Raw genomic sequence first — 71,939 nt, forward strand, 5'->3', positions numbered from 1 at the left:
CAACATCTGTGACAGCAAGTCAAAAACAGGCCGATCGCCATCATTTGACATATTGGCCGTCCATTTGTGCTCTCGGGATTCAGCCCGCTAACGCATGCAGTTCGTAGCAAATGTGCATCCGTCGATTTCATTCGAAGTCGGGGCTTCAAGCTCATGCATGACAGGGACACGCCTTTCGCCTGTTTGTTTATGACTGACATTGATGCATCAGTTGACAGCCTTTCAACAATTGAGTGACTCGCAGCGCGCAAATGAAGATACATGTGCCCATACACGCAATAGGTAGGTATACAATATAAATATAATGTTTAACTTTACCTGATACTTCACTCCAATATAGCACATTCATTTCACTAGAAAATGGGCAACCTCTTTCGGATGACAATTAGTTTGCTTCTGAAAGTTCATTATCCCCTAGTAAATCAGCACCCGAGCACATTGAGTCAGCCCTCCGCCTCGATGCTACGTATCTATAGATATCTACGCGTATGTATATGTTACAGGCAAAGTGAAAACTCGGGCATTTTGCAAAATGCCTAGGCAATTTGCAAAATGCCTGACCGGCTAGGCATTTTGCAAAATGCCCAGGCAATTTGCAAAATGCCTGACCGGCCAGACATTTTGCAAAATGCCTAGGCAGTTTGCAAACTGCCTGGCCCACCAGGCATTTTGCAAACTGCCTGAAATTATTTTCTCAGGCAGTTTGCAAAATGCCTGACATCGAACTCTCACCAGCGACGATGCGTAAGCATCATTGTAAGTGCCGCCTACAGGGGTAATCACAACCGATACGCACCAAGTGGGAGGACACACAGTGAGATATTCTCCGGGTAGCGCTGCCGAGTTCAAGGTCACTGAGCCCCAGGCAGCGGCCCGACCGCCGCGCGGGCTGCCGGGCGCCCGGCGCGGTTTTATCGGTAAACACGCGTTAAACACGGTAATGTTTCTAAGAGCCCTGATGACTCTGGAAATACTTTGGGTGGATATTGATCAGAAAAGAATGTTCTTTCGATGTATGATAGTTTGATTGGCGAGCCACGCCTACATTATCAATGCATTGTGACTGTGTAAAGATGAACACGATGAACATGTCCGTACTCCGTTGCATGTAAAACTTGTAATTTCTAAGCGTCTTTTTATTTTAAAGGTGTGCACGTGAGTCGTGGATGACCAAAAACTTGCTTTTCTGGAAAAGCCACATGGTCTTGTAGTCTATGGAATGTATCTCATCTCATTCCAATACATGTTTTTAACTCGCGACCTGGTGGGGGGGGGCTATTTTTTGCCCCCCTCCAGACTTTTCAATATATCTCCAGAACCGCTGCGCCAATCGTCACCAAACTTTCAGTACCCTCCCGGACATCAATTTTACACATGGTGACCAACAATTTTTCCAAAGGCTATGATAGGTTGGCCGGAAATGACGTCAGAGTGACGTCATGTTCTGCCGTTTTCGACCCAAAAAAGGGTTTCGCGGGAAGAGCTGTCAGGCCTATAGCTTTGCAAATACAGAAAAATGACAAAGACATAAAAGCTGTAAAATTAACAGGGCTACAAACTGCTATCTCGGATTTTTGAAATTTTTGGATTTTGACCCCCAAAAATCAAAAAATAATTGTTTTGGATATACCTAATGATCGGAAAATCCAAAAAGTTTTTTGAATTTCGCAAAAACCGGAATATATGTGATAGTCCTTACCGCCGTCCATCGACATACCAAATTTGAGATTGATACCTCTTTTTTGGCGAAGTTATAGCGAAAAAACTGTTCAAAATTGATGACGTCAAATTTTCAAACTCAATTTTTAGCAATTCTAGACCCCGTAGCGCAAAACAAAGACCACCATTAGACTCCCCGTGACGAGCTGCATCGAATAAATACCCATTTTATGCAAAACTATCAACTTTAAAATTTGACCTTTTTTGGCCTGACCTTGACCTGACCTTGACCTGAACTTCACCAGAAAGTGACCTAAGCCGTACCTGATAGTCTTATAACCAACACCATTGAGTTGGAAATGAAAAATTGGCCATAAAACATGCATCACACAACCTTAGTGAAGTTGGGCTCATGTGACCTGACCTGTGACCCTTGGTGACCTGACCTGTGACGTGACCTGGTATTGTCAGTGACCTCTAATAGCAACATATCTACTAGGCAACTGACGCCCTATCGCTGATTCTCGACAAAATGCGTTTTCCTCGGTGTTATAGCGCATTCCCTAGAAGACCCGTGAACGGTGAAACATTTCATCTTTGACCTGACCTGTGACGTCATCGGTGACCCCGAGGTCAATGAAATTTGGTTTCCTTCGACAAATTTGACAGGCCTTTCGAACGCCGTTTGAATTTTGCGGATCCGTCCAGTGGTTTCGGAGATACGAGGGGGGGGGGGGGGCAAAAAATAGCCCCCTCCCCCACCAGGTCGCGTTATAAACAGACCCCACCAGGGCGCGGGTTAAATACTGTTTTTCCTGAAATGTACCAAAAATGGCTGATTTCTCCAGATATAGACTATTTCTTTCCACGTGACACGTGATTAACAAAAATGCTTATTGTATACGCTTGTCTCTGTTCTATCGATCGCTGGCAACCCCGTGTCGCTGCGGCCCTCTGTTGCCGTGATGTAAGTAAGCACGGGAAGCGAAGAATGTCCGGTCAGTATTCGGCCGGTCGCCGCGTTTTTCCGCGCCCATGTTTTTTCTGTGCCCTGCTCCTCGCCCCATCGCAGCATTCATACACACGCACGGCTACAACTCCGTATACGAAAAGTATAGGGAGATGTTGGCTCAATCTACACAGTCCATTCAGTAGTGGTTCCATCTCGACGGAAGTGGCGCAAGACGTGGGTATAGGTATTCGTAAATATTGAATGTGTTTGGGGCTCAGGCACATGGGAACGACGTGGTCAACGCCTGTGGTAAACAAAAACGGTAAAATAAATCAATCACAAGTCAGGCATTTTGCAAAATGCCTGAGCCGCCAGGCATTTTGTAAACTGCCTAGGCAGTTTGCAAAATGCCTGGTGGGTCAGGCAGTTTGCAAACTGCCTAGGCATTTCGCAAAATGCCTGGCCGGTCCGGCATTTTGCAAATTGCCTGGGCATTTTGCAAAATGCCTAGCCGGTCAGGCATTTTGCAAATTGCCTAGGCATTTTGCAAAATGCCCGAGTTTTCACTTTGCCTGTAACATATACATACGCATAATGCCGCCGTGCAATGTTGTGACAAAAATACAATGAATGGAAACCGCCGACCGCGAGTCCCATAGGTGGGGCAAATCTGCTTGAGGGAGGAGGTCTTCGAATGTCGATATACCCAAGATTCTTACAGATAGATATACCTACCCTGCCTCCAGCGGCATAAGGCAGTCAGAGTTAGCCTTACTGAGGAACTTGAGACACTCAGGTCCTGAGTGGTGTTGGTATGTACCTGGTTCGGGGTGCCTCAGACACCGCGAGTCAAAAGCCCCGTTGTGGCCCTCAGAAACTGGCATGGCTTTCTCAGCGGCGCAGGTGGGGGCATTCGTCGGCGCTGGTGTTAGGGTCACAGAGGTACTATATAGGCATACGGCTCTAGCGAGATTAAGCGGTAGGTTTTGCACTTTTACATTTCCGGTTATATCTCAGAAACTAATCGATCTCAATGATGAAGCCATTTTACACGATCATGGCCGGCTTGTGAACCAACAAGTCGATCGCATCTTCAAGTCAACACTTAAAACCTTAACCCTCGCCGGCACAGGCCATTTTGAGTCCCTCGACGGCACAAGGGGGGGGGGGGGGTACAACCCCCCTCGCGTTTGGCCCCTGATGGAGCTAGAGCTTCGCGGAAAAACGAGCGTGTTGCCCGTCACGAGAGGAAGCCAATGATACCCAATTTTAAGGTCCTAGGTCATCGGTTGACCTTCCAGGTCAGGTCAATGACCCAAAAATTGGAAGTATCGGAACTTGTTAGAAAGTCGTAAAGTGCGGCTGCTAAGTTTTCCGGGGTGCTGATCACGAATATCGTGTTAGTTTTGATCACAGATGATGTCGTTAAGCGTTTAGACCAGGTCGGGTCAGGTCAGGTCAGATCAACCGGTAGGGGTCGTGACGGGTATTCGTAGTACCTGTCATCCGCCTCTGACAGCTTCGTAACATGTTACGAAGGCAGAGGCACCAAAACTTCTTCGTACACCTAGCTTTAACATGCATGTGCATATGTATATTAATTTCGACTTAATACTGCGGCGGCGGCGAACAGATAACTACGAACGACAACAGCAGCAGGAGACCAATTGACGGCGGACACGGCACTGGTGACGGTGACGGCCGACGGGTACCGGTGTCACCCACTATGGTCGAGTCTGCGTGTCCGGTGTCGTGGCTTACCTACAAGCACGAAGGTTCTCTTGCGCGGCTTTTTGGAAAACTCTGCAGTGCGGTCTAGGAGTGAACTTTGCAGTTTTCAAAAACTCGTCATTTCTTTCCATGCAACGACATAATATGAGGACGCCTTTAGGGCCCAAAGGGGCGCCCCAAATTTAAAGGTAATATATAAATAAATATATAGGTAATAGGTATAGGTAATATGTAATATATAGGTATATGTAAATATATAGGTAATATATAGGTACAGGGGTGTCGATTTCTCAAAATGGTTGGGGGTGCTCAACCCCTGCACCGGGTGAAAGATTGCAGCTTTGCCATGGGCACAACCGTACAAGGCATGGTTGGGTATCCCCATAAGGTACTGATAATCCCGGGATTTCCACTAATATTTCCCAAAGGTTGAACGTTCTTCAAAATCATTCTGCTCGTCCTAGTACTTGGCTACCTCATTACATAAACATCTTTCCGAAAAAAACGCGTACATTTGCCGGCAGCTCGGCAGCAGCCCCGGCACCTCTGTAATAAGGTGACAAACCGGTGACCGCGATTAGCACCGGTGCAGCAGCCCCTGCGGTCCACAGGGGCGGACATTTCGCGGGAGGCAACGGTATAGCTACGAGGCTCTGGCGTTAATCAGACGATCACAATAATCGTTGAAAAATGACAGGTGATCGCATTTCGATATTTATGGGTTTACGATTTTCCTCAGTGGCGTAGCCAGGTGGGCCCGTGAGGCACATGCCCTCCCCCCCCCCCCCCCATTAGGTTCAGGGGCCCATCGGGTTATTCGGGCCTGAGGGGCACTGCGGCGCCAATTGGCCGCTGAGGGTCCAGGTTGGCTATATTTGGACTCAGAAGGGCCCCACAGGGCTCGTAAGAACACCTCATGGGCCCACAAGTACCAACATTAAGATCTCCATAAGGGCCCAAGCCAGCCTCTGAGGGCCACTTGCCGGCCTCTGGGGGTCCTAACCGGCCTATAGGGGGCCAGCTCTAGGAGCTGCACACCCGCCTGTAATGGCCCCACACCCATTTCTCTGAGGGCCCCTATAACGGCGACTCTGAGGGCCCTCACCGGCACCCCTGAGCGCCACACCGGCGTCTCTGAGGGCCCCACACCCCTAACTCTGAGGCCCCCACACCCCTAACTCTGAGGCCCTACACCAATGCCTTTAAAAACCCTAAATGGGCGGTTCTGAGGGCCCTTGTCAGTTACCAGCGACCCTGACGGCCCCACACAGGTGACTCGGAGGATCCCAGCGGCGTCTGACCGCACCATGCCAGTCTCTGAGAACCACACAAGGCTCCTGAAGGCACCGGTAACCTCTTGATATCTTCTTATCGGCCTATGAAGGGTCCGTTCCGTAACAGCAGTTCTGAGGGCCCCACGCGCGCCTGTGATGGCCCTAAACCAGTGTCTCTGACAGCCCCCACAACGGCGCCTGTGAGGGCCGTCACCGGCGACTGTGAAGCCCCCACACCGGCGCCTCCAGTCCGAGGGCCCCACATTGCCATATCTGAGGGTCCCACACTAGTGCCTCTTAAGGCCCTATATCGGTGGCTCTGAGGGCCCAACATCGTAGCTTCTGAAGGCCCCACAAGTGCGCATGTGACGGCCACCCTGCCACCGGTGACATTTGAAGGCCCCACACCGGCGACTGAGGGCTCCATCGGCGTCTAAGTCCGTTCCGGTCTCTAAAGACGACCCCACAGGGTTTCTGAAGGTACCACCGGCCTCTGATGGCCCTTAGCCGGCCTCTGAGGGCCCGTCGCCGGTCTCTGGAGCCCCCTGCTGGCTTGTAAACTGTAAAGGGTACGCGCCAGCAGCTCTAAGGGTCCGACACCCGTGTACGACGGACCCACACCAGTGTCTTTACAACTTAACGTCTTTTTTCGCTCTTCTTCTTAAAACTAACTTTTCTGGCTTTACATCTTTATTTCATGCCTTGTAAATTGCGTAATTGTTTTATTTTTATTAGTGAAAGACTGCAGAACAATTATTTTCCTCAAGCAGAGTTAGTGGGAGTTATTGAGGGACAAAATCATTGGGGGTGCCCGGAAAACCATTGGGGGTGCTCATTTGAGCATTGGGGGTGCTGCAGCACCCCCAAAGGTATACAAATCGACACCCATGTATAGGTAATATAATAAATAATATAGGTAATATAAAAAATATATAGGTAATATGTAAATATTCAAATTGTTGCTAAATTCGAATTCAGCTCCACACTGTAAACCAAATCTACAAGTTGGCTCCTTGTTACAAGTTTGGTTCCAATTCGCATAGGCGTCACCTTGTCGATTCACCAGCCCCAGGCTTGTTGGCTAACAAACTAACAGTTTGTCTACAAGTTTGGTTCTAATTCGCATAGGCGTCACCTTGTCGATTCACCAGCCCCAGGCTTGTTGGCCAACAAACTAACAGTTTGTCTACAAGTTTGGTTCCAATTCGCATAGGCGTCACCTTGTCGATTCACCAACCCCAGGCGTGTTGGCCAACAAACTAACAGTTTGTCTACAAGTTTGGTTCCAATTCGCATAGGCGTCACCTTGTTGAGTACTAGTCTGGGCCTTGTGAACCTACCAACTTCTGGATAGGCATAGCCGTTTCCTTGTCGGTTCAACAACCCCTGGTTTGTTGATGAACTAGCCTTTGACTGGGCATTGCTAGTTTACAAATTGTCAACAAGTAAGTGTACTAACGCTCAGTTCGAACTTGTTCTTCCTTACAATCGCTTTGTTTGCGTTGATAACCTTAAGAACTTACGATTCGCGTTCGTTTTCAATTGCCACGATACTGATTCAGGAAATATTTTCTATACGGACAGGTCATTTTTTGGCTGGAAGTGGTGCACAAAATCATGACTGGCATCAGTTATTGCTCAAAGGCTTGCGCTGACAAGAAACGAAATACTGATGGGTTATATAATCGATGAATGCATACACCACATCCATTCGGAAGTTTCTGGAATCATTAGTATTTATTACGGTCACGTACCTACATCACGTAGTATGTAATTAATACTATTGACTGGAGACAATTCCAAGTGCATATTTTCGAATGGATGTGGTAAATGCATGAGGTATAAGGTATACCTATCGTGCACCGTCAGCATATAAGTCTTTGAAGCAAGAACTGCTGCGTATGTGGAAGAACATGGTTTTGTGCATCGCATCAAGCCAGAAGTATAACATGCCCGTATGACGAATATTTCCACATTGACCATAACAATCATGGCAGTTGCACGATCACGCAGATAATTCGAATAAAGCATGATCGCCAACCAGATTAGCTTTTACAGCCCATACCTATATGTCCATCAGTTAAGTTAAAAATACAAAGAGTTGAATTAAAGGCAAATAAATGTATTTATATATAAAAAAACACCGACCGCAAAACATCTGCTCACATGTGCATGCAAAGGTCTGGCCCACTTACATTGCGCGCGCAGGGGAAGGGAGGCGTCTCGACCGCGGGTATAGGCACGATTAGTGCGTCCCGCAGGCCAGAGCGGGCCTCACTCACAGCACGAACACCACAGTTCACAGATTTCACTTTTTACTGCACAAATGCTGGAACAGCCCTCGTCGCTGATCCATGCTGCACGGCGGCCGCGCGACAACTGCTGGTTTGAACGGTTTGAAACCGCCGCGCCGGGGCCGGACGGCGACCGCTGATTGGTCCGCCAAGTCTGACGTCACGGGCGCAGCTGACCATGTGTATGCTGACCAGCTGACCAGTACAAGTTAGGCGCCGGTTAAAGGAAACAGTCCACTTTCCTGAAATCAGTATTTTGCTATTGATTTATGATTTTTTATGCTCAAAATAATCATGAAATAAAATAAAACCTTTTTGTAAAAACAATTATTTTCTATATTTTAATATAGGACGAACTATATTCTATGTAAAATAATGTTTGACGCGGAAGCTTATCACGCATTGACCAATCATATTGCGTAGCTCAAACCTACGAATACTGTATTGGCTGTAAGCAGCACGCTGATTGGCTGACGATGACGTGGCTGCATTCCTGTGCAAGGCACGCATTCCTCTACAAGGCACTCTTTTCGGAACGAGAAATGGAATATCTTCGTCTAGGGTGATCGTTGAGCCGTAAAAGCTCCTGATTTGTGCTAGTCTCAGCTCAAGCTACGAAACTGCTATTCCAGCTCAAAACCCCATGTTAAAAGTGAACTATTTCCTTTAAATAACCATGCGGCAACAAGTTTCCAAAACTGGTTAAGAAACAAACGTTGAAACAAATGTAGAGTTGGTCTGGATACTGAGAAGTTGGTGTGCATAGTAACTATTGACTCGTAGTTGTCATCTGACAAGCAATGCACCAGACAACGGCTTGTTTGAAAAGTATCAGTTGGTAAACATACCAAGAGATGATTGGTTATATTACACAAGACTTGTCAATTTGGTTTACAGTGCATAAACTAGCCTCGAAACATGTTAAACTCGAAAAAGTGAACCGAGGTCACCAAAGGTCAATGACCTGACCTGACCTTCAGGTAACCTTGACACCCACCCTATTGCGTGGGAGTAACATCAAATCACATGTTTGAACGTTTGAAACCACGACAAGCTTGCAAACGCGCGGCTAATGCGAGCCGACATACGCCGAATCGCGATTCCGGCCAAACATGGTCTCGGAAAAGAGGTCAGGGGGATTGCATCAACCCCCTGTGCCGGCGAGGGTTAAGACGACGAAGATATAGCCTCATAAGCGTAACTTTATATCTCTTTGTGGGTGCTCAAGCACCCCCAATCCTGAGCTCAGCACCCCCTGCCTCCCTAAAGCACCCCCTGCCTCCTTAAAGCACCCCCAGCCTCATCAAAACATTCCCAGCTGACTCAAGGCCCTCAATAATCAGTATTTTCTTCTCCAGTAATCTCCAGTAACAATAATTTTCTTCTGTAATGAGCTCAGTGAATCATGCAAATACTATGCTTACTCAATTCAGTGACTAAGAAAATATACATTGAACAAATTACCACAAATTAAGATGCATGATATTTGTGTTTACATTACATCTGATATGGTGTTTGGGACTAAGTAAGATCTCCAATCTAACATAAATGAAGGTTGGCAAACAATGTCAATGGCTGTAAAATTTATCGACATTCACTACACCATACCTACTTAGTTCCTCTGTTTGGGTAAAACATTCAAGCATGTACAAGCAGCCGCCAGCCTAACAATATCCAATTTTCTGTAATATTCTAAAAGTTCAGTACAACCTGGGTCAATGAATCAAGTGGGACATGATGACAGAGAGATCCCATAGCTGCCCAGTGTTCGGGCGTCCTGGAAAGCCTCACGCGGGAAGGACGTGGAAGGGTGGTAAAAGTCCACCGACGGACCTTGTGCCAAAAATTGATTGCACAACCGAGGAATATGCACAGAAAGACAGTTCTTTACGGTGTTCACTCTCCCGAAGGGCACATGAAACAAGCCCGTGCGGCGGTTACGCCTCCCAGGCACATTAACCCTCGCCGGCACAGGCCAATTTGCGTCCTTCGACGGCACAAGGGGGGGTTGGTATGACCCCCCTCGCGTTTGGCCCCTGATCGAGCTAGAGCTTCGAGGAAAAACAAGCGTGTTGCCCGTCACGAGAGGAAGCCGATGATATCCAATTTTAAGGTCCTAGATCATCGGCCGACCTTTCAGGTCAGGTCAATAACCCAAAAGTCTGGAAAATCGGGACCTGTTAGAAAGTCGTAAAGTGTGGCTGCTATGGGGTTTTCTGGGGTGCTGATCACGAATATCGTGTTAGTTTTGATCACAGATGATGTCTTTAAGCATTTAGACCAGGTTGGGTCAGGTCAGGTCAGGTAAACCGGTAGGGGTCGTGACGGGTATTCGTAGAACGTGTCAACCGCCTCTGACAGCTTCGTAGCATTTTACGAAGGCACCAAAACTACTTCGTAAATGTTGAAATGGTTGATAAATTCGAGTTCAGCTAAAAAAAAAACTAGCCTAGAAACATGTAAAACTCGAAAAAGTGAACCGAGGTCACCAAAGGTCAGTGACCTGACCTGACCATCAGGTGACCTTGACATCCACCATGCATGGGAGCAACATCAGATCACATGTTTGAACGTTTGAAACCACGAAAAGCTTGCAAACGCGCGGCTAATGCGAGCCGACATACGCCGAACCGCGATTCCGGCCAAACATGGTCTCGGAAAGTAGGTCACAGGTCAAAGGTCATTTGGCTCAGGGTCATGAAATTTTAAGGATTGGTGTAAAATTGATCAATGCGAGGGTACTTAAGGTTTCGTCGCGATCGGCCGCTTTTTACGCGGGTTATTCGCGAAAAACCGAGGGGGGGGGGAAGGTTGCATCAACCCCCCCCCCGTGCTGGCGAGGGTTAAGGCCAAACATCGATACCAGCTAAGCGCAGTCGGTACGGTGGTGAAGGAGTTGGTACAAGAACATGACATCGGTATGAATGAGGCGGGCTTTGATGGACTCAGTTTTAAAGGTTTGCAGTAGACTACGATAGTCCATAGGACAGTTCCTCTGCGTTTTAGCCCCTAGCCACATGAGAAAGCAGTGCTGTAGCCGCTCCAGCCGTACCAGGTGGGACTGGGCTGCACCGCTCCAAATGACACTTCCGTATTGGAGCCGGAGGACGGACCTAACATGAGCATTGAACGCGCATAGTATCGCCCTGTGCTCGAGACGCGCTGGAGGTGGACAAGCTGGCATCTCCATGCTCCTCATGAGGAGCCCCAGCATCCGGCAGCATATCTATGACTTTCGTTTATTGAAATCATTGTGCTATTTTTAAATATTTTAATCAAATTAAATCATTTTTAAGTAAATAAATGTAAATATAGCACGGCAAGTATAGCGTTATTATTTAACCCTCGCCGGCACAGGAGTGGGGGGGGGGTTTGATGCAACCCCCCTAAGGTTTTTCGCGAATAACTCGCGTAAAAAGCGGCCGATCGCGACGAAAGTTTCAGTATCCTCGCATTGATGAATTCTACACCTTCTCTAAAAATTTCATGACCCTGACCGAAAGGACCTTTGACCTGTGACCTACTTTCCGAGACCAAGTTTGGCCGGAATCGCGATTCGGCGTATGTCGGCTTGCCTTAGCCGCTCTTTTGCAATGTTTTTCGTGATTTCAAACGTTCAAACATGTGATTTGATGTTGCTCCCATGCATTAGGGTGGATGTCAAGGTCACCTGAAGATCAGGTCAGGTCATTTACCTTTTGGTGACCTCGGTTCACTTTTTCGAGTTTTACATGTTTCTAGGCTAGTTTTTCGAGCTGAATTCGAATTCAGCAACCATTTGAACATTTACGAAGTAGTTTTGGTGCCTTCGTAACATGTTACGAAGCTGTCAGAGGCGGTTGACACGTACTACAAATACCCGTCACGGCCCCTACCGGTTGACCTGAACTGACCTGACCCGACCTGGTCTAAATGCTTAAAGACATCATCTGTGATCAAAACTAACACGATATTCGTGATCAGCACTCCGGAAACCCCATAGCAGCTACACTTTACGACTTTCTAACAGGTCCCGATTTTCCCGACTTTTGGGTCATTGACCTGACCTGGAAGGTCAACCGATGACCTAGGACCTTAAAATTGGGTATCATCGGCTTTCTCTCGTGACGGGCAACACGCTCTTTTTTCCGCGAAGCTCTAGCTCGATCAGAGGCCAAACGCAAGGGAGGGTCTGTCTTACCAACCCCCCCTCCCTTGTGCCATCGAAGGACGCAAAATGGCCTGTGCCGGCGAGGTTTAAGTTCCAGGAACAAAATGCAATATTTCACGAGAACCATGTCCGGAGAGTAACCATCGAGCCTGTCCCGTCAGGCGTCATGTTGGATAGCCCTCAATATAAGCTCATTCGTGCAGAGCTATGCAGACCAGGCTGCCTAAGCACGGACCTACCTAAAGTCCGGTAGGGTCTGAATTTAAAATTTTAAACCCAGCGTGTTCTAAAATATGTTAAAAAACTTCCGTGATTATGAATGCATTGGGTGAGCCAAAATTGTTTTACAGTGGCGCTATTAACCCGCGCCCGGCTGGGGGTCCTGGATTTCCACGCCCTGCTGGGGGGGGGGGGGGTGTTTGAACACCCCCCTTCTAACTCGGCTCCTGGGCCACGTAGCGATACGCGGAAGGCGGCGTTCGAAAGAGCGTAAAAAATAATGAGGAGATCACTTCGGTCAATTTTTTGGTCAGGTCAAAGGTCAGGTCACCAGAGGTCATTGAAGGCAAAATTTCGCCGATTTCCAGGTCGAATGTCAACAATTTCCAAGAAGCCAACGCATAACTTGGGAACCAATAGAGCTACAGCGCCGCGGAAAAGCGCATTCGATAGCCCTATTAACGCCCTTTCTGAGTAATATTCTCAGATTTGACCTAACGTCAACGGTTTTGCCTGCAGGGGGCAAAAACTGTAAAAATAGCCGATTTTTTCGGAAACAGTTTTTCTGCAATAACTTTTGACCCAAGCCTTGTACGAGCTTACTTTTACCGGCATCGTGTTCCTCTCGTCAAGACGCATCGAATGAACTAGAACTTGACCTTGAAAGGTCAACTTGAAAATTTGACCTCAGGTCAAGGTCATGACCTGACCGGAAAGGGTCATGCTGCATATCAGTCGATCCGTATCGTCGAGCTGAACACATCTAAGGCGTTTTCGTCGCTCTAGCATGCCTCTATCAAAAGTTATTTGTGAAAAACTGTTAGATACCATTCGTGACCTAAGATGACCTCAGGGCATAAACAGGGGTCACGGACACCATTTTCATGTTCAGTGTGTCTAAACCACTTGTAATTCAGTGTTTGGGATTGTTTATAATGTCTTTCGTCCAAAAGAGGCGCATTCCAATTTTCTCCCATTGACTTATAATGGGGAGGTCGCAAAATTGACCTGACCTTAGGTCATCGATATCAAAATTCTGAGATATACATTTTGTACATGCTATTGCTCTTAGCAATCGCTGAAAGTTTCAAAGCGATCGGTCACTCGGTGTAGCTATGACAGATATTGAAACTTTTTATGAGGTGAGGTCACTTCAAGTGACCTGGTGACCTGACCTTGAATGACCTTGGTCTGAAATTTTCACAACATGTGTAGAATTGATGTATGATAAGGTGTACCAAAAACGGCGGCGCGGAGGCGCCGCCGTTTTTGAGATATTCGCGAAAAACCACAAGGAGGGTGTTCCAAACACCCCCCCCCCCCCCCCCCCAGCAGGGCGCGGGTTAAAATAAGCTCTCGAATCGATTTAACATCATTTCTTGCATGATGCCTGATACAGTAAAAAGAACAGCTGAAAAAAAGACCTACGAAAAATATGGCATGCCTTTCTGAAAGCTATTGAGCACCCCCAATGAATTTTGGAAAACTACACCCATGTATAGCCTGAAGTACACTCAATTTTCTAGGTGCAAAACCTACCGCTAAAACCCGCGAGACCTGTACGTATGTACCTACCGGCAGAGGTGGAGATCTCGGGGGGTCGGAGGGGGGGGGGGTCAGGACCCCCTCTGAAAACGAATTACTGCTATGTAAGTCAATGGTACTGCATCCAGCCCGCCTCCATCTGCCCGGCCTGGACCCCCCCTGGCATTTTGACAGATCTCCACCCCTGCGTACCGGTGTTAGGCCATCAGAGGCGCTGGTGGGATTCCAAGAGGCCGTAGTGGGACCAGTCTACAGAGTACAGGGTTCGGCATCAGGCATGGCTACTTACAGCCTGTATGTACGCTGTAGGAGCCTGTACTGTACCTACTCTGCCTTTTAGAGCCTCTCGCAGCCCTCAGAGACCAGCATGAGACTCTCAAACGTCTTTGGGGTCATTAATTAATAGGTGTCGGTCTCAGGTCTGCACTCTGCATCCCTCGACAAGCACCAATGTAGGGCACATGATACTGTTCCGCCGTGAACCCTTTTGGCTTTTTCAGCTCTTTCAGCTATAGCTAGTGAGGTTTTGAGCCACGCCCAAGGCTATGTAAACCGCCACGCCCTTCGGACACCATCCACTTGGTATGACATTTTATGGATCTTCTTTGGGATGTCCTTGGCCCAATACCAGTACCTACTCTACTTTTGGCAGAATATGACCAGTGACCACCTGATAACTATTTTAAAATTGAACTGTAACATGCAAAGTCCTAGTAAACCAAATATAGCATTGATTGGTAAGTCACTGAGTCGAAGAGAAAAAATGTAGTGTTTTATCGACTGGGTGGGTAGCGAAAACGGCGCATTTGCGACAAGTAGATGGCGTGACTTCGCGCGAGTGGGCCTCGTTTCATAAATTCGTACAGTGGCGTATGACGACTTTTCTTTTGCATTTTCAGTGATCTATCAATGCAAGTTTATTATTGACGCCTTTCGCTTCTTAAATAGCTCATACTTACAAGATGCACGCCTTTGTGACTCGCTGTTTCTTGCAACGGAATACAAATGAATGGACCAGGCGTAATTTACGAAGTCCATTTATGAAACGAGGTCGATGTCTGGCATTTTCTGTTGAGGCTCTTCATTTGACTGGAAGCGGGGTTCGGAGGAAGACTACTTGAAGATAGTTTGGTAAGAATTTCGGCAAAAATATTGTATGTTATTGGCAACACCTTACCTTAAATTTTTGCATTGTATTGACAGTACCATCACCAGTTTCCTTCACATTGATATAGCTCATTTTTGCATTTGCTTGCTAAATTAAGTTTTTGTTATGCAATCAGCCCCTGCCTCTATATTTGGTAGTTAAGTCTGTAATTTATTATCAAATTATTCTTCTGGAAAGTCTTATATTCCCCCTTGAGTCCTGAAATGATGGGTGCAGATAGATTTTTAGTTTACAGGCCTTTTTCAGTTAAATTTTGCATGCTGATGATGCTTGCAGTTTGAATTGTTTAATGCTGGCAAATGGTGAGGTCTTGCATGAGAAACATTAGGGGTGTTCACGGGCACCGCACACTGCTGCGTGCGCTGTGTGCGGTGCGTCCAGCAGGCGTGGGGGTAGGGGATGGGTAGGCGGTTCTGACGTCACGGCTGCGTGCGGTGGACGGTCCGCTGTGGCCAGTCCCGACCGGCCACAGCGATCGCTGTGTGCGGTGACGGAAGGCTGACGTAGGGACGCAGTGGGCGGAGCTTGGAGGCTGTGTGCGGTCCGACCGCACACAGGGCCCGTGAACAGCCCTATTGATTTATGCAGTTTTGGTGTTATGACCTTCCCTCAAAATATTTGAATTACCAATAAAAAAGGTGAAGGGACATTTAAAAAAGCAATAAGAATACCTTATTCTATGCTGTTTTCTTAGTTGCTCTCTTATTCAGTACCTATTCTGTCCTATTTTACTGGACCTTTTATTCTGAATGGAATACACTATTATGAATCCAGAATAGATAACCTTATGCTATTCTGTATTTTTATGTGTATTGCTGTTCTGTCTTTTGTTATATCTTAAATGTAGGTAGCTTATGTTTTTTTTTTTTTAGAAAAGGTTTGGAAAACAAAAATGTATTGCTGCCATCATCTTAACATTTCACTCCTATGTCCATTTTCCCTTCAGAAAACCAACATCTACAATGGCGGCCAAGGCTGTGTGCGTTCTTCGTGGAGATGTGGCTAGTGGAGTGGTCTACTTCGAGCAGGCAGTGAGTCATATGTCTGACAGTTTTTTGCACCCTTTTTCTAATAATGCTTCAAACCTATTGTCTAAGAAACAACTTATTATGTTGAATGATGATTCAAATACTTGGGCTATCTTTAACACATGATAAATGAGCTTTCAAATATACTTTTATCAGTTTTTTTCACTGCTTGATTTTCAATATTTATTTACATATGGTCAATCAATCATCATCCTATAATCAATATTTTGAATAATTTCAAGTCTAGTTTTTACCCAATCATTTTAATCTTTTCCTTGCTATCAGTTTTTGGATCCTGGCACTACTGATTAATGATACAATTGTATTCTGTATTCTGTATTTGTATTAGCTGACTACAAGCATTGTGGCCCATTTACAATGTCAGTCATTTGCTAAGATAGAAACCTAAGTATGCATTTAAAGCTCAGTGATTAAACAAACTTTGGAGAAAGTCCATCTCAAATCTTATTTGTCATTAAAAAATCCACTATTCCATAAAATGTCACATTATTGCTTTTGTGTCTCATCATCAAACACTATTGACTGAGACCTGTATGTGGCCTCCTGCAGGGCTCCGACCAGCCAGTGAAGGTGACTGGCGAGGTGAAGGGACTCACCAAGGGCGACCACGGATTCCACGTGCACGAGTTCGGCGATGGCACCAACGGTACGATGGCCCAGAAGAGTGGAGATATGACTCATCGTTTCACCATTAAATCGTATTAACCAATTAGTATTCTCAGTGTGTGTTTGCTATATCAGTATGGGCGGAGACTTCCACTGGCGTCCAACTGGCGTCTAACTGAGCAGACGTCCAAGTTGTCGCCTAACTTGGCGTCTAACTGTTGGACGGAGACTTCCAAGCTAGACGCGTCTAAAGTAAGTCGTCGCCAGGTAGACGCAGCCGCCGTCCAGCTTGACGCGTCTAAGAGTTAAACGCGTCTAGCTAGACGCGAAATGGAAGTCTCCCACCCTATATCTTTGTAGCCTAAGGTAGTAAAACTACATTCCATAGCACCAACGTCGTATTTTATCTCCTCTCTTGCTCCCCATCTAAGCGTTTTCCGCCGACAGGCTGCGTTAGCGCCGGCCCGCACTACAACCCGTTTGGCAAGACGCACGGCGGGCCTGACGACGAGGTGCGTCACGTCGGCGACCTGGGTAACGTGACGGCGGGCGACGACGGCGTCGCCAAGGTGGACATCTCGGACAAGCTGCTGACACTCTCCGGGCCGCACAGCATCATTGGACGCACGCTGGTGGTGAGTGCCACGCGCGCCGGGGATGGGATTCGGAGGGATTGGAGTGAATGTTGGAGGCGGGAGGGGTGAAATGTGGTGTGGTGGGCGTAAGATTGGTGTGGTGAGGGTGGGCGAAGTCCGATGTGACAAAGGGAAAGAAGGAAGCTTCAGTTTGTAATGGGTGGTGGTGGGATTTTCTTGTGTCTGTTTGGTGGGCTTTAAGTAGATGGACGAGTGTTGAGGTTGAGGTGGATGGTCGTCATGTTGCATGAACGTTGTGCCTTTTTCTGTCCAGGGTAGGTTGAACGGGTATTACAGGACACTTTCAAGCTATGTATGCCATAGCTGGACGTGTGAATTCGCGTCGTTTCGTTATGTTTGTGTGAAGCTCATTTCAAGTTCTTCAAGTCATGGAATCGTGATTTCAACTAGCTGAAAACAGTGACTTGGCAGAGTCGCATCATTACAGTTTCCATGATTTGAGATGTGCGTGGATGACTTCTCACTACCTCAAAGTCATTTTAGCAGTCATTTTGGCAGTTAGCTCAGATTACTTGTCAGGATGATTTGCAAAAATATTTAAGACTCAGTGTAACCATTGCCGTTATTTTTGGTTCACATGGGGCAGTAGATCCATACGCAACGCTCGTATCTTTACATAACCCCAGAGAACTATTACCTGCTTAGTCTTTAGCTATCGACCGTTTTTATAGCGGCTCTACACCGTTTTGCGTTACGTACGTCTGTTCCGCGGCGTGCCGGGTGATGGGTAACGACAAACCCTCAGCTGAAGTCTGGCAGAACCCAGACGCCGTTAACGTAACTGCCGCCATCATGTATGCTCCTGGCGTCCGTTGAGTGTGCCCAGGTGCCGCATGCACCTGAACGAAACGGCCAATGACGCTCTTCGTCACACGTGCGGCTCTTTTGTCGTCTGTGGTCGACCGTGCACACTGAGCACATTGACTCGCCCCCGGTCGCGGCGCCGGCTGGAACCTGCTCCCCCCCCCCCTCCCCCGGTGTGACCTTCAGTCTGTGTATTGCTCACTTGCCGGTGACCTCCAAAGCCAGGCGACTGGGCCGCGGTGAGCCGGCGGTTTGTTCCCGCTCCGAGCCCGGCGCAGGTAGAGCCGCAAGTTTTGTCGCCGCATCGGAGCCAGTAATATGAGATGAAAGTCAATAAGGCCATAACTGCGGTAGTTATCATTTTATATACCTATTGTATAAATGATCCTACGCTCCAGAATACTAGCAGATTATTCCTTCCTGTTTATTCCCTCATGATCTCTCCATGACCACACCGGACGAACGTCATCGCAGCTATTGAAGGGCTTCCCCCGGTGTCTGAAATCGATCACTTCCCGGGGTTTCCAGCCAGCAGCTGTGACTACATCTTCCCTCTGGTCTGGCTGTTTCTGACCGCAGTTGGACCCCCGGCCGTGCTTGGGGCGGACATCAGTCTTAATCGGGAACGGTCGATGGATGTCATTGATCGTGCGGAAAATGGCGCTCAGATGCCCTGCACGGGAGGATATTTCTCATTCTGACGACTGGACCGAATTTTAGGCGGGAAGAAGGAAGATATATTTCGAATTCGTAGTCTCCCGGACGACGAAGATTCTACGTCATCCGGCCAATGCCGTTCAAGGTCGGCGGGGGCTGGGCTGCGGTTATCGAACGGGATTGGCCGGACGGCGTAGAATGTTGTTCGTCCGGGGAGACTGCGAACACTTTTTTGTGAACGCTACTTTTCGTTTATGACGTTACATGAAGCTGGGATTGCAGTGAAATGTCTCTGTGTAAGTTGATTATTTTTGCGGGACGTGTTGTGGTCCATATTGGATAGGAAGTAAGGACTATTTCAGCTGACAGCTATCCTCGTTTTATGGGCTTGCTGGCTGATCAACCCCCAACTAGCAGCCAGTCATGCTTCGAAGTTCGTTTGTATTCAATGCGTCTTTCGACCTGTCGTTTGCTGATCATGTGGCGCCTGTTTAGTGACTAAAACAAGATTCTCTGGGCAGTCATGGGGGCCGTGCTTTCTCTCACCACCTCCAAAGTCCACGAGTCCAACCGCAGGGCTTCCACAAGATTACTAGAACATAGCTTCCTTTCGTTTAACGAACTGTGTTCTGCGTCGTAACCATGACAACCGTTTCTGCTTCCACCACCCTCGTCAATCGTCATCTCGGCGCCTGAGGCCGGTGCTGAACCTACTCGGCACGGTCCGTAGTTTGGAGTGTCATTGGCGGCTGACTGTCGTGACCACAGTGGGGTGCGGTGCGTCCTGTGTCCTAGATGATCGTGACGAGAAGTGTGGGAATGGAGAAATGTGGACCCAATGGGTATGACTGACTTCTCGTCTTTGGGTGCTGTTTGGTGAATGCATGCTTCCTTTAATTGGATTTGGTACTTAGTTTTTGTTTAAACTTACCTACCGACGGCGGTTTCTTTTCCTCAGATGTATTTACCCGACCATTTGAAACTACTGTGGGCTTATGTCAAATGTCCTCTTGTCTTGAATCCACGTTCATGTTGACCACGTGCTCGCCCCCCCCCCCCCCCCGGGTGCTTCCCTCTCTCAGCGCCACCTGACCTCCCCCTCTCCCCCTCAGTGCCACGCGGACGTCGATGACCTGGGTAAGGGCGGTCACGAGCTGAGCAGCACCACCGGTAACGCCGGCGCCCGCGTCTGCTGCGGCGTCATCGGCATCGCCAAACTGTGAGCGCGCCACTGCCGGGCGGCTGTGAGGTGACGTCATCGGACGTCACACCGGCTGAGTGACGTCACACACACACACACACTTGTTCAGAGGCGGCGCGGCAGAGCCGTGACTGCCATCAATGTACCTACCCGCCTGCATGTTTGTATCGCTGTACCGTGCGGGCCACAGGGTTTGGACGCTCGCAGAGCGGCACGCGGAAACGTTTTCTGAGGATTGTATTGGCAGTCGGAGTGAGACGGAATGACGCAAGTACAGAAATCGATTACTTACTCTTCAGCTGAGAGCTGACAGCGGTTGTTCGTGAGCACAGTACCACGTGTGCTGAACAGAGAAATACACGTACTCTAAACCAGACGCTGGTTTTTGTCACGTGTTGGTGCTTAGCGGTTCGGTAATGCAGGGGAAAGGAGTTGAATAAGCGCACTGATAGAGGCTCAGCGTTGTTAAACTGGTGTGCCTGCCCTAGATAACCGCGCACGCCGCTAGTCAAGAGCGGTTTGGTGACGGGGCATGGCTAGTAAACTGATCAATGCATTGATCAATCCGTAGCGCAGTTGTTAGGTTAGGTCAATCGAGGTGGGATGACGCACTCATCTGGACATTATATAACAAGCGTGATCATGAAACGCCAGCACCAAGCCAGCACGACAATAAAACAAAGTATGACTCTACCTCTGTGAAAAGCGACTCTGAACCACATTAGCACAGACGCTCGCATCCCCGCCGGTCTTAACGATTACGATCTGTGTACAGTGCGCCACGAGATACCGGTGGGCGTTCCCTGTTGACTCAAAGATAGCACACGGTCAGACGGCCCCCGACTGTGAACCGAACTGATAAGCTCGTGAACTGAGCTACTCCAGAGATGAGCTATCGGAGAGGATACGTGGGAGGGGCCGTTCATCTCGGTCGCGCTAGACCGGGCTGCGAATGAGAAGATAGGGGCACTGTCGTAGAATGCTACCTGACCACCAAGTAATAAGTTCAGTCAGAGATGACGGGCAACCGGGTACATGTTGGGTACAGGGGGCTTGTAACATGCCAGAAGAGCTGAGTGATTTGTTTATTTTTAGAGTTGACGGCTCGAACATGGGAGGTGCCGGGCCACGCCGCGGTACTCACGAGTAGGTAACAATTCGCTGGGGGAGCGAATTCAAGGATGTTATGTAACAAAACTACGCAAACCTCTGCTCAGTCTGGATTGTGGCCAAGCCAAATCTGAAAGTACGCATGATGCTGGCAGTGCGTAATACCGTTGAATGAATCACATGGCATGAATCATTGCAGTGTCCCAGAATTATATTTTGGTTTGGGTGTCAAAGGGGTAAATTATGGACGCCATTTAATTGCGTCCCAGAAAAGCTATTTCTGGCACCTAAAAGCTGACTCGTCCCAAAATTGGTCCTCAGCACCTATTTGGTGGATACCAGCACCAATCATGGAAAATGACCTTAATTAGCTGTTTCTGGCACCTATTCATCGGTACGCCTTACTCTTTTTTTCTGAATCTGGCACCTAAATGCTGAGCGTAGCACCAATCTAGTAGAAAAATGAACTACTGGCTGGTAGAATCATGTTCTGGTATAATGACCCCTGGAGTCTAGCCTAAAGGTTGCCAGTGCAGCTACACTCTAAGACAGCCCCGTAGTGATCTCAGAATTGTATATGACGTTTAAGTAAGCAAATAATATTGATTTGTTTGAAAAACAATGTCATTTAAATATTTAAAAGTATTTATTTGTAATGCTTAAAGGGAAACATTTTTGTGAGTAATTGTCTCAATTTTGACCATTAAAACGGGTATTGTATTTTTTGACGTCATTAAATAGCTCCAAAAAAGAAATGTAATGTTTTCATTCCGTTCAAGGCCGCTGAAGAAACGCGGGATCTTGCGTGGGACATTGTCCGTTGTTTGCCGCGCAGAGTTGTGCCGTGGGGCGTGGTTGTGCCTTTTTCATCCGTTTCTTACTTATGTGCGCATGAAGCTTTGATTTTGTTTTTGGTTATTGTGTGGCCGGTCAGTCAAACGCCCCTGTAGAAACCGGATGCTGCGTTTGATCGAGATGGAGTCAGACGATGATTGCAGAAAGCTAATAATATTGAAAAGAGGTCCGGTTGCGTGGCATGTCTGTTCAGAGTTGACATTTTGCTTTACTCCAGTTTATGACCGGAGAGCCTGGCTGGAAGTGACGGATCCAAACTTTTCACGTTAAAATGGCTGAGGGTGCAATAATCTCTACATAGCGGGCTGGTATAGGAGCGTCTTGCTATGCTGCACCATAGCTGGCTAGTGATTCTCTTTTGGCTAGAAATGGCATTAATCATTATCTCCACTTGCGAAAATGGCACTTGACATCACCGAATGCAACGTTCATGTTTGTTAGGATACATAAAATCAGGAAGATTACGCGAATTAGGTACTAGGTAGGCAAACGTGGAATAAAATAGGTGCTGGATGTTTTGGTTTTGGTGCTGAATCAGCAAACAGCAAATACGGAGTTTAACTAGACGATCTGGCAACTTTAGGCTGTGTGGAAGCAATTAGGTGCCAGATTCAGATATTAGGGTCGAATAAGCATTTTGGGGCTGATCAGCAATTAGGTGCCAGAAACAGCTTTTTAGGGACCAGAAACAAATATTCCCCGTAAATTATTCAGTTACCAGGGAGATAAGAGTGGAAAATTGCCGGTGATGTAAAGCTAAAAACAGGTGGGAGTGGTAAGAATGAAGGGAAAACGGATTGATGGCATGCATCATCATACACATGTGGTAGAATGTAGCTTGTATTACGTGCATCAATATGATGGTTTACGACCATGCACGCAGATACTCTTCGTTTTTTAGATTGGGAGTGGAAAATCGCTCTTGAAGATTTGAAATGAGTGGAAAATTACCATCATTTGGATGTTGTTTCCCACCCAAATCGACAAATTTCAGGACACTGAATCATTGCATCAGCCATGAGGCTTCGTTGAGTCGGGGCTCGGTTTGTTTTTGAAAGTCGCCTATTTGTGAAACAAGGGACAACGTTGATCATGTCGAACGAATAGCGCAGATCTTTTCGACACACAGTCTAAAACCGTCGACCCAGCTTCCGGAGAAGGCTAGAACTGCTGAATTCCGGACAAAGGCCCTACTTAAGTTGAGGCTGATACGCTATATCTACCAGGTATAATGCGAACCAACTTAACAAAACAGTGAGCACTCAGCACACACTGGTGTCCATTGACAAAGCATTATATATTATCATATCACGACCATATGAACACGTGAGGTGTTTATAAAACCAGGACCCGTCCTCGCCGCCCCTCCAGGCCCGTTTACCGAGTTGAGACTGTGGCCCGGAGTGGGCGACAAGAGGCCAGCCCGTTCGAGCACCCCTGCTGCAGATCGGCCCACGGCGGCTCCGTAGATAGGAACTGCACCTCCCTGCCGCCCGCGGCGCGCCATGATTCGTCGCTATACACCGATATACATCTCAAACGCGCAGTACGTTACAGTGATTTACATACAGACCAATATACAGCACCAGTCCCAGGACCTCGCGGCCGTTTCACACCTCGCCGTTAGCGCCATCTATCTTGGCGCCGACCGACGGCAGCGCCGCCAAGCGGCCGCGCCGTGAACGTAGCTCGAAGATCTTCTGTATGCTATTCCGGAAACATGTGAAGTTGTAGTCGATCAGACCTGACGGCACGTCCCAGAGATAGATCAAATATAGGATTTATCGTCACGAATGTTATAGAAAACAAGTTGAAGACACTGATAGACGAGGCCACTTCAGTTTTAAGCCAACAGCTGGCAACACTGGGTGTCCGTCTACGAGTATCGCATAGTGCACTGCGGCCCTCCATTCGTTCCCACCGCACACAGCTGATACGCTGCCCTCTACCCCTCTATTCCCAGCAGCCACCATTCCCACCCCCCACTCACCCTGTTTTCTGAAGTTGTCTGCTCGGACGATGCAGACCAGCGCCAGGAAGCGGTTCACCTCCCTCAGGTACAACACGGTCGAGTTGTTGAGCCGGATGATGCTCGAACTGCGCTGGTCGAACCCGCCGTCGTTGTCGCCCTTCAGTCTGAAGACGAAAAGGGGAGATGGACTCATGAGGCGTGGTATTGCAAATTTAGGTTGGTGCTTAGTGAGGCTTTAGTTAGAGGCCAATACGGAATACGGATGGTATCCTACATTCAAACGGTGCATGGCAGGATAAGTTGAGAGGGCGATGTGAAATGGAGCGGTTATGAACGAGGAAACTGACAGTCGGTTTATAAAGAGTATGGACGTTTCTCATAATGTTTGATTGTGGCAGGCGGCAGCACCATAGGCATTTATAAAAAGTTTCGATACCACGTAAGACCAGTCAACACTCGGTACGTAGTAGGTAGTACGCATTACCTACCAGTCCACAACAGTGTTGTACCTGTAAAACACCAAGCATGACAACGTTCTGATGCCTTTTCTTTGAACAGCACGCTATTGTCTGTGTCTCCAAGTTTTTTTTCTTAGATGAATACGACAGCAATGACTAAAATAGAACGCTAAGTTCAGCTTACAACTGTCCAGCAATCACTCTGTATTGTCACGGTATCTGGCAGTCGTAGTGAAGCCTTTATGCTGCTTTCGCTTCACATGAGGATTGAAATGTTGATCACGAGCAATCATATTTTTCACTGAGGGAGTACCTTCCGTAGGACAGGAGCAAGGTTACAGCCCGCATAATGTACTGCTGACAGCATATTAGGGCCGCGGGCCAATGACATGTTACGGAGTAAATGCTGGGAGCAAAACAGGCGACAACGGGTGTTCCATCTGAGCAGCGCCCTTATCGGTGAGAAAGCACCGTCTGGTGGACCGGAGGGAAATAATGAACAAAGGAGCCTATGTATAGGATTCATATTCAAAAGATGACGAATATACCCATGTGAGGGCTTCCTTGTAGTTGAGAATAAGCAGCTAAGATAGAGAACATTAGGAATTACTAACAAATAAAATAGAAGGAATTACACTTCGAAATAAACAGCGTATGGCGAAAACATGAATCATCACGTCCAGCATTTAACTATCAACAGCTGGCCCGTAAGCGACGGGCCGTACAATGCCAGACAGTAAGCCAGACCACAAAATCACAGTGTGCGGCCCAGACCACAGATGTGCGCGGCTGTAGCTCAGGAGGGCGGGTCGGACCGCAGCTGGTGTCATGAAAAAAAGACGCTGAATGGGCGGATCGGCGGCACCCACAGGTGGCGTGTCTTCGACAGATACACAGGAGTGAGTCCCGCCCCGTGGCGTGCCTGACAGATACACAAGAGTGAGTCCCGCCCCGCGGCACCCTGACAGACACACGGGAGCGAGTCTCTCCCAACGGTGGTTCAATGTAGCAGCACCGTCCGCCTCTAGAACCAAAGACTGGTTACCGAAAGACTACATTTTTACGTTAACCATAAGACCGATCCCGGTTTTACAGCTACATGTAGACAAAACGAAACGTTCCCATTTCCTCACTCCTACAGTCTACAGCCTATGGATGATCAACATGCGGCAAAGCACCGACACACCAAATACTCTCCAACCGGCAACCACCCCAAACCACCCAACCTTCAAATATCCCTCAGCTCACCCGTAGATGCAGGAGAGGTCGATGACGACGTCAATCATGTCGCAGCACAGCTCGTACGACTGCATGTCCACGGGCGACGAGTCAGTGGCGATGTAGATCTTGGAGATGACGTCAAACAGAAACGCCTTCTCTGCGCCTGAGTTCTACGGAATAGGGCATAGGGCGAGATATTAACCCTCGCCCATGTAGGGGGGGGGTTGGTGCAACCCCCCCCCCCCCCCCTGAGGTTTTTCGGAAATAGCGCATAAACGGCGGCGCGCAGCGCCGCCAAATTTTGGGTACCTTATGGGGCAAACCTTGCGCATCTTTTGATAAAAAAATTTGACCGGGTCATGTCAGGTCACGGAGTTATGACGTCACAAAGGGAACAGCCTCCGGCCGGATTTTCACAAACTGAGTGCCAACGCCCGAGGTTTCCTGCCGGTGGTACGGACATCGGTTGATGGATCGTGATGAAACTTCCCATGCATGTTGGGGCAAGTATTGGCTATCATATGGTATAAGAAACTTGACCGGGTCAGGTCAGGTCACGGAGCTATGACGTCACAAGAGGAACAGCGTCCGGTACTATTTTTGAAAAGCGCCCGAACCACTATTTTGCTAATTCTTGTCACCTCAATGGGAATATGCAGCAATATTAGCTTCTATAGGGAGCAAATGGACCTCCGAAATCCAAAAATACAATCAGATTTCAAAAATTTAAATTTTGATTTTTCGAATTTCTGCCGCCGACTGTGACCTTGCCGACTTCCGGCGCTCCCAACGCGCCATTTTTAGAGCTAGGGAAACGAAATACATACCAAACGATAGAGAATTGATCAAGGAACACGATAGTGAAGGTTTCAAGTCGATATCTCCCACCGTTTTGCCGCAATCACCGCGGAAAGTTGAAAAAAGTCTATTTTTCCGAAAATTTGACCTTTGACCGGTCAAAAGTAGGTCAAATGTTGACCTAGGACCAAAAAATTTACCACCAATCGCGAGATCTCGGCGAGAGCAATCCGTTGGTCTTTTCCGCTAAGCTCTACGACGCTCCGTTTTCAAACGCCAAGGGGGGGGGGTCGCACCAACCCCCCCCCCCCCCCTGCATGGGCGAAGGTGGCAGATCGCCGTTTACGGGCGAGGGTTAACGACACTTGGGTACACCTGGCCTATCTGTTCATCCAATCTTATTTTGATATTACGGTAGAAAGAAATCAAAACCAATAAAGTAAATTTACTCGTAAAACGAAAAACAGAAAAATGCCCTCAATTTAAGTCTGATCTACAGGCGAGCGAGTTGCTGGGCACTGGGCAGTCGAGTCGACACAACGCTCTCGAAATCTAACCGACTCGAATACGAAGTATGACACATAAAGGGATGTAGAAGGTGGTCTTCGGATCAGAGGAACAAGATATAATAAATAAAGAAGCCAGGCATCTATAACGCTTACGAACGCATTTATCATTTCTAAACTGTTTATGTCCTAGTGTTTATACAGATGACCCCTATGTGTCGAAGAATAGTGCACATTTCGCGACTGTGACTGAGTGTACGTAACTCTATACCAGCGATAAATAAACCGGGCTATATCCCATGTTCAACCGCAGATAAACACTTCAATGGGAACGAATATACTAAAATATAAGCTAGCCAAGCAAATTGAAAGCCGTAACCGCATCACTGCCGACCACAAAAGCTGGTGTGTCGGGCGGATAACACCGTTAGCACGGAGTGGTGACGTCACCAATCCTTTCGGCCGGCGAAATGGAAAACCTTTGCATAGACAGCTTATTAGAAAGGCTAGTGCCTGTAGTTCAGGCAAAGATAGTCATACACCGCTCGTGATTCTGCAGTAATTGGGTTCATATAGACTCCAGGTAAAGGAAGCAGAAGCATCATTCCCACTGTTAACTGGCCACCATTTCCATTTTTGGACAGCCAAATCGTCTTCCTAATGTTACTGTCTATATCGTCCAATGGAAACAGCACAGCTCATAGATGTTGATGCAACTGCAGCCAAGCGCCGACCTCCACCATCTCAGGGCCGAGCGAGGCCATCCAAAGCAATACTCCCCCAGATCGTCTGATGAAACCTCTCCAGACGCCGCCGAGCCGAGCGCCCGACTCACCGAGATGAAAATATCCATCAGGTTCTCCAGCGTGGGCAGCTCGGGAATCAGCTTCTGCACCACCTTGCTGAACGCCTCGAATATGCTGTGGTCGTATATTGATGTCAGGTATATGCTCAAATGGATGTTGTCCATACCTGGAACACGGAATATGGTTACAATGCGCGTAAAGATAATCAAATCGACATGGATAAATCAGTCACTGCAGACGGCTAGCATGGCGAAAAGCAAACCAAACATAGCGGAAAACCATTGCCATTTGCCAGTTTTGCATAACATCTAATAACAACCAGTATAGCGCCTTTTGGGGCGACTAACGGAGCGAGCGAGAGGGTGGGCCTTGCACGTGCGAAATTGGGAGGGGGTACCTCCAACTGACTTGTGCACGGCACCCTACTAACCGGTCTCTAGCGATGTGCCAAATTTGAGCACAATCGGCCCGGCCGTTCTCGAGATCTGGTAGCGGCACCCTGCACGTGCGCACGTGCAAAATGGGTCCCAACTGACTTGTGCACGGCATCCTACTAACTGGTCCCTAACCGTGTACCAAATTCGAGCGCAATCGGTCCAGCCGTTCTCGAGATCTGGAAACGACCCCTGCACGTGCGCACGTGCAGCAGCACCCCAACTCTGGCACATGGATATGCATTGCCTAGCGGGTGCCTACCTACATACCAACTTTCAGCGCAATCGGCCAAGTAGTTACCGAGATATTGCAACAATTACAAAACTGACACCTCTTCGTTTTGCAAGTGGCACGTGCGTAAGGGGTCACCCACATGCATCGGGAATAGTCCAATACTTGGTAGAAGGAATGAAGCTACCCTACAAAAATTACCGCGTGTAAATCGGTCAAGTGGTTGCTGAGATATAAGCCTCGCAAAAGCGTGACCACGGCCGGCCGGCCGGCCGCTCATACTCAGAAATTTCCGTTAATCTAAGGAAAGACTACGCTCGCTTCGCTCGCTCCGTAATAAGTTTATTTTATCATGCTATGCTACGACAATTACAAGCTATCAAAACAAAATCCTCCCTACGCCCTACGCAATGAGAGATGAACACTTAACAGGTGCAGACAGCGGACGAGCCCGGCTGTCTCCCGGGACTCACTGGCGTCCAGGAGGTCGTCGTGCGCGCGCTGGTGGATGTCGCGCTGGATGTCGATCCGCTGGTCGTCCGACAGGCCGTCCACCTTGTGGATGAACACCTCGAACTTGATGTTGGGGTCCACCTTGTACGCCTGGATCACCGTCTGCTGCAGCTTGTTCAGCGCGTCCGTGTAACCGTCCTAGCGGAAAACGGCCATCGCAAATGGTGACTTAGAAGTTGTACCAACAAGAGAATAACCTTTTTATACTAAAAAGAGAACCTACATCGCCATTTGACGTCATTAACAATCCACATTGAGAATTGTAATAAATTAAAGTACAAGCTTTGTGGGATGCTGCAATCTGCATAACAAGGCATACAACGGGGTCAATTTTACCAATGCATCATCAAACCATTTTTTAAAGTCACATAGGTATCCCACCAAGGTGAGGTCAATTCGCTTTTTGTCTGGCCCTCTGTTCCTATTGTATCGCTATCGTAACTGTTGTGCTGAAAGCGAACTAGAAGTGAACGCGGAGGCCGATGATACAGCGTTCAGAGTCCAATGTGAGGTCGTCAAGATAACAAGCTATCTTCCTGACTAGCATCTGTAAGATACGAGTACAATGCTAAGCCCAAGGCAAAACTAAAGCCGGAGATATATTTCCACCCTAACAGAGCTATCACAAATAGCAGCAAGGATTTTAATAGGCCGATGCAGCACACTCAAATTCAATATTGTTTGAACTGGAATATCCTATTTGTTATTTAACTAGACGACACACGGTTATTTTGCATACTTTGAGAGAAATCTCTGTCACAAATTACAGCTTCCAGTTTGATAAGCCGCTCTAGCACCAGTGCTAAAGCAGGATCACAAGTACAACGTCTCTGACACATAACTGGTAAGCCGGAGGACAGAAATTAATGGTTTAAATCCCTAGGTTCATATACATCCGGCGTATTTTTAGAAAATCATGATGTGAGCTATGACTTGAGCCTAATGTTTTCGTGATTGACGGTTTGCAGGTTAAGCCCTTCCGATGATAAAATGACGCTATAATGGTACAGGTTATAGAACTTCACAGGTACCATAAATATAAGCGCTTTAGCCGCTTTAGCCTTGGATCATGGCGATAACGTTTCGGATATAACAAGATGACGGCCATAATGGCAGTATGTAGAGAAGTGAATCACCTTTTGTCCTGCTATTTGGTTAACATAGCCAAAATGACCCATTGCGATGTTGTTGATCCATGCCTCCACAACGATATCATTTCATCTTAAATTAGTCAACTACAGCCAGCCACTCTGCAATAGCTAAGCTCAAAACGCGCATTATTTCCTTATTCCTTTATCCTTAGACTACCTGTCAATCCCTAAAGCCAGCCAGCCCGCCCTGCGACCCCCGCCCCTCCCTCGAGTTCCACCCGCTCCACCCCGCCCACCTGCGCGTCGATGACAAACAGGAGCGCGCCACAGCCGCTGAAGATGAGCTCCGTGTCGTACGAGCTGTCAAAAAAGTCGATCTGGCCGGGGAAGTCCCACACCTGGAAGCGCACGAACGACGAGTGCGGCACGTCGTCTTTGACGATCTTGTTGGTCGACTCGAGAAAGAGCGTCTCGGCCGGTGACATTTTGTGAAACACCACCCGCTGAATCGACGACTTGCCGCTCCTGGGGGCACACAGGGTTGGTGATTTTAAGCATCACTAAGGTAAGTTGCTATTGCAGGAAATAAGCCCTCTTTGAGACAGTAAGAATTATGTCATTGACTCTTATCGCTGGTGTTGAATTATGTAACCGACAGTGCCAAGCTGCATACCATACAATCAAAGACCCCCGGCAATGGAGCATTTCAACCCACCTATCAAACGATAAGATTACCTACCTCCGACACTTCAACTCAGCCCGTAACTATGCTGCTGGCCACATACCACTGAGCTCTGCAGGACATGACCCTTGGATTGTCTACGGCTAAAGATAAAGAGACATTATGTTACGGGCATAGTACCAACAACTGACCCATCATTGGAAATGAAACTTTGATCAGGGTATTGTAAATAACATGCATACTTTTTAAAATCGAAGCCGCAAGAACATTACGTTCGGGCGACCCCTGACCTGATGCCATGAACTCTGACCTGACGTAATCTGATGCCTTCAAAAACTCTACGAACGACAGTATTTAACAAAAGCACGATTTCAAATTACAATTCGAAAATAAATCATTTTCTGTACCTAGCTACAAAATGAGCGTGGTTTGTCTAACTGTAACGATAGCTCTTTAACCTGCCTATTTTAGTCTTTAGCTGAATTTGACGAGAAATAAGCAATCCTTTCCAGCGCCAAGGTTTCACGAAGACTGCCTCGTTTTGGGTAAACATCCGCAGACCTACCCAATCGCGGTTGGCGTATCCAACCAGAGTATATAGATTCAACATTCCTCTATATCCCGTTAGATCCACAGCACAGCCGATATCGCTGCTCATACACACACTAAGGTGTGCATAAAGCCGAAGAAACCACTCGATAAAGACTGAGTTCAGCAGTCAGCCTGCGACGTATAAAGGCCGTGGTCGGAACAAAAGGCCGCCACTCCATAAATACCACGGAAAACGAGACGTGGCTGTTCCTGCACACAGTAACTGCCTCACTAAGCATTGTGTACCCAATGCCATGTCAATGTGGTCAGTCGGCGCGTCTTGTATCGGCCAGTTCAGCATATCGATGGATGATCAGACTACCTATCGACTCAATTCATCAACCTAACACCGATGCAAATTGCTGAAACATGACGTCTAAGCCAGAGCGGACGTGCAGCTAGACATCACCGCAGGGCACAGCATCCATTCGAGAAACGCTGCGCCGTTCAGCATTCACCTCACCCGAAACGAGAGAGGTCACTGACCTTGCTTTCACTATTTCGATTTCACGCCGGCGCGGCGGGTCACACAGACGCAGCCGGGGACGTACCGTCTCAAGCCCATCAGCAGGATCTTGGGCTTCATCTCGACGGTGCCGAAGATATCGCCGTCCTCCTCCGGGCCGCAAAAGTCCTTGGGGTAGGAGCCCACATAGGAGCGGCTGTAGTCGTCGTCCACTTCGTAAGACTGAAACAGAGGAGAGGGGGCACGGGTGATGGATTTTGGTATCGTGACGGTGAAACAGCCCACACCTCAGCGGTGACCACGGCTTCCAGCAACAAGTTGAGGGGTGGGATATCGCTGTTAAAATCGTTAAAATAACCATTCTGGGAAGAAGTTCGTCGAAATACAAAGTTTGCTGATGACACGGATGTTTGTTAAGTTTGCTGATGACACCCCTGATGACACTGATCTACGGCATCTACGTGTGCGTACTCAATCTCCAGTATTCGCTGAATGTCTAAGAACAGAGCCTAAGGCCAAGCCAAACAGGGCAATCGGGAATCGGCATTCCCATTCCTTCTTTTGATTCATCAATCATTAGTGGGGCAGTTGGCAGTCTACTGCCAAGTTGCAGGCTACCTACTCGTGATCAGGATTTGCTGGCTCTTTCTGACAGACGAGCCCCTCTGAATATGCCCCGAGCTTCTGGTGTCAAACATCAGACAGTAAACCGGTTTTTGTACACGAGCTGCCACGCTCTGAAATACCAAAACAGATCACAAGCGGTTTATTGATAGGCTTCATTAATCACATGCAGCATGCATACCATATGATCTATTTTTGCGCGCTTTGCGTCACACCACTACAACCAGCTTGTACTCGGGCAAGCTCCGATTATTCATTGTCAGTCATCTGTCCATCTCCAGACATCGTCTTGAGTAGGTAATACTAATCTGGTAACAAGAAGCTGAACGTTTTCCTCAGAACACAACATTGTTATATTCAACAACGAATAAAATGCATATTCTCGCATTGAAGCGAAGGTAGTGGACCGTTCCCAACTTCTCTCGGCCGCGTCGCTCAGCCCTGTGTGGTGGTGACGTCACTCCTGGTTTCAGTGACGTCACTGTCCGCTATCGAGCGCGGCGCGGCGGCGCCGCGGCGGCAGAACCGTGCCGGCAGCAGCGGACGCCGCGTGTGCGCCGAGTGCCACCGACAGCCAGAGTGTGTGAAGTGGTAGCGCAGTGACAGCCGAGCTCAGCAGAGACCATGCCGAACGGCGGCGAACCACTGCGGGGCGAGGCCCAGGCGTGGAAGGCGGCGCACCCGCCGCAGTGCCCGCATCGGCCGTGGGGGTACGGCGCCGACATGAGCCCGCCGCGGCCGCCGGCGCGCGCGGCTGCCGCCCGCGGCCTGCAGCTCATCCTGGCGGCCACAGCCGGCGCCGCCGGCTACGCCTACTACCACAAGGTGAACGGCTACTCGTGCGACAAGCACCACCACCCTCCGAAGCACCAGACGCCGCCGGGCGGGCACAAGTAGCGGCCCCGCCCGGCCGCACGGACTGTCAGAGAGAGGGCGTCGGCCGTCCGTATCGCGGCCGAGCGGCTTTGTGCGGGTTTCCGAGGCTGGCGGCCCGAAAACCGCGGCGGAACGGGCCCGTTACGGACGCCGAATCGGTCACACAGGAACACAGAAGCTACCGAACGCCGGCCTCAGCCGCAGCGTGTCGGTAGGGGCGGAGGCGGCGACGGAGGGGCGGAGGGATAGCGCCTAGCAGCCGCTATCCGCAGCACTGTATGTGTACCGTGACCTTGGACAGAGCGACCGACGTGAGAACTCAGGAGCAAACGTGGCGACTGGCTGCCACCAAGAGGGGCGAGCCGCTACAGAAAACTGTGAACCATTTGTGAGTCGTGAGAGAGACGCTAGTGAGTTGTGCGAGAGACGCCAGTGTGTGAAACATAAGTGAGTCGTGTGAGAACGCTAGCCAATTGTGTGAGTTTCTGCATTGTGAAGTGTGTATAGTGAGCACTGAGCAGGTTGTGATGGCCGTGGTACCGCAGTGAGTCGCTGAGTCGTGCTCCCGTGTGCTGTGAGCTCAGTATCTGTGCTCAAACCCGGCCCTGAACAAGTCTCAGTCAGCCAAGCTGAGAGCCACATCCCGTGCGCAATCCCCAAAAAACCTCTCCAGTAAAGCTGCCGCGGCAGTGAAAAAAGACCACCCGGGAAGGCGATACCGTCCGCCCCATCCACCGCGGGCAGAGCCGAGTGGCGTGCGGGCTTTGTGCGCGCTACCGGCCTTAGACGTCCGTCACCCGCGCGTTGCCGGCCGTGCGTTGCGTGCGGACCGGTCGTGCGGCCACACCGGCTGGCCGGCTGTAGCCAACCCGGTAGTCAACAGTGCAGCCAACGTGCGAACACAGGACCGGCTTTGATAGCAGGCTATTCCTGTCCCCAGTCACGTGATAGCGATACGCACCGCTCGCGCGCGCCCACGTGCTCTGCACGCTCACGCCAGGAGGGGGGGGGGGGCGCACTTTTTGAGTCCCTCCTCTGTGCAGAGTTTGGATGGGGATGGCTGTGGGGTTCCAAGGCGACGTTTGATTACTTGAGTGTGGAGCGTTACACAAAGTCGTTTGTTCGTGTCTGCAGTGCTCAAGGCCGCATTCCAATACATGTATTTTGTAGACGGCCGCCGGAGTTCTCTAAGCAGTATTATCTGAGGGCGGGACTGACTTGGCCGCACACATTCGGTCAGATTATGAGATCTACACGCAGCCCGCGTAGCGACAAGGCACTGAGCCGGAATAAACGGTAAGCGTCAGCTGTTCACGCTACCATCTGTTTAAAAGTTTTAGTACCCCGTGAACTGTGAAGCGGAGTGCCGAATGTTCCGGGCTAAATCCATGGGTACAGGAGGGGCTTGGGGTGCGAGCCCGGTGTAGCATCGAGTACGCTGAAGTTTAGATGTTTGCAGTGGCGCGGGAACTTTTTCCAGACTGGGGGGGCTGAACCATCATAGAGATCAACCTAGGGTACCCCCAAATCTAGTTTTCTCATTGGTTTTAGGCCACTTATTTTTCAGACCTTGGCCTTTTCAACGAAAAAAAAAGAAGAAAATATTTGCAAAAAAAGTGAGGTATTCCGTCTCAGCTGAGTGAAGAAACTACCGTTTTGGCAACCTGGAATAAAGGTTTTAAGCTGCCAACTGAGTTGCCGAGTCAGTAAAATAGGTAGATTTTTCACTCACATGCTTTCTTCCTTTGTGACTCACAACCCCTAATTTGGGGAGGACAAGCTGCCCCAACGGTTCCTGGCCTCATGAAAAGTTGTGAGGCACCGCCCCCACGGCCCCAGAGTAGTGAGGGCAAGCTTCCCCCACTGCCCTCTCCCCCGGTTCCCGCGCCTATGTATGAATCTATGAAATTGCGTTGGTAGATTTCCGATTTCGATTCCTCCAGCTGGGGGGGCTCAAATACATTACGAGCCCCCCCAGCCGAAAAGTTGGAGGGGCTCAGCCCCCCCTAGCCCCCCTGGTTCCCGCGCCACTGGATGTTTGAATGTTTGATAAATCAACACACATCAATCAATCGTAGATGGAACTTTAACGATCTAACCGCAAGCCATCTGCAACACCGTAACGGGACAACTAGAACTTAACCGAGTGGCCCCGGGTTCATTTGAACGCCACTCATAAATCAAGCAGGCCCATCAATTAGTGTAATTGCCGATGCCCAACGCTACAAAGTGCAACAAAGGTGCAATCATGCAGGGATTTTCAAGGCTCTTGGAGCGTAACCCACGAGCGCAGCGCCATTCAAGTCGAATAGTTATTAGCCGTGTGAATGTGAAAGACAACACAACGCAACATTTCCCATTAGCCAATAACTCAGTCATTAGCACCAGCCAGCAGCCATACAATCGTTTCAGATATTCCAGTCACATCACGAGGCGTGGGTTTCTAAGAGGCGCCGCCCGTTCTGAGCCCGCTGAGTGGTCGACTCCAGCTCGGCGCGGCACACCCCACCAAGCCTGACACGCCAGGCGTGAGTGTGGGAGGACGGCCGGGTCCGATCCGTATCGAGACGGGCGCTCGGTCCAACAGACACGCAAGCCAGGTGCCGTCTGCGTGGCACCTGGCGACCATCAGGGGTAAACTCCGATTGTGAATACGGCCACAAAAATAGCCCGTTACCCGTTACTCCTACCCTTACCCTAAACCCATGATTGTGAATACGGCCACTGCGTCATAGTGGGCCTTGAGGAGCAACTGAGTGCAGTCGCCAGAGGCATGCGAAACCACGCTGCATCCAAGCAGCAGGGGTCACTGCCGGCTCACAGGCAGGTAATATTTGAAGCTCCGCCATACCATTGTTCGGCCCATCACCTGACAGGCAAATTTGCATACCAACGAACTCGCGGGCCAAGTGTCAGTGCCCTAGCCGAGAGTGGGCGTCTGTATTTTTAGTCTGGCATGAAGTGCCACCTGTGGTGCATGGTCCTGCACGGCCGGCCATCACTGGCGGCTGCGTGTGTGTAGACAGAAGAGTGTGTGCAATGTGCACTGGGCAGGAGAAGAACGCAGCGAATCAGAGCCCAAGACACGTATCGACGAGCGTTTGTTGCGCGCTCGATTTGCAAATCACGCAGCGAAGAGCACAACACACGCCCCCGGGCACAAGGCTGACCAGCGCAGAGCGAAACTGAGACGCAGAAATGTACGGATGACGCTGCAGAAGCTGGCAGCGAACGCTCAGCGACATCGTACCTGCAATACTGTCATAACAGCAGACTCGTTGTTGGTATCTGACTGCTTTATGCATGAAGAATGTCCAAAGGATAAACATTGAAAACGCATAGCACATGCCTCTGCATAGTTAGAGGCCTATGCTTAAAGCTATATTTTTCAATACACGGCCTATCTCTAGCGGCACAGCTTGATAAAGGCGAAAATAAACGTTTGGCGCTCGGATACGGCCATCGAGCACACATACTGAGCCTCTGGACTCCTCATCGGCAGACTAAACGCAGTCCCCGGGAGAATGAAAGTAAATCATTTCAGTATTTCACATTGAAAGTTCATTACCAGTTTTAACGTTGATCCACTGTTCGATACCAGTGATGTACATAAGTGACCTACAACCGAATTAGATCGAATCTAGCCGCTCTAAACTGCGCATAAACTGCAATGGTACCAGCTATTGCGAATGCGATATTATACAATTAACTATTTAAAGGGGCTCAAGTCTCAAGATCCGGATATTCGGATATAAAACGAGTACCCAAAGTTATGCGAAGAAAACTGAAGGATATGACGAGGTTTATTTTACAAAGAAATGGCGCAGATATCGAACAAAACCTAAGCCACTGCACGGGTCTCCTTATTTACTGTTGGCTGAAGATTGATAAATTGCAAAAAGAGTGGTAATTCTTAGCCAGTATAAAGACATCAACCACAGAGATCGATCACCGAACATTGACGACATTCACGACAGGTCTGGAACGCGAAGACATCACGTCATTAATCTTCAGTAGGTCTGGAACGCGAAGACATCACGTCATTAATCTTCCGTGCACGTCCCTGCATTGACGATGCTGCAAAAATCCACCAACTTCCCAAAGCGTTGCAAGCATTCTGTGGAATGACATCAGAAAACGCTAGACATGCGCATAACTCATTAATGATGCAAGTTAGTTCTGGAAGTTCAATCAACCAAACAAATGCCTCTTTCATCACCCAAACAACTACGAACTATCCCAAAACTTATGATGCACCTCCGCGGAATTAACCACGACGCACAAGCCAAGTGACAGCTCTCACGACAGGACAATAGCGGCGTTGCATCAGGCACCGCTGTCAGCTGCGAGCGGCGCACCTCAGCCTACCCACCCCCGACTCCGCGTCTCTCGGACTCATGATCGGTGACCTGCCGCGGCCGCCGCGCCGCCGAGGTCAGCTCGTGCGTCATGGAGCGGGGTCGACCGGCCGACCGCCGCGGAACAGACGCCGACCGGGCCCAGACGGCTCTCTCCGGCAGGAGGCGTCCGTCAGAGTCAGAGCGGCGATAAGGTGGCCGCCATACTGGATCAGACCTAACTGCGACGCGCATCAGGAAGGGTGGCACGGTCGTGCAGACGGCGGCGGGATTGACGTGAGCGGCACGCCCGGCATCGTGTATATAATTTGTGTTTGTTACAGAAGCACCACGTGGGCCGGCGATCGGGGGCCTTGAGGTTCTTGTTGCATTTGATTATCGGGCATTGGGCATCAACACGTGTAACGTAGTCTTATATCCGCTTCGATTACTTCCCACCAGTTAGCGCACACAATTCCATAAGCCGAAAATAAACGGCGGAACTTCGTATTATCATTCATCACCCATTTGCGCCTAGGTCCGAGAAAATGGATCTGGAATCTGATCCCACGGATCCTGATCTCGAATCAGACGGGATCATAGATCCAGACCTTTAATTCATCGAGAGATCCGTAGGGATCATGGATCAGAGTCTAATTTTTTGCTCAAGATCCAGTGAGATCACAGACCGTCGTTCACTTTAACACAGAAATCCCCCCCCCCAAAAAAAATTGTTGCAACTCAAAAACGTTCTGGTTTAGTTATTTTATGTGATTGGACGTCCCAATCCATAGTTTTGTGGCACCTATCGACATAGAAACACTTGGAAACCTGGTTTCAAATGTTGTGCATGGTGGGATCCACTCAGATCATATGTAGATCCATGTTCTTGGTTTATCATAAGATCCTATGAGATCATAGATCCAGGATAATTGTTTTCACGCTGGATCCGGTGGGATCATGGATCCTAACCTGCAGTTTGCTTCGAGATTCACTGAGATCATAGATCCATCACTCGGGTCGATGCACGTGCCTGTCATTCATCATATTTGTTTTTTTTTCTGTTTGTTAGTTTTACGCAAGAGTACACTCAACATCGTTACATCACTATGTAGATAAAAAACAGGAAATTTTGCAAGTTGTCAAGTTAAAGAAATCAGGGAAGTAAAACAAAATGCATCGAAAATCAAAACTTGTGGAGTCGGTGCTGGCAGGTCAACGTCCTAACGGCGCTGATTTCTCTCTTTCAGCTCTGATGGTCATCCCATCCAGGCGACCAGTGGTGAGGTTGGCTCCTTTAGGAGCATAGCTGCCTTTCCAGGATGACCGTTTGGGTGGCTGAGAGGCCTGTTCCACCGCGACACTCCAATCCTTACAGAATGGCCAGAGCCACGGCGATGCACCAAACCGGGGTCCACTCACGTTTGATCGAATCACCATCAAGTCTGTCACATTTCGCCTTCCAATGACCGATGACCCCGCGGGTGACCGATGGGTGTTGCTCGGTGATGAAAGTTCAACAAATGGCACATTTTTGATACCGAACTGATAAGCATTGAACAACCAGTCATTCCTGACCGCCACACGCATTTTAAGTCACTGTTTTTTTTTTGTTTTTGTTTTGTTGGATTAGGTCCTTTCGGTCTGACGAGACCATTTCGGAGCCGGAGGGATGATAGGAATTAGGGGGAGACATTGGTCTGGACAGGCACCCTAGAGAGTCACCGGGGCTGAGCCCGTCCGAATGGACAGGCCGACCAGCGCCAAAGTACTCACTGCACAGTGCACCCGGCTACAGGTGTGCTCCCTTAGGAGCAGCGGTGTCGCTCCAAGGGCCCGCATAAGATAAAGTTGCCTGTCCAGCTCGGATCGAGGGTTGCGGCATGGAGGAGAAGGATTTGAACATCTGAGGATGAAAACGACGGACGGGTGAGGTCACTGGACTGGCCACTGAACGACGTTAAAAAGCCGACCATTCTCCCCTCTAATAACGCCTTAACAGGCTCATCTCGCGTTAATAGGTGACGCCAATTCCAGTCTCCACACCTGTGCGATAATCTTCTCGTAAGTCACTGTCTCTCCGGGCCTCGCATAGCAACATATCATTTGTCTCACGTGACCTCGTAACGCCTTGCTAGGGGTGGCGACTGCACATCCCTGCCACCTAGCGGACAGACTGGTAGCACTAGTTGACATCGATAGCGAGGAATAGTAGAGGTCTCTTGAAACGTCTGTTATGCACATACCATGCAGTACGCTCAATGAACATTAGGTATATGCAGTTCCGACTCCAAACAGTTAAGCTCACTTTGTTGAGACGGCAGTCTAAACCTACCACTAAATAACTGCCTCATTAAAAGCCACCACAGGTGCCCATATCACTCATACATAGACCAACAATGAGGCGGGGTAAGCTGCTTATGAATAAGCTTGAAAGCAGTTCAACTAAACAGTAAACACCCTTGAAAACTGTGCCTCTTCAAAACAGTCACAAGGCAATGAGGCTCACATTAGTCAATAGTCATACATGCACTCCATGGATGAATGCTTTAGCAGCAACATAACATCTGCAATGAGCCATTAAAATAATGAGCCCAAAAGGCAGTTAAATGACATTAAGGGTGCAAAGGCATTGCAATGTGTTATCACTACATAAACGTCAATCAAGAAGGTACAGTGTGATTTCTCAGGCACATGAGTGTTCTGTATACTTTAGTAATAGTTACATCTTGATCTTTTATTTCATATGTAGGGCAAGGTGTAATAAACTCATGCTGTTTCTGCACACACTCACCATGTTTGAAGTGATGCCTCTTCAATAAAACTGTGACAGAGCTGAGTCTATCAATCCAATTGTTCTGCAACAAAAAAGTTATTAATGATATACAGCTTTTTGTCCTGCTATTGTAATACACATCAAAGCTAAAATTAAGATAGGTTACTATCAGAAGCCAATAAAATTTAAGAACTGGGAGAGCAGAACACAGTTAAATTGTGCAGAATAGTGGAACATATGAATTATGATGTCACCACTCACCACCATATGTGATTTTCTCCCTTTGCACCCTTTAAAAAAGCTTACCTACCTAATTCACAAAACAAAAACATTAAAAGAAAGAACACATACTTCTAAAATTGAAAAGTGAGACCACATATTGATACTTACAATACTTTTTACACAAAACATCTATAAGTTACAACCAACCACAAGGTCACATGGAGTCAGGCAAGGTCATGTTAACTAATAACGCTAATAACTATCCATTGCTGGGTAGGGTTAGGTCCAGTGAAGTTAGATTAGGTTGTTATTTCTGCTTGTAGTGCACCTGATTTTTCTGCATTAAATGATAGCATGCTGCATTAACAATTTTCTGAGTTGATAAATGGTTTATGAGAACATGTTCTCAATTTAAAGCCTAGGGTGCAAAAAGCCAATTCCACCTCAAAGCGCACCATATTTAATTTATTTTGTTCACTACTAGCTTTAACATGATTTGGATTGATGCAACATGTCTGGTCTATTTTCATGAGCACTTTCATTCAATTTCCTCAGTTTCCTGACTACAGAACCATTATGAGGTTTTCAGCCTTTAAGGCTGACCAGACACTCTTTCCGCATTCAGGAAATCACAAGCGAGAGCCTATTCAAATAGGTACATTATAATTCTTCACGCAGCAATCACATGCGGTAAGTGTGTGCGATCATTGCAAGTATGCTGTCATGTATTTAAGTAGGCTCTCACTCTCGCAGTGATTTCCTGGCTTAGGCTGGAAAGGTTTCAGGCTTTAGAATTATGCAGGTTCGTGCTTGACTAAGCAAACTGAAGTACATCAAAACTAGTCACTGTTGGAATTTGCATGTCATGAATGATATTAAAATTGATAATGAAAAAAAAAACGAGATAAATGTTTTATCAAATCCAAATGGTCCGAAAAATGAAAATTTGAAATTCAAGAAATTGAAATCAAGTAATACCAATACTGACCTACATGCTAAGCTTGAGCTTGAGAAAAGGCAAGCAAAACAAAAAACTCACCACTTATCTGTTGTTTTATAAATTCGCTTCAAAATAAATTAAGTAAAGTAAATTCAGTAGGTAATTTAAGCCACTCATGTAGCCCAGATTCGCCGCTCTCTCTCGTCGCGTTGTATTTGTGTATTTGTTTTGGAACATAACTAACCCCGCGTTCGATGTCTCGCGGACGACGAAGATTCTATGCCGTCCGGCCAATCACGCTCCATAACCGCAGCCGAGCCCCCGCTGACCTTGAACGGGATTGGCCGGACGGCGTAGAATCTTCGTCGTCCGTGAGACATCGAACGCGGGGTAGATCCAGGCCCATGTCGTCCCCTATCTCTCTGCGTGTCCACTAACACGAATGACGTCACGCATGTGGGCGGAGCTATGGGCGGAGCCTAAGGCACGCGGCAGTCCAAGCCGCCATATTTGAATTTATATTTTAATAGAATCTTGCCGATATTTTGGGTGAAGTCAATTTATATGGATAGCTTGGTGACAGTTAAGCTATACGAATAATAATTTATTATGGATGTGCGTATATTCAGCTTGGAATTGCAATTAAAGTCCCGCACCGCATAGATTCGAACTCGGGACCTTTGGAATACTGCGCGGGCACGCTAACCACTACACTACCGCGACCGCGCGGCGGCCGGCGGCAGGGAGGCTGCGGTGACATGGGGGACATTTTACGCTTTTGTGAAAAAAGCAAAAGATTTAGCGAAAAACACGTAATAGATAACTTGCAGAAAATTGTCTGCCTTTTCAGATAAGATACTTAGGTTTGATATATCTTGTGCAGACTTCATTCTACAGTGCTTCGAAAATCGCTCATTTACATGGGGATTGAACGGGGCTTCGAGACTTGACTCCAAATGACGTCACGAGCTGACGTCACGAAAAGGTAGAATCGCCGGACGACCCTACCTGGTATATAGGGCCTTGGGTAGATCTAATCAAGGATAGGTATTAATCGGGAAGATTTGTTGACCACAAATTTGCAGCCTTATGCTGATGCGAAGAATGGTATGTATGTACAAAATGAGCTTTCATCTTTATGCATAAAAATATAAATCCCTTTGTATATTGTCATCAGCAGATTCCGTATAACCAGGCATCGGTAGGATTGTGATTGCAGGATTGCAAAATCCTGATTGCATTCCTTTATGGTGGATTGCACCTGGATTTGAAATCCATTCAAAAAAACAGGATTTGATTGCGGATTGGATTGCATCATACTTCCAATTTTTGCAATCCAATCCGGATTGTGTTTGATTAGTGCTTTGAAATGGTTTGTTGCGATGGAAAATTATGAGATCGGCTTCATCGGCTTAATGTACTTTGCTATCAAGGGCTTTACATCGAAACTTGAAATAATTCAAACGCTTTTAATTTAAACGCTCAAAATAATATACGCTGATGAACTACATAGGAAGGGCAAAATTACGTATTTGAGGGCGAGTTTTAAAAATATAAAACACTGGTTGGGTAGAGGTTTAAATGTGGGGGTGTTTGAGGCAAAAAATATTTCCCATAAAATACCTGTCCCTTTGATAGGAATTATTCGCAAGACTAGGTACTAGAAATGGGTGATTTGGGGATGGAGGCACGGCCCTGTGCCCCCTCCCTCCCCCAGATCCACTAGTGCACATAATAATACAATAGGATTGCAAAAAAGGATTGCGGATTTGATCACAATCCAAGTGAAAAAAGGGGATTGCGGGTAGGAATGCAATCCACTTCGGCACTAGGAATGTGGATTGGGAATGCAATCCTTTCAAAAAGGATTTTACCGATGCCTGCGTATAACCCGTATCACCTGTATATATGCATCACTATATATGGCCTTGTATGCATCTCTACAGTGTACACAAGGCATGGGCGTAGGAACGGCTGGAACATTGTGGGTGCATGGGTGCAGAAATCCAGCCATGGCCGGTGAAGCGGGGGGGGGGGTAGGGAGCGACGCCCGAGCAAAGGCTCGTTACAAGCTTTGAGGGGGTGTATAATATACCATGTCGAAAAGAAAAGGTACCCACCGATAAGTGCATTTGGAAGCAAGGAAATAGTTCACTTTCACGAAATTATTTTTTTGCAATGGATTTATGATTTTTTATGTTCAAAATGATCAGCAAAGAAAATAAAACCTATTTATAACAAAAGATTATTTTCTATATTTTGATATAAGAAGAACTTTTCAGTTTCTGTAAGGCACAGGCGATCCAGTATGAAAAGAGCATGGGTTCCGAAAATTCTTCAGAAACTAGAGAAATTATAGCGGCCACCGGCATTTGGGCGATCTGCTGCTGCTGAATGTCCTTATTGATCAGTACGAGAATTTCTCTTGAGTTCTCGTAGATAATTTCACTAGTTTCTGAAGAATTTTCGGGACCCATGCTCTTTTCATACTGGATGCGAATATATGCAAGGCACACATCCTCAACGCAATACACCTTTTTCGGGACGAGAAATAGAATATCTTTGCTTAGGGTGATCGTTGGGCTGTAAAAGCTCCTGATTTATGCTCGTCTCAGCCCAAGCTACGGAACTGCTATTCCAGTTCAAAACCCATGTTAAAAAGTGAACTATTTCCTTTAATTCCCTCGCATGTGTAGGGGGTTCGGATGAGCCCTCCATCATCCATGGTTTTTCGCAAATAACTCGCGCAAAAAGCGGCCGATCGCGACGAAACTTTAAGTACCTACCCTCGAGTTGATCAGTTTTGTGAGAAAATTGGTTCCTGGCTGCAGATAATCGCGAGTACAATAAGGGCATAACGCAAAGCACACCTCACGGAACAGAGAAACAAATGACAGTGACAGAATGACAGACGAACGCTTGTTCTCTCTTTCTCTCTCCTTCTCTCTCTCTCTCTCTCTCTCTCTCTCTCTCTCTCTCTCTCTCTCTCTCTCTCTCTCTCTCTCTCTCTCTCTCTCTCTCTCTCTCTCTCTCTCTCTCTCTCTCTCTCTCTCTCTCTCTCTCTCTCTCTCTCTGTCTCTCTATCTCACCCTCTCTCTCTCTCTCTCTCTCCCTCTCTCTCGCTCGGCACCTCCCCGGTCTGACAGTGTTCCTAGCAGAAGAGCAGTGCCTCTCCCCGGGGGCATCTCCATAATTACGCATTTCCAGAGTTCCATGACCCATGGCCTCAAGAAGCGAGCGGCGCGGACCAGCGCGGACGCTGAGAGGTCATTGTGCGTTTCAGCGCGTCAAGGTGATGGCGTGCCCAGTCCCACGCATTTACATAACCTTAGGAAGTAAAGATACACCTGGTGTGGTTTCATCGCTGTACTATCTGCACACCACAGGGTAGCTTTTGGATATACAGCTTGAAAGAAAGGGCAGTTGAAAAAGTATGATTAACTTCCGTATCTATCCTACCCCATTTCATCAACAGGTCTCAGGGAGGGGAAAAGGTGACTATGCTTGTGTTCACAGCTGTTGGCTCCGGTGCACATATCCTGCTATCAACAGGTGATGGCCGATCAGAATCAGCTGCAACATCGGTGCCAGATAACGAGCGGCAGCCCGCGGTTGCGGGAGGGTCGTACACTGCTCAGCTCTGACCCTGAGCGCGCGCTGTCAGTACTTCGGCTGGAATGGAGCGGACAGACCATGGACAGTGCATGATCTACATGCAAAGCAGCAATGCCGGCTCTTCGGTGCGACTGATTCTTATCAACCCAACTCGTATCTTCTGCTCACCTACTCAAGTATGAACTGAGAGACAAACCGAACGACCGAGGTGTTGCTTCCGCGAACATCGAGGGAATGTGAGCTGAAGGTACCCCGTCTAACGATTTAGTATGTGAACCGTGAAATGGCGTTAGTCCCGTGAGGGATTATTGGAACAGTGTAACAAAAATACTCCGGATAGGCACTCGCGCAGTGGATAGACTAGACAGTCGGAAATAGGAACAGCTGGCGCAATGCATCGGTAATTTTGCAGCAAGAAGACATCGAGTGAGTTTCGTGTTATCAACATCAGGAAGGGTGATGAGGAATATACATTTAGAAGGTATATGGTTATGCCCGAGCGTTAATTACGACGCGGCTGTTCAGATATGCGACACACAAAGTACGGCGCAGTGATTGCAGTGATGGTGCATTGACCTGAATGTTACGCAGCGACGTGTTATTTTAACATGCTTGCGGTAATAGCGGTGACGGTATTTAGATATGCAATTGCAGCGCGGCATGTGTAATTGTCACATCGCAATATTCTAATCTACCACCACCATAGTGCAATGTAGCATCATTACACGCTCCCTATTGAACAATGCACAACAATCTGCACCGGTGTTCATACTACCTACAACGTTTAAACTATAGTTTAAACGTTGTAGGTAGTATGAACACCGGTGCAGATTGTTGTGCATTGTTCAATAGGGAGCGTGTAATGATGCTACATTGCACTATGGTGGTGGTAGATTAGAATATTGCGATGTGACAATTGGTAAGATATGTGAATGCTATATAGAAATACCATGACGCCGATCGCCGGCCGCGCCAGCCCCGAGATGGGCTAGAGACGGGCGCGGCCCTGTGCGGTGAATGTGCGAAGGTATAAATAGGCGCGTTCGAGACCTTCGCTCTCTCTCTCGGGCTCTTGCTCTCTGGTTCGCGCGGGGGCAGTGGTGGTCCCGACGCCGCCCGTGGTGGTCGCCTTGTGCGTCTGGTCTACAAACATGTAAGTTCTTGGGCCTTATCTCCTGCCCAGTCGGACGTCTCTAACCGGACTCTTGCCAAGCCCTATCCACGCCACTGGTTCCGACCTGCGGAGTGAAAGGGTTAGAGCCTGACTTCGGTTGAGTCTCTGCTGCGGTCGGAGATATGTCTCAGGCACAGACACGCACATATAGTCACACTGGCGTAGGAAACAACACTTCAGGATGGCCGCGGTACTGTGGGCAGTTTTAGGTTCGATTGATTGGTCTATATGTCTTTTGGAGACACCGTGTTTCGGGACTCGACTCAGTCCATTTCGGCACGTTTGGCTGCTATGAGTCAGTTCCACCCCTTTGGCAATATTATTTCGGTATCATGATTTCAGCTTGATCATTGTTTCGGCTCTCATTGAATGTTTCGGTACTTTGGCAATATTTACTTGAACAGTGCACGGTTACCGTGACATTGCTCGTTTTCTGGCACTCATGTTTGATTTGTTCGCTTTTATTTATTTCGGCCTTTTCATTTTCAATACATATTTAATATGTATATCTTACTCCGTTCTTTCTCGAGGCTGGAAATGACGGTGAGAACGCTGACAATATGAAGATTCGGACACGAAAGGGTTTGTGGGCACATAGTTTTTGGTCGGTCAGTAAATACCCCTAGACAACGGCTAAAGGATTGTTGAGTGTTAAGACGATACCCCTAGACAACGATGAGTAGGATTGTGCAGATGACACAGATTTGAATACCCCTAGACACACGAGGAATATTAGCAGAAGCTACCACAACAGCCAGTAGGCGGGCCTGAATCCATTCTTACACCCATCCTTTACCCACTCTACATCCTCATCCTTCTCCCAGTCATCCTTATCCTTATCCCCATCCCAAACACCACTTATAGATTCACAGTTTTACACCTACTCTGAAAATTTCATGACCCTGACCCAAAGACCTTTGACCTGTGACCTGATTCTCGAGACCATGTTCGGCCGAAATCGCGATTTGGCGTATGTCAGCTCACATTATACGCGTGTTTCCAGTCTTTTTGTGATTGTAGACGTCCAAACATGTGAAATGATGTTCGTCCCATGCATCACGGTGGGTGTGAAGGTAACCTGAAGGTCAGGTCAGGTCATTGACCTTTGATGACCTCGGTTCACTTTTTCGAGGATTACATGTTTCTAGGGTAGTTTTCGGGCCGATTTCGAATACAGCATCCATTTGAACGTTTACGAAGTAGTTTTAGTGCCTTCGTAACATGCTACGACGCCATCAGTGGTAGTTGACACCTACTATGGATAGCCGGTAGGACGCCTAATGGTTGACCTGACCTGACCTGACCTGACCCGATCTGGCCTAAATGCATGAAGAAATCGTCTGTGATCAACACTAACATGATACTCGTGATCAGCACCCCGAAAAACCCGATAACAGCTTCACTTTACGCAGTTCTAGCAGGTCCGATTTTCCCGACTTTTTGAACGTTGACCTGACCTGGAAGGTCAACCAATGACCTAGGACCTTAAAATTGGGTATCATCGGCTTCCTCTCGTCACGGGCAACACCCTCGTTTTTTCCGCGAAGCTCTAGCTCGATCAGCCCCCCCCCCCCCTCCCCCTACACAAATTAGAAGCTGGAAAACGCCGCACACATGCGAGGGTTAATATTGTCAATATTGACTACCGCAAAAAGTAAAAGCGGCCAACTTAGCCATTTTCGAAGATATCGGGCTAAAAATGTTGACAGTGGGTCATCGGCTCGGTATGTGTTCAATAGTGTTCGCCATGGGCCGGGCCAGCCCAATGGGCCATGGGCTGGGCTGGGCTACGGGCTGGGCCCTAAAATATAAATGATCGATGGGCTTTGGATGGGCTGGGTCAAGAACTGTAAAAGTGCATTCAGGGGTTCGCAACTGAGACAAAAACTATAACTGCATAGCTTATTACTGTGCAAGACTCAAAAACGAGTTAATAAAGCACGCATGAAACGCGCATTGTGCATGCTGCTCGCAAAAGATTGTTTCTTTGCTACCTTTGGATACCTGTGTGGTATCAATCATGTTTAATCCATTCATTTTTGACGGGCTGGGCCGGTCTGGGCTTTGACGCTTTTACCATGAATGCGCTCGGGCTGGGCCGGGCTATGAACCCATGGGCCTGGGCTGGGCTGGACTGGGATTTTGCGGCCCGTGGCGAACACTGGTGTTCAATCACATGCTACATTTCCTTTTTTTTTCTTCAGCACAAATGTAAGTTTTGAAGACCATCTTAAAAGCAAATGCTTCGAAAGATGGATAGTGGGCAACATATCCTGAATTTGCCGTGCTGCATGGAAAGTAGTCTTGATGAGAAAAGGGGTTTTTGGCTCAGATTATTGTGGGTGCAGAATACATTGTCTGCACCCACTGGAGAAATATTGTGGGTGCAGCCCACAAGCCTTGCACCCATGCACGGGTGGAGAATGTTTGAAAAAGTTACCCCGGCCGGCGACCGAAAGTCAGAAAGACGATGATGCTCAAATATTTGTCAACGGTTATCAACAAACCCCTATTCTGTGGCATAGAATAATGGATGTCTGCCGTTTGTACGTTTTTAGGGAAAACTGCTGCATGCAGGTGCGGAAGATTTCGTAATTGTAACAACAATTTTGCAACACGCCTTAAAATTTCGGACGCATGTGTCACCTAGTGCTAGGTCAGGTCATCGGGTCAAATTTGCTGGATGATCGTGCTAAAAATGCCATCATGCCCTTTGCAAATCTTATTCCGTGGAAGTTGCAACCTTCCCATACAAAACAAAATGTCAAATTTGACCGTTTTGACCCTCTTATTGATTTGAGCTCGCACCTGAAAGATTATTCGCGACCGAGCCTTAAACGAGTACCTAATCGAATGTTTTGTTTGCAGTGTTTAAGCTCCGTTATGTTCATGAAATGTGAGAAAAGATGTCGGAGAACGCCAAAATCAGAGATAGGTATTTGGCATTTGATGATCTATGGTGATTTTATTATTGAGCTTGCCTAAAACATGACCAGATTTCTCTGATCGCGTTTGTCGCTCTTTCAAACGTCGTTCCGCTTCTCGCCTCGTAGCCCAGTAGCCGAGTTAGAAGGAGTGTGAAAAGCCCACCTCTCGACGCAACGTGTTACGATAAGGCCACCACCCTGGCGCAGGTTAAGTTGGGGAGCCTTGAGCCCCAGCAGCTCGTCCTTCTATCTCACTGATATTCCCCTCGTCCTGTCTTGTGATGTTATTACAGTGCCATCTTACGATAACGGCCCTTAAATATGATTTACTTCTGTTTGATGAACATGTCGGGCTCCACAACGAAAAGACTTAAAAACATAGAAGCTCCAGAATGAAAATAAGGTTAATTTTCAAGAACTGTTCAAGGTAGATAAGAATAATGAGAGACGCTTTTATACATAGATGGCAGTTTTTTCGTATGGAGACAGCTTTTAGGATTTTCAAAAGTGGAAAAAGTTACCCCGGCCGCGCCGGGGTCGGCTGAAAGTTACCCCGGCCACGGCCGGGGTGGCCGGGGCAGGTTCTCCACCCATGCTGACCCATGGTTCCTACGCTTATGACGACCGCTGAGGGTCCCACAGGACTCCAGGGGCCCCGCTGGCCTCTGAGGGCCTCTACGACGGTCTCTGAGGGCCCTCGTGACGGCCCTAGACCAACTCAAGTCTGAAGGCCCATTTGGCTTCAGACGGCCCAGCGACGGCCTCTGAGGGCCCCAACACAACCAGGCTGCAAGGGCTATGCTGGCATCTGAGGGCCCTGCAACGGTCTATTGAGGGCCCTAACGATTGCCTCTAGCGGTCTTACCAAGGCCTCTGAGAGCCCTGCAAAGGTATCTGAGGGCCCATGAAGACCCTCACTATGGCCAAGGACCCTCATGACGACCTCTGATGATCCTTTCGAAGGCTTCTAAGGGCCCTCACAATAACTTTTGAGGACCCCAGGACGGTCTCTGAGGGGCTGAGGGCCCTGACGACGACCTCTCTGGGCCCTCACGATGGTCTCTAAGACCCAACGCAAGCTCCAAAGGCCCACGCTGGCGTCTGAGGGCCCCACGACGGCCTCTGAGGGCCTCGACGCAGGCAGGCTCCAGGGGCCATGCTGACCTCTGAGGGCCCTCTTGACGGCTTCTAGGGCTTAACGAAGGCGTCAAGGGCCAACGCTGGCCTCTGAAGAATCCTACGACGGCCTCGGAGGGTCTCAACTCAACGCAGGCAGGTGCCAGGAGACATGCTTGCCTCTGAGGCCGCAGAGTTCAGATTCAGAGAACCCAACGACCTTTGTGGACCTTACGAAATACGAAGGTCTCCGAGAGCTCACGCAGGGCCTGGAATTCCACACTGATTCTCAGGCCCCATGTCGGCTTGTTGAGGCACTTTTTCTGCTCTTGGTGCCCCGTCGCCGGCCTCTGAGAGTCTCAATGTCGGAACCTATGGGGCCATGGGCCCTACACCGGCTTTTATGGCCCCTATATCGAAATTGGGACTAATGGCCCATGAAATAACATCGGCTCCTGTAGCCTCCATCCCGGCTTTTGAGGGCCTCCATACAGGCTTTTTTGGGTCCGATGCCGGTTTGAGAGCCCTCAAAAGACTTTATACTGCCTGTTCTGAAACCTTTCAGCAACTTTCAAGGGACCGACCCTGATCGGAGGGCTCATTCAGTCTGGGGAGTCATGTAGGTCTCTGGAGGAGTCTCTATGTGGTCGGTTTCCAAGGGGCTTCTAAACACGGTCTTCTTGGAACGGTCTCGTAGGTCCCTCAATGGTCCACTGCGGGTCCAGAAAGTGGTTTGAGACGCTGCGAGTGGTGGTTAGAGACAAAAAGATTAGCCGATAAAAAACTAGCTGCATTTGCTTCCTTATGCTTTCATTATTTGAGATAGGTAGGTAGGTACACTGCAATTTCAAACTATTTACAGAACTTGTGTGTATGGGGATAGTTTTCCAAAATCTTCGTTTTTCATAAATCAATAATAATCACTCAAAAAAAAAAAATGAAGGGGAGCCCAGAACTTCCAGAGGGGCCCCTTGAGAAAACTTTGCACCCCCATCCAAAATTACCTTCCGCCGCCACTTTATACTATTGTTCATATGCATCCTTCTATACTGTGGAAAAGCAAGTTTATTTTTGGCTTCCCGCTTCACTCGCAGCCACATGAACTCTATAATGCTCGCAACACTCGCGGCAGATTTTTTGTGGGAGCGGCGAGCCTCATGTCTAATTTGTTTGAAACATAGGCGGCGGAACGGGGAGGGCACCGGGGCACCGTGCCCCCCCCCCTTTGATTTTTGGCATTTTAATACTAGCCCACTGGTTTGAAACAAAATTGACAGCCGAGGCATGAGCTCATGCGATTACGATGGTTGAGATCTTTCACCGTTCGACAGCAATGACTTAGGACAGGGTAAGAATCTTGGGACAGGGTCCATTTTTCGTTTTTGCAAGTGGTCATTTTACGAGTTTTGGGGGCCTTGAACGTCAATGCAACGGGGACCGTTTTGGGGAAAGTTGCTTGTCTACTTCTAGTGGTGGGGCATCTGTGTGCCGATTTTGAACGAAATCGGGAGGGACCCAAAATTTTGATTTTCCCGTAAAAACTTTCCTTTGGGGAAAAAGTGAAATTTTACTGCAAAGCTGTGTCTGGGTAAACGAGAGGTTTCGTTTGATACCCATTTTTACCCTAGCGCCCCGTTTTTGGCGGTACAAGGGCGATTTTACGGATATTTTACGAGTTTTGGGGGCCTTACGGGCCTTAAACGTCAATGCAGCGGGAACCGTTTCGGGGAAAGTTGCTCGTCTGGTGGTGGGGCACCTGTGTGCCGATTTTGAACGAAATCGGGAGGGACACAAAATTTTGATTTCCCCGTAAAAACTTTCCTATAGGGAAAAAGTGAAATTTAACTGCTCAGCTGTTTCTTGGTAAACGAAAGCTTTCGTTTGGTGTAGTTTTTAACCTTGTGACGTCATTTCTAAGGGAAAATGGGTCATAAAGGTTTCCCTCTGCCGGGGCCTTTTTCCCCTACCGAATCTGTGCTGTGCTGAATCTGTGCTGAATCTGTGCCAACTTCCGTTACATTCGGATCGGCTGTCTTAAAATGGACTAAGTAAAGCCAGGGCCGCCTGTTAGGTACAGCGCCACAAGTCAAAACTCCCTACTGGTACTGGAGGCTCTTCTTGTAATTTTTAATACCAGTAAAACGCCTTTTGGGCGAAGAACGAGCGAGCGAGATAGTGAGCCCTGCACGTGCGGAAGGGCGAGACGGTACTTCCAACGGGCTTGCGCAAAGCACCCTTCTAACTGGTCGCTAGCGGTGTGCCAAATTTGAACGCAATCGGCCCAGCCGTTCCTAAGATCTGGAAGCGGCATTCTGCACGTGCGCACGTGCAAACGGGGTCCAAAATGACTTTTGCACGGCACCCTACTAACTGGTCCCCAACCGTGTACCAAATTTGAGCGCAATCGGCCCAGCCGTTCTCGAGATCTGGAAACGCCCCCTGCACGTGCGCACGTGCAGTAGCACCCTAACCGCAACACATGGGAATGCTTTGCCTGGTGGGTGCCTACCTGTATGCCAAGTTTCAGCGAAATCGCCCCAGTAATTACCGAGTTACTGAAATGGGAACAAATTTGGCACCTCTTATTGTTGTATTTTGCACGTGCACTGGGGGTGTCCCACATGCATCGAGAGCATCCTATTTTGGGTAGAAGGGATGCTGCTACCCTACTAAAATTACGGCAAGTCAATCGCCCAAGCGGCTGCTGAGATATGAGCCTCTCAAAATCACTACTTTTGCAAAACAGCTTGAACACCCTTGACTTTTCACGTGGCACGTGCCACGACGGTCACTGAGATGTATCAAAAGTAGTCAATTACGGGGTAGAAGGGATGGGGCTACCCAACAAAAAAGACCGCAGGCCAATCGGTCCAGCGGTTGCTGAGATATAAGCCTCTCAAAAGCGTTACAGGCCGGGCCGGGCCGGGCCGGGCCGGGCCGCTCATACTGAGATTTTTCCGTTATATTGAAAAGACTCACTTCGCTCGCTGCGCTCGCTCGCTCGTAAACAGTAAAACGCCATTTTGGCGAAGAACGAGCGAGCAAGAGAGTGAGTCTTGCACGTGCGGAAGGTCGAGAGGGCACTTTCAACTGGCTTGTGCACGGCACTCTACTAAGTACTAACCGGTCACTAGCGTCTAGCGGTGTGCCAAATTTGGAGACAATCGGTCCAGCCGTTCCCAAGATCTGGAAGCGGCATCCTGCAAGTGCACACGTGCAAACTGGGTCCAAATTGACTTTTGCATGGCACCCTACCAACCGTCCCTAACTGCGTACCAAATTTGAGCGCAATCGGCCCAGTCGTTCTCGAGATCTGGAAGCGCCCCATGCACGTGCCCACGTAATAGTAGGTAACCCAACCATAACACATGGGAATGCATTCCATGGTGGTGCCCACCATATGTACATTGTACATGCCAAGTTTCAGGAAAATCGCCCCAGTAGGTATGTAGGTAGGTACAGTCCACCGCTAAAGTAATGTGTGGTTTTACGGCCAGGGCTGCGGAGTCGGAGTCGGAGTCGGAGTTGGAGTCGGTCGGAGTCGACAGTTCTGCCCGGAGTAGGAGTCGGAGTTAACCCTCGCCGGCCGAGGGGGCGCCCCCCATGGGTTTTTTTCGCGATAGCTCCGAACACGCTAGAGATAGAGAGCTGACACTTGGCATACCTGACCTTTGATTCAAGCCGGATCTTTTGACACCAACCACATTTTTGGGTCAGGTCAGGTCACTGACCTATGACGTCATAAGTGAACCTCTGCACGGTCTTCAGATGTCGCAACTTTGCAACGCCCTCACTGCCAGAGGAGATGTCACAAGGAAATGAAACTTGCAGGATCTAGTATCCATTATGAGTCTCACAACTTGTATATCTCGGACTTTTCCTAAAGGTCATATGAGGTCAGGTCATTTTCGTGACCTCACCATTATAAGTCAATGGGGAAAAATGAAAACTGCTATTCTGGCGCCGGGAACGATCTCCAACTATCTCAAGCACACAGAATCGTGATTTGATGCACTCCTTGCAAGGTCAGATGCGTCACTTTTGCAATGTTGACCTTGCGTGACGTCATTTATGACGTCATCAAGGTCATATTCGCTTTTCGTCAATAACTCTTGATCAAATTGAGCTAGCGAGTCGGGAAAGCCACCAATGGACTCAGAAAGACCTGCCGAATCGAATGATATGATTATGGACATATGACCTCTTTCGACCAACTTCGTGACCTGGGGTGCTGACCTGACCTTGACGTGAGGTCAACACCCGAAGTTGACCTGACCCGGACAAAAAGTATGTCATTCGACGCGCCTGAGCGTCGAATACCTACCTAAGTGTCGAGCTACTGTAATAGGAACAAATTGACGTCTCTTCTTTTTGCATTCTGCACGTGTGGTGGTGGTGACCCACATACATCGAGAGTAGGTATTCGATGTTTGGTAGAAGGAATGCAACTACCCTACAAAAATTGCCGCAAGTCAATCGCCCAAGCGGTTGCCGAGATATAGGCCGCTCAAAATCGCCAATTTGGCAGAAGATGATTCACAGGCTTTGCGCGGCCATATTATCGAAATCGGTCATAGGCGGCGGAACGGGGAGGGCACCGGGGCACCGTGCCTCCCTTTGATTTTGACATTTTAACATTATAGCCCTATGGGCGTTGCATAGAAAGAATGGAACCAAAAGTCGGCAGTGCCCCCCTTAATCGAAGGTGTTTGTCTTCTGCTTATTATCTAGGTACAGCCCACACCTGGATAGTGGATTTGGAAATCGCCATTACCATATAGCTAGCTTTGTCATTATGCACATGATACTAAATTACGCTGCTTTTAACGCGGTAATTTCATGAACTTGCAAAAGCCCAAGCATCTGAATTATTCGCTATCTAATTATTCAGGTCCATCATGGTGTCAAAATCAAAGGACGCCCCATGTGCGCCATTATGGATACTGGGAATCCGTGCAGCGGCTGGCTAGTAAAACAGCCATAAACAGATCTGCACTGCCGGCGGACACGCGCCTGCATCGGTGGTGCCAGTTTATAGAAATGTCTGGCCGATGCCTGATCCAAGGACGATGTATAGCTGGCGACCGTTCTCCCAAACACGTGCGACTGATCCTTTTGTTAGATATTTCGTGCCTAATATTGTACTGGTTCATGAGCAAATTTCTTAGGGCAATAATAAAGCCGTCGATAGTTGTTGATCAAGTCTTCTTCCTAATCAACGTTGTCAAGCATCCAATAAATATGACGAGAAAACAATGAACATTTGAATTGAGTTCAAGTGATTACGACTTTTTATAACGACCGATGCTGGTAGTCCTTGTCTAACCAGATTCCGAACAGGACATCGGACAAATTCATCCAAAATTTGACCTCCAACTAGCACCTCTAATCTGCATAGACAGAGGATTAGTTTGCTGACGAGTCCCACACACCTCCTGACCACCATCGGGCATCGGCCACGTCCCGGCCACGGCCACAGCCACGGCAGCGGGCGGGCGGCGTACACAGCGCGTCGGGCGTGCGCGTCAGGCGCGCGGTCGGCGCCGGGCCGGCCGGCCGCGGTCAGTCCGTCGTCCGCCGGCCGCGCCGCCATGGCCTCGGGCGCCGTCCTGGTGACCTCGCTCCCCCCGCCGACCTCCGCGGTCATGGAGCAGGCCGCGGACGGCGGCCCGGTCGGCAACTCGACCGAGTGGCCGGCGGCGCTGAGCATGCAGGACCGGCACGTGCTGATGATCGTGGCGTACTCGGTGCTGCTGCTCATCTCTCTGCCGGCTAACGTGTGCGTCATCGTGGCGCTGCTGCGGAAGAGGAAGCACATGAAGAGGCTGAACCTGATGCTGCTGCACCTGGCCGTCGCAGATCTGATGGTGAGTGGGCAGATGGGTGGATGTTAGAAGCTACTGGCCGGCGATGCCCAAGAGCATAGAAGGCGAACACTCAGCACTTCACTGCAGCATTCTACTTGAAATCGAACCACCAATTGGCATTCCATCAATTAATGAAGGCATAATGTAAGTGCGATTTGAGTAAAATATACCTATCATCTGTATAGGAAAGTAGAGGAATATTTGAATTTACATGTCGATGGAAGTTTTTGTGGCGAAGTGGAAAACATAGATATGAAAATTTTTAGATATCGAGGTTTTAGACTTTTAGTGACTTCATGATTTCGGAGTTTTGACCAATAAACTGCATATGTTAAAAAAAAAGTGTAAAATCACCAAAAAAAAAAAACGAACAGACATGCTGTAAACGTCATTGGTCTGCCAACTGCCTGTCTATACAAGCCAAGGGCTAGTTTCGATTCTTGATTATCGTTCTTTATTTTCTAAAATTTTGAGCTGAATCTCGGCAATTTCTCGTGACTAATTTACGACCATGATGAATGTTTGTATTTCTTAAATTGATTTTCGACCAAAAACGTACTCACTCGTTTGATAAAATGTGTATACTCACCATCATGTCATGCTCCATGCCTAAAAGTACTATACATAAAACATGTGTCATATGACTAATATGCTGCGAATGCCGACTTTAATTTTCGGGGAGATGTTCTTTCCTGGTTGACTTAACCTTGACCCGTCCTGTGACCTCGAAATTCAACTTTTATTTTAAAATACTCGTCATCGAAGCGTATTGACGCGTTCTTTCGTTTGCCGCCTCGCGCGTATCGCTGCGAATATTGGTTCTCGAGCTATCGGCTGGGGGCGTCCCCCCTCCCAGCAAATGGCATGGGTGGCGAAATACCCCAGCAAGTGCCGGATTTAGAATACCACACCTATAATGCTTCGAGGCTCGACAAATCTCATTTTACGTTTTTTTAACGGCTAATTTACGGATGGTGCTCAAGGACGAATAGGGCACACCTCAAACAAAGTGTAAGAAGTATTTCAAATAAATGTCGGTCTTAACTAGCTACATAAACACGCCGTGCGTAATCGTAACCTTCACGATCTTGAGGGTGTGGACGGTATGCGAAGTGTAAACAGCTGGATCTATCTGATACCTCCGGATGGAAGCGGTATTTGGAATGGAGACAGCTGTTTTATAGGACATTTTGATACTTGTACGGTTTGGTCTTGTTGGACACAGTTGCCAACGCCGATATCCATTTCATTTCATTATTGTCAAAGTTACACAATACACATGGTCAGGTAGGTATGCCTAGTTGTAGTTAATGCGCTTAATGTTCAGAATTCAGTTACGAGGGTAGTTACTTAGAAATAACATAGGTAGACCAAAAATGCATACCTACAAGACTTCACAAAAATATTCAAAAGTAAAACAAGAGAAGAAAAAGTTGACTTAATAGAACATGCATTTACATTTCATGCGTTGTGCTGCATGAATATATACGAATACGCATAGACAGGTAGACACATTCGCGTCCATCAACACATACAACAAAACAAAAGAGAATAAAATGAAATGAAAACGGGATCTGTTGAATCGGCTTGGTCTGTTCGACATTATCTCTGCTTGCCATCACATATTATAATAGGAAGTCACTTCAGCTGTCACATAACAGCAGTTTCCTTTTAAGTGTGCCCTTACACGGGGCAACATAAGCACTTGAAGTAATCAAATCCAGTGCTTCCAATCAGGGCTGCGGAGTCGGAGTTGATCAGAGTCGACAGTTCTGACCGGTGTCGGAGTCAGAGTCGGAGTCGCTAAAATCACAAAATGTTACAACCGAGTTGGAGTGACCATTTCATTAGCTTAAAGTCATGTTCGATGTCTGTTTGGCGTGAAATATCATACATTCCTTGACCTTTACAATACAAGTTTTGTTGAGGCTGAGCAGGCGAGGCCACGGTTTGATTCTGGACGAAAGCTTTGAGCCTGAAGAGCAGAAAACGGCGAGCGCCGGCAGCCAGAGAGGTTCGGTTTTCTACCTGGGATCTCTTGTACAAACCAAGAACCGATTACTCAGCTTCCACGAAAATCGTGTTGGTGCTGAGCTTTTTCCTGGGAGTGGTACAGGGTCGTGACTGAGAGAAACATGCTGCATCGGGTGAAACTGAGCCCCGGGGGATCACTTCCTTCCGACGTCGGACGGCTGCTAATTCCGGAGTGGCCAGCCCAGAATACTGATGGTATTTCTTAGAGTAAAGTGCTGACAAATACGAGCGTGCATCATACAAGTGCGCTGTCTGATAAAAGGCCGAGTTTCTTGGCAGCAAAAATGTGAAGTTCCATTTTAAGACTTTTAACACGCGCACTGCAGGGGGGGTTGTTTTCAACTCCCCCCCCTGTGGTTTTTCGCAAATTGCGAGAAAACGGCGGCGCGTAGCGCCGCCAAATTTTGCATACCTGTTCTCACAACTTTTGCACACCTTGAGTAAAAATTTTGACCCCAGGTGACCTATGGTCAGGTCACCAGGTCAGGTCAAGTGACCCTACCTCGAAACGTAAATTTCGAAGTTTGCAATGCCACCAAGCCCACAGTTGTTGAGATATGATCTTGAAACCCACAGGAAATAGTAAAGTCATCACGAGCTACAACTTGTATATCTCGGAATTTTTATATCGATGACCTAAGGTCAGGTCATTTTTGCGACCGGCCCATTATAAGTCAATGGGAGAAATTTCAACTTACTCTGAATGCCATCCTATGACTTCAATACGCTCAGGATCATAGTATTACAGGTCCCTGTTGGTGATTTCACCGAAACATATCACTTATGACCTTTGGAAGGTGATCTCCAGGTCATCTTAGGTCACCTGAGGTCACCAGCGGTTTTTCTTCAATAACTTGAGATTGAGTAGAGATAGAGACTCCGTTCGACGTTTATCGTGTTTTTCTCGTCAATGCGGATCGAATGATATGCAACATGACCTATTTCGGTCAGGTCAGGACCTTGACCTGAGGTCAAATTTTCAACTTGACCTTTCGAGGTCATATTATATACCGTTCGATGCGCCTTGACGAGCTAAGAACGATGGCGTTCGAATCGATCCTCTGTCTTGTGTGCAAGACAAGTTATTCAAGAAAAACTACCGCGAAATTCCTGTTGTGAAAATCGTAACATTTTGTCTTCGGTGACCTCTGGTGACCTCGTTTTTGACCTGACCCAAAAATGATCTTTGTATTTCTTGTCGATCTCATCTTAACCTATCCAACTCCGTTTACCGCTTGTCGCTACGTTGCGCCGTTTACGAGATCTCAGGGGGGGTTGTTTTCAACCCCCCCCCCTGCAGTTCGTGTTCGGCTCAGTCCCGCTGCAGTGCGCGTGTTAAAAGGGAGCCAGAGCATGCCTTATATTCTATAACGAGGGTAAGCAAGATTATAGCAGCCTCAAGACAGACTGACAAAGGAAAATGATGTTTACTGGAGCTTTCATCTTAAATAAAGCAAAGCTAGTGGTTTAATATATATTAACACATGGTTTCCCGTGTGTAAATGGTTTTAACGCACGACGTGGATGGATTGGAGCACGAGTGTGTTAATGCACGAGTGAAACGAGTGCATTAACGCACAAGTGCTCCATTCCATCCACGAGTGCGTTAAAACCATTTATGCACGGAAACCATGTGTTAAACTAATTAATACATGCTTAACGGTGCGAATTTGAATTAAAATTAAACTTAGTCCATGACACTAAAAGGGCCTTTTATGGGAATTCTTAGAATAAAGTCAATGACCCTTCCGAAAAACTTCAGTTGAGAAAGTCATCACTGCACGAGCGTGCACCAATTTAAATTGGTGCACGGCTACCTTCGAATTAACGCACGGTTAATCTCCAGTGAACGCACCGTAAAGTATGTATTAACCCTCGCCCCGTTGGGGGGGCCATTTTGGCCCCCCCTGTGGTTTTTCTTGAATAGCAAGAAAACGGCGGCGCGCAGCGCCGCCAAATTTTCAGTACCTTCCCGGGCATCAATTGGACACCTTCACACCAAATTTCAAGTCTTAGGTCACCTTAGGTCAGGAGTTATTGAGGTCAAACTGAGGTCATGTTCGAGCAAAAATGAGCAAAAAACATGCAATCTTGAAACGCTCACCAAATCTACAGTTATCAAGCAATTTCAAAGTTCTTTATATGGTCTAGTAGACAAAAAGCGGTGCTACAAAACTGCTATCTCGGATTTTCAAATTTTTTGGTTTTTGACCAAAAAAAATTCAAAAAATTGATTTTTTTAGAAAAACTTTGAAAAAATCCAAAATTTTTCCGAATTTCGAAAAAACCGGAATATATGTGATAGTCTTAGCGCTCTTCTATATACATACCAAATTTCAGATCGATATCTCGTTTTTTGGCCAAGTTATAGCGAAAAAACTGTTCAAAAATGATGACGTCAAATTTTTGAACTCAATTTTTAGCAATTCTAGACCACGTACGGCAAAACAAAGACCACCATTGAACTCCCCGTGACGAGCTGCATCGATTCGATACCCATTTTATGCAAAAATATCAACTTTGAAATTTGACCTAATTTGACCTGACCTTGACCTGACCTTGACCTGACCTTGACCAAAACGTGATCTAAGCTGGCCCCAAAGGCTGCCTGACCCATATAATCGCATTTGTCATGTAAAATGGACCATAAAACATGTATCACACGACACTTTCATATTGTGACCCCCCCGTGACCTGACCTCTGTGACCTGACCTGGTATCAGTGACCTCAAATAGCAAAATATGTGTTTGAAGAACATTTCCCCATCGATGATTTTCAATGAAATGCATTTTACTCGATTTTACAACGCATTTCTTGAAGTGCCTGTAAACGGTGAAAATTGGACCTTTGACCTGACCTGTGACGTCATCGGTTTGACCTAGGTCAATAAAATTGGGTCACAAGGTAGTTCCCCGTTGGGGCTATCCAACGCCGTTTACCGCTTGTCGCTATGTTGCGTGGTTCTCGAGATCTTAGGGGGGGGGGCCAAAATGCCCCCCCCCCCCAACCGGGCGCGTTGCTCGGCAGAGCCCAACGGGGCGCGGGTTAATAATCTTTAACGAAGCAATATCACTGCCCTGCAGCTAAATAACATCAATTTTTACACATTCTACCTATTGTTCCTAATTTCACAATGCCGGGCATCCCATTGATCGAAACGTGACCTTCCCCGTTTGAGCCGTGACATGTGTTTATGCGTCAATCGTGTTAATTATGACTTGTAATCAATGCTGCAGAGCTGTTAATTATTCAAGACGTGATTGGATGGATTTCATATCACATCGCCTTTACATTTTCAATTAGATAGGGTAGCGCTGATGTGGGATTAATGGTGAGGCAGCAGCCAGCATGCTGGTGAAGCTAGACTATTCTGCTGTCGCGCAACGCTCTCAGGACTGGAAATGGAATGCGATGAGAAGATGTAGTTCATCTGCTCCGCTAATGCTGTGCACACTGCAGCAGTTCAGCCGAAAGCTGACTCGGTCACATGCTGAAAGGTCGCAGTACAGGGCGAGCTGTGCTGTGCTAAATGTAGTGACTAGTGAGCCCCAGCAGCCCTGGATATGGAGATTCTGGTCAAATGTGGCCATCCGCGGAGTTTTGGCATTAGCGGCGACATAAGTCACGGCACCGCTGTCAATCGCTGTCATAAAGTGACAGCCATGAAAAGAAAGGACACATGTTTGTCGGAAAGCATTGGATTCCAAATCCACACCAGACTTAAAGGAAATAGTTCACTTTCCTGAAATTAGTATTTTGCTATGGATTTATGTTTTTTATGCTCAAAATGATCAAAAAATAAAACAAAACGTTTTTGTTAAAAGGATTATTTTCTATATTTTAGTATAAGAAGAACTATATTCTATATAAAATAATGTTTGACGCGGAAGCTTATTACGCGTTGACCAATCATATTGCGTAGGACAAACCCATCGGCTGTAAGCAGAATTCTGATTGGCTGACGATGACGTGACTGCATTCCTCAGCAAGGCACGCATTCCTCTGCAAGGCACACTTTTCGGAACGAAAAATGGAATATCTTCGTCTAGGGTGATCGTTGGGCCGTAAAAGCTTCTGATTTGTGCTAGTCTCAGCGCAAGCAACAAAACTGCTATTCCAGTTCCAAACCCCATGTTAAAAGTGAACTATTTCCTTTAATGCGGTGAACTGATGTGTAACGATGCAGTGCGTTGTATCGGCGCTCCTGCTTTTCTGAGACTTGAATGTGTGTGTGTGTGGGGGGGGGGGGTTACAAGGTACAAGTTCGAGTCGCTGCGATGATTTAGACGTGAAGCCTCTGACCGCGACGGCGGCTGTGGCTGGTGATGGCAGCCGTCAACATTCGTCAATACGAGAAAGTGAGCTGCTTCCAGCGCACAATGTCGAAACTGACATTCGGCACCCGACCTCACTTGGCTACCCTGGGCATTTCGATCGGAGTTTATTGGTTTGACCTGGGCGTAAAGCGGCGCTTAGCTTCCACTCGGCCTGACCTCATCTGCAGTGTTCGTGTCTGATACGATCGAATTAAATACGACAAAAAAGCGTGGATAACTTTGTTTACCGCATACTTACAATGCAAAAGTATAGATCATAACATATATTAAATACTTCGCATTGTAACGGTTTTATGCAGCTGGTTTGTGAGGTCCCCGTGCACCATGGGACTGTAGGTCTCGTATAATGGTCTCGGTTTGACGTGGCACAGAATGTCCACGCCCCATGGTGCTGCTGCCAGTCAGGTAATACTGCTACAGCTATATAGCTATATATACAGCTATAAATTATACGGCTTTATAGCAGCAGTAATACGGCTTTAGGTAATGTATACCTAAAGCTGCGGTGTGGTTTTTAAAGCTGCAGTTTTCAGCTGAAATTAGCTCAGTTTGACCCAAGAGCGTGGCGCCATAAGCTTTTTCGTTCAGACGACGTTACTGAAACACTACTGCTATGTATAAAAGACAGAAACCTAATCTTCAGTGTTGACTTCCGTTTTCACCATTTGCCTAAATGTCGAAATGGGTGGTGAGCGGTGCTATCTCTTTCATACCGGCTGATCTCTCTCTCCCTCCTCCTCCTCCTCCTCCTCCTCCTCCTCCTCCTCCTCCTCCTCCTCCTCCTCCTCCTCCTCCTCCTCCTCCTCTCTCCTCCTCTCCTCTCTCCTCCTCCTCCTCTTTTTCTTCTTTCTCACCTCTCTGTCTCTCTCTCTTCTCTCTCTCCTCTGTCTCTCTCTCTCTCTCTCTCTCTCTCTTCTCTCTCTCTCTCTCTTCTCTCTCTCTCTCTCTCTCTCTCTCTCTCTCTCTCTCTCTCTCTCCTCGCTCTCTCTCTCTCTCTCTCTCTCTCTCTGACTCTCTGCCCCTCTCCCTCCCTCCCTCTTTCCTCCCTTGATCCCCCTCTTATTGTCGTGCTCTTCCCTAGAGCCATCTGTGCCTGTGTGTACTGCCTTCAAAGTCGTCCCTTTCCCCAGTTTTATGTGTAGCTATACCAACCCTGCCTCCCCTATGTTCTGTCCATGGCTTCGCCCCTGCGCTTTGTGACGCAATCCACAGATGACGTCATCCATGGCGGCAGTCTGAGCCCAATCCCGTCACGCTGTTACTAGAGTGTCGGAAGCAAGGGGCACGTGACCGAGTGACGACACCACCGCTGGGACACGTGACTCCATGGCGACACAACGCCTCAAACCACGTGACTTCGTGAGACAGCAACATTCGAAACACGTGACCACGCGCGGAAAGAGCTTTTGATGTGGGAAGGTCGTCTTTCTATTTTGATGGTCTCGGAGCGTCGGGATTCGGGAAGCTCAGCTGTTTATTTGTTTTGGTGGAGATCTGGTTTTGATGTTCATGTTTCCGTATCCACTTTCCATAGCCGGAATATCAGTACTTTCCAGTTGCTATGCTATCTTCCTATCTAGATATTTCCAGGTAACATCACACTATCCCGAATGCATTGTTACAAAGTGGCCATCTTTGTTCTGTTTGTTATCATTTGTCCATAAAGCACAACAGATGATTGGCAGATAATATTCTGACGCTACTGCATGAAGTCACGGTCTCCCTTGCATGAGTGAATCCGGAAACTATTCTCCCGGTCATGCCAACTTGTGAGTTCTACGCTCCACCTGATTTCACGCAATTTCTATTTCGCATAGACGATATCCTTTCTCATAGCTTCTTTGTGAATCGCAATTATTTCATAACGAAGATCGACCTGACTGCATGTTTTCAGATTTGTTTTAACTGTGCCCTGAAGGGATACACCGCATTTGGTCTTCACAAGGGCTTGACATGTCGCCTATTATGCTTTCGGCTGACGAACTGGTAATCGGCCTCCGGGTTTCACGGTCAAAGACCCAGCCAATGCATTCAAACATTGCGGCTTCCGGAAGTCAAGCGTGGCCAAGCGTAAAAGACGGCGTTTTGTTGCAACAGACCATGGAACTTGAGCTTTACTTTCCTCGCTTTTCCTGTGGTGCAGAAATGCTGCAGGAATCTTCCGGCCATCTTGTGGGGTGCTGGGATAAGTGCTACCAGATGCCGCACGAAGTAGATAAGCTGCCAGATTGCAAGGACGTGACTGCAAGTTTGTCCCATACTATATTTTGGAAAATGCCATGTCATGCCTCGCCGATAGTTTGCGATGGCTTCTCACTTCTTACTTATCAGTAGAAGTCGCCAAAAAGTATAGTGATTGGTGCAAGCTGCAACATAACCCGAATTCACACGCTCATCAGTAATAAGAATCCGAGAGCTAGATGGCAAAACAATACCGCGTGCATTTTGCGACTGGTTCTGATCAAATCTGACACAAAACTACCAGTTGAACCGGACCGTGAAAGCTGAGATACACCGTGAACCGATAATCCTCGATATGTAAGTACTTTTGATATACAACTGTCAACGATGCCCGTCAAACACTGACCAGTGTGATATGCACTGAAGCGCTAAGATCTACCATCTCGCGTATCCCCTCCCATCTCCAAGGCCGCGTCTGAAGCACGCACGTCTCATCACTCAACCCTTCAGCATCAGCCCCCGGACCTGAATCTGCCGGCTCCCTCGCATTTGGATAGCAATCGCTTACATAATCGGATGCAGCAGCCGGCTAATACAGTTTCCATCCATCTTCTATGGTGCGATTTCTCCCTTACTGCTCTGGTCAGGCGTGGGGGGATCTCGACGCCTCGCTCTCCGGAGGTCCCGTTAGTCGCACGCGTCGTGAAGGACCCTGTTTGTTGCACGCTTACAGACTGCAGGGTTCGGAGGGGTGTTTTTGAGTCCTGCATCAATGCTGGTCATCTGATAAACAGCCTTCCGCAGCGGACACCCACGACGGTGCGGTCATAACAGCCAGCGGGATCACGATGCGCCTTGACATATGTTTGTGTGTAGCTTTTGCTTTACGGCCTGCTTGCTGAAACGATCTAACGCGAATGATTTTGTTTTTAGTTTTAGTTACAGGTGGTATCTGTGAGGTGGCGGTTTCGAGTACCTTCTTCTGTAGATGGTTCCTTTGTCATCAGTGAGATTTCCTCTGTTCACATTTTCTTCCCTAGACCCATTTCCTGCATCAGCTATGCACTGAAATTCCTAGCTAGCCATATGTTGGCGTCTCGCTTGCTGCCTTATGTTTTTGTCTTACTGCCGTAGCTGTTTGTTGACGTCTACCCACCCCGACCCAACTGTTTGTCGCGTCCGTCTGCGACTGAGACTGGCTATTGTTGATGGCTGGGGGAGGGTGACAATGCACCAAGCATCTTTGTTGGTGGGTTGGTGTCTCTGCAGACTTTGCTGAACAATCATACAACTTTGCACCTCTGCAGAGTGCGAAGACCTTCACCGGTCGTAGCGAAGTCGCTATGAAGCAAACATCTCTTTGGAATAGGTGCCGCCCTGTCCTGTTACGACATACATTGACCTCGATTAAAGCTACAAAGGATGTCCTCTGATCCTTATTCATACCAGCGCCGCTTCGTTTTTCATTTAACTATTCGTTGTGGCGGCGCATACAGTTCCAGGTGGCTGGCAGAGACAGGACGTGTTCATTATTTCAACTACCATGTGACGGAGACGGCTCGTCGAATACAGTCCCGTCACACGTATAGTTTTACGATCGGTTTCTTCACCATCACGCACTATGCGTATGTGACGTCATATGTATAGCTCGTGACGTCACATGTAATGCACCTGACGTCACACACGTAGTTCTCGCCATGTCATTACTCAACCGGATGGAGCCATTTCCCGAGTTCTGGACCAGCAAGCACCGACCAGGACATTAGTGCTAACTGTTCTACCTGGTTCATGCTGTGCGTGCCGTATGTGTTACTGACCTGTGAAGTCACGTTGCCGTCAGTAAACGGCGACGTCACCTTTCCTCGCTCACGATGTGACGTCATCATCCAGCTGACGTGTGTTTTCCGATGGGAAGCGATGGGAGATTCATAACTGGTGCAATAACTGCAAGAGACGCATACGTTATGCGTGCATAACTTTGTTCGCGTAACATCTTGTGGTGCATGTAACCTCCAGAAACTGGTCCTTGGTCAAAAAGATCGTACGAAAAGTTGAGCTCTTCCAGCCATTGATGTTACGTTCACCGGCCGTTGCGTTATTAGCAAATCAAGCGTAACGCAAAACCATTGGTACAAAAACGTGTGCTGTTGTTAACGTCAGCAATCCTGTATGGGTCAGTGGCTCCAAAGTGGTCCGTTCTGAACATCGAAAAATGCAATCCACGTCGACCGGCAGCTGTTAGCATGAAGCAAGTATGACGGAAGCGGGAAGAGTGCGCGGAAGATTGCTATTGCTATTTGTTTCACTGGCGTAATATGACCAATCAGTGCACGGATAAGTTCCTGTTGGACCAGTTGATTATTGACTCTGAAAGTTACGCTCAAGGATGTAAGGCAAATTAACTTATGCATGTTTGCCAATGGTTATGTCACGTGATTCTGTCTGTGGTATAGGCAGGTCGCCACACTGCCTGTGAAATAGGCAGCCCGCCTGACTATGCATGTGGGGTAGGCAACCCGCTTAGTCTTGTGAACTGAAGACATTCCCTTCATACGAATCTCCGAGTGTTCAAAAGCGCTATTCTTCCGTGCATTCCAAGGTATTTCGTAGTGTTCATCCGCACTGCGCCTGGAGCGTCACTTTCGCCTCGTTTGTCAGCTGAGCCGGGCGGCCGTCAGCTGATCTAGGCGGTCGTCAGCTGGCCATAATGATCGCAGGGGATTACACCGGGACAGAAGAGGAACGATTCGGTCGCGTCAGGCCGGCTAAATCTCCTCTCATGTGGAGATCATGCCTGGAGTTACCTCGAGGGACTCTGATCTGGCGTCAGCTGGCCGAAGAATCATTAATGATGAAGGCTAAAGCTGATTTTTGCCGGATGGCTACAGTCAGCTCCTGGTGACTCGATTGTAGACTTGTTCCAATTTATATACGAAAGGACGTGCTACCGTTGCATGGTCGCTTCAGCGCAACCAGCGATCTCTTGATCACTCGCTCATTTGTATATTTGGTTGACTATCGTCTCTTCAAAACCTTGGCTCCAACAATGCATATCATAAGGCCTGTTCGTAATAACACACGAAGACCGTTAATCTCGCTTTGTTGCTCGCGTAGAGTCGCCCGATTTTTTATGCGTATCCTGTCTACTCTATCCAAACCACTGACCACAGCTGTTGCCTGTTTCCCTTCCATCCTGTTCCGCTGATCCTCCCATGCCTGAGACAGACACACTGCGTTGGGGCGACTCCATAACAGACCCCAGCCCCACAAAAACTCTCCGTCAACCGCGGCGGGCCCGGAACAACAATACACCGCTTGCATCACGCGTCGAGGGCGGCTGGTGCAGTTGTTCCGCGTTCCGCCCTGTGGCTCAGCTGTGACCTTTGACCCTTGCAGCGCCCTGAGGTCGGCTCAACAGCTGAGAAATCGGGGATGAGCCGGCGAGGGCGTGGAGACGGTAGCGATGCCAAGACGCCTCCGGGACTTGCACTTTATGGGGATTAGATAAGGGTTGAAATACATAAGACACTGCGAGCATTTTAGGTTTCACATGACTTGTCATAAATTGTTAAACATTCAAAATGCACACGACTTAAGGCATTGATTAGCTAAATGCATCTAGTAAAGCCATGCGAGAAGTCTTCCTCAATTATAATCGCATGCTAAGCCTCTCTTATCCGAAGACTCGTTACCGATGCTGAAACCATTGTGTAACACCACAGAATGCCGCATTGTTTTTGCCAGCAGACAGAGGTTACGATCGTGTGAAATGCTCATTGGGGAAGGCACTTCTTTTTGCAAGGATTTGATCGTAAATCAGGCTAATTTGGCACGAGCGCCAATGTTGAAACCCGTGTGTCTGTTCTGTCGCTGGCTGACAGCGGCTGACTGTAATTGTCCACTGTGCTGGTGAAAGTGAGAGCGGACCAACCGTTGGCGGGTGCGGCTAACTCGGCGCACCGCCGCGCCGGGTCCTCACGGGATCCACAAAGGATCCATCCAGGGAATCAATCCAAGAATCCATCCCTGGGAATCTATACCGGGGTTCCACCATGGGGAGCCCACTAAAACCTTATCGACATGGGAAACAAGCGGACCACGATGAATCGGTCATTGCTTCAACGGGGAAAGAGAGATTCTGTTTACCACTAAATCCACCACTAAATGAACACATTCAACTTCATGCGTCACTTATCTCCCAATCTAATGGGTTTCGTGTTTCTCCGCTACAACATTCTCCCTCCTTCGTCCACCTCTGGGCGGCCATTTATCTCTCCCACTTTCGTGACGCATCATTGCTCCGAACTTGTTGTTGTTGTCTGCCAAGTAGTTTCGCTCCCTTCCCTCCTGTCTACATGACACTTTGTAGGCGTGGTGCCCGCGTTGAGAACTGCCATCAGAACAGGCCGTAGGCACGACTAATACGCTTTCACCGCTCGATGATACAGTTTACTGTGCGTGTTTGTGAGGTGCATGCCGGGTACGCATTATTCTTGGACTAAACCTGGAGCTATCCAGTCGTCATCAGTGCTGGGTCTGGTTGTAGCTGACTGACGATGGTCTGTTTGGTTCCGACCAGCCAAGTGGACGGTCTGCTACTGCGTCGCGCTTCTCTTGATTTTCGCTAGTTATGTGGAGTTACCCTTTTTCAATGCCTTCAAACGATCGTGTGTTTCATAGCCTTCAGCGCCAAGTAATGTGAATCGTTTCACGTGTTTGGTCAACTTATGGCATTATATTCCCGCCTTATTTTCTCCTTTTCGATGACCGAGCTAGGTGTCTCATATGCTCATTTTCACTGATCTTCGTCAGCTTCGTTATCTTTGCGAGTATAATCACACTAACCGAACAAGTTTATCTTTTCACCAGCCAAACTTGTCACATGACACCTCTGTGGTCTCTTCAGTCACCACATTCAAAGCATGGCTGTGTCACATTCCCTGTCAAGGTGTCACATTCGTGACGGTCGCCACGTCACACTCGTCACCAACGCGTCACATTCACACCGGTCCTCGTGTCACATTTGTCAATGCGTGACGTTGGTGGCGGTCCTCCATAACGTTTGTCACCGTCGCGTCACTGTTTCGCCGGATGCGTTACAAAAGCCACAGGAACTCGTCATTCTGAAGAGCGTTTGGCCTTACCGAGGCTGTGACCCCGACGCCCAGAAGAGAGGGTGGGAGCGAGGTGCATCCTCAGCCGTGTTAACGCCGAGAAAGGAAGCCCGAAGCCGGCAGAGCAGCCAGGAAGCTGTAGAGTTGAGGATTCGCCTTGGCTATGGCTGGAGGGTGAGAAGTGAGGCCGTCTGATAGGTGTAGCTCATCGACGATACATTTCTCACGCGCGCCTTCCTGGGTCTATCGGATACATTGGTATGTAGTGTCGGTGAGAGTCGACTCACGACGCCTAGCTCCAGTGTAACTTGCCAACGAAACCTCGCCTGAAGACCATGGTCGGGACTCAAAAAGGTGTCAAATCTTGGCGCCTGAAGGCATGATTAGGAAGCGAGGATTTCCTTTGTCGCTCTTCTTTTATGGGATTTCTCTGACAAATCCCAAGCAATCCAAGTCACACATATGCGCCTCCCCTCATGCAAATAGCATAGCCTTCACAGGTGCAATGTTTGCCGCGTGCAGCAGGGTTTTATCTGCATTTATGCACGCCCTGAGCCTCTGCACGGTGTGCATATGCAACGTGACAATGTATCCATAACAAGTAGCTCTCTGCTACCTCTGGTCGCTGAAGCGTGCAGTCTACCATAGGTGCCCGCAGGAGAAACGCACGTTTTAGAGCGAGTGTAGGAAATCCCACCGTTTAAACTGAACATAAGTGCTGCATTTCACGTTCGATAGCTTCGCCACGTGATATACATGTTGGAGCACCGCCTTGCGTCTTGATGAATAATCATCTCGCACTCAACTATCCTCCCAAGACTATCATCTTCGATCTCTCACTAAGGTGACGTTGGACGTTCCCTGGGTCCCTCGGATGATCAGTAGCGCTGGGTGGCTCCAGCTCAGGCCTGGCGGGCCAGGTCTGGGGCCCCGCAGGCCGGTCGGTTCTGTTGCTTCATAGGGCCGGTGGGAGATGGCACTGGGCCGGTACCAGGCACCACCGCCACCGCCGACCCACGAGGTGGTTGCGCCATTGGGGAGCGAGCTCAGAGGTGCGGCCGGTGGTGGCCAGCGGTGGCACATGAAGCAGTACAACGGGGGGTACTGGGTGGAGTACATCGAACGGTACATTGGGTGGTGTACGGGTGTGGTTAAAAGTGGAACACTCACATGGGAAGTTGGATGTTGAAGTGGTCCTAAAACTGATAGTAAACACGCTGATTCTTTGAATGGGGTCATCTCGTTGCTGCCTTTCGGTTATATAACACTAATCGATGGCATCTAGCCCTTGATCCAACAGTTTAGAACTCAGATATTTCCTTCCTTATGTTTATCTATCCTACTGACCTGCTTTACACTGCGATTGATACGAGTATAAGGAACGTGGCTCGTGATATGTGTAGGTGACCTGTCGATGTAGGAATGTTATAGTCGTATGATTTCTTTCACACCATAACTAATGATATTCTGGCCTATCAATAAGCACATGCGGTGTGGTAATGCCTCACGCCTCTTTAACAGTGAATCGCATTTCTCCCAGTCCAGAACAGGACACGTGACAAGTAGTGAATACCTTTGAAGGACGAACGCACAGTTGACCCACATTCCTGATACAGGCGAGACGTACCGGACGGATATCCTCTGTCGAGCGGGACTCGGGTATGGCGAAATCAGAAAGTTCACATCGGACGCTCAGTGATACTAAGCTGGGCAAATGAGGATATCCGACGATATTGAGCAAGAAAGGAATGTTTAATGACGTTAATGAGACTTAAGTCCTTCTTCAGACATCTTGCGCTCGAGAACTGGAAATTGAGAGTGATTCACTTCACAATTGTCATTGCTCCAAGTAAGCTGTTTTCTGTGTAAGAGACTCGGTCAAGGACATTGTTCATGTAGAGACTAGCCTTGGCCCATAAGAATTAAAAACAGTGCAAGTGTGGATATCTGGCTTTATTAGTTGTTTCTGGACATAAACACATGTAATCCGCTTACTCGCTCGTCCGGTATCACTGTACTGAGGATAGACTTCTAGGCTGTCTCTATCCAAGCTGTCTAACTCGGTCAAAACCCATCTCCCCACACTCCATGCTTCTCT

General features: G+C 48.1%; 2 protein-coding genes across 5 annotated transcripts; one reads left to right on the forward strand and one right to left on the reverse strand.

The window, feature by feature from the left end:
- The first annotated feature begins 14,442 nt into the window (after positions 1-14,442).
- On the forward strand, positions 14,443-20,341 carry LOC122390203 (superoxide dismutase [Cu-Zn]-like). 3 transcript variants are annotated; one of them, XM_043382935.1, is made up of 6 exons: positions 14,443-14,454; positions 14,901-14,955; positions 15,939-16,023; positions 16,591-16,687; positions 17,095-17,282; positions 19,877-20,341. In XM_043382935.1, exons 3-6 carry the CDS (start codon positions 15,955-15,957, stop codon positions 19,985-19,987), a joined length of 465 nt encoding a protein of 154 aa, XP_043238870.1. In that variant the 5' UTR covers positions 14,443-14,454; positions 14,901-14,955; positions 15,939-15,954; the 3' UTR covers positions 19,988-20,341. The 3 variants fall into 3 exon arrangements, with proteins under 3 accessions (XP_043238870.1, XP_043238869.1, XP_043238868.1); XM_043382934.1 differs by lacking the exon at positions 14,443-14,454 and adding an exon at positions 14,544-14,561; XM_043382933.1 differs by lacking the exon at positions 14,443-14,454 and having other exon boundaries at positions 14,851-14,955.
- Positions 20,342-23,210: 2,869 nt separating this feature from the next.
- On the reverse strand, positions 23,211-41,754 carry LOC122390198 (ras-related GTP-binding protein C-like). 2 transcript variants are annotated; one of them, XM_043382925.1, is made up of 9 exons: positions 41,575-41,754; positions 40,332-40,395; positions 31,786-31,922; positions 30,258-30,486; positions 28,831-29,008; positions 27,721-27,857; positions 25,609-25,751; positions 23,921-24,066; positions 23,211-23,674 (listed from the first exon to the last, which is right to left on the reverse strand). In XM_043382925.1, the coding sequence occupies exons 2-9, from the start codon at positions 40,332-40,334 to the stop codon at positions 23,541-23,543; spliced, it is 1,107 nt and encodes a 368-aa protein (XP_043238860.1). In that variant the 5' UTR covers positions 40,335-40,395; positions 41,575-41,754; the 3' UTR covers positions 23,211-23,540. The 2 variants fall into 2 exon arrangements, with proteins under 2 accessions (XP_043238860.1, XP_043238859.1); XM_043382924.1 differs by having other exon boundaries at positions 41,524-41,679.
- Between the last annotated feature and the right edge of the window lie 30,185 nt (positions 41,755-71,939).

This window comes from Amphibalanus amphitrite, unplaced genomic scaffold (assembly GCF_019059575.1).
Source record: "Amphibalanus amphitrite isolate SeventyFive unplaced genomic scaffold, NRLGWU_Aamphi_draft 000386F_arrow, whole genome shotgun sequence".
In the NCBI taxonomy this organism is placed as follows: Eukaryota; Metazoa; Arthropoda; class Thecostraca; order Balanomorpha; family Balanidae; genus Amphibalanus; species Amphibalanus amphitrite.

Bases quoted from the DNA above. Each gene is read 5' to 3' on its own strand.
- LOC122390198 (XM_043382925.1), bottom strand. The intron at 30,487-31,785 runs GTACGTCCCCGG...GTGTGCCCCCAG, and splicing joins CTGCTGATGGGCTTGAGACG to GAGCGGCAAGTCGTCGATTC. The intron at 24,067-25,608 runs GTGAGCTGAGGG...TTTCGTCTTCAG, and splicing joins GACCTCTCCTGCATCTACGG to ACTGAAGGGCGACAACGACG.
- LOC122390203 (XM_043382935.1), top strand. From the start codon at position 15,955: ATGGCGGCCAAGGCTGTGTGCGTTCTTCGTGGAGATGTGGCTAGTGGA. The intron at 16,024-16,590 runs GTGAGTCATATG...GGCCTCCTGCAG, and splicing joins TGGTCTACTTCGAGCAGGCA to GGCTCCGACCAGCCAGTGAA. The intron at 17,283-19,876 runs GTGAGTGCCACG...TCTCCCCCTCAG, and splicing joins TCATTGGACGCACGCTGGTG to TGCCACGCGGACGTCGATGA.